Here is a 72,089-nt window from a genome sequence, read left to right as displayed (position 1 = left end):
TGCCAATTAGTTAATTTCCTCGTCACAATTGCATGGAAATTAAGGGGCATGGCATGTGTACTTGTTACGTCGTCAATTAATCAGCTCTCTGCCAAACCTAACCAAAGCCGTCGCAAAACATGTAGGGAGTCGAAGAAGAAAACGTGCCATGAGATGAGACGGCCGTACGACGTCGATCGATCGTGCCTAGTGCCTACGTACCTGCCGCCGCCGAATCATAGTCAAAACCATGGAAAATCATGCGTCCCGTGCCGTTCTCACTTATCACAAGAGACAGAAAGAGAGATCGAGAAAGATAGTCTGCCTTTTTAAACTATCTTTCTTAGCTTTTCTTTACATTTTACGTAATTTTTTCGAACTACCAAATAGTATTTTTTAGATAAGTTCTTATATGAGTTCATTCTCTCACCATTTGAAAATAGATTTTTAAAATTAATTATGTCATTTACACAATCTGGGTTTCTCTATATTTACTAGTACGTATATCATGTATATATTTTGTATATGTGTCTAGACAAAATTAAAAGTCTTACAATATGGAAGAGAGAAAATAATTACCACAAAAATTATATATTTTTAATCTTTAGCTAAAAAGAATATTGACATAATAGTTGTCTCATATTGTCACATGGCAATGCGAGATCTTGTTTATTTGTTCTTAGTCTCTTGGATCAATCGAGCACATGGCAATCAGCAATTAATCTTCTGTTCATGCACGACATCTGTAGTCCAAATTAAGTGTGACGATAGGGCAGGAGGACGGGTCGTCGAATCTAGTGAGCCTTCCAAACACAATGCTTGGCTACTTGTGGAAAAAAAACGGCCTCCAAAACGTGCTGATCACCCAATCGATCGATCGCACGACTGTTTGATACGCTGATGACATTTTCTGCGTGCATGGCTATATATCCCTCGACCAACTTTGCACTATAAATGTTTCTATCGACCGAGGAACATGCCTTTTCATGGATATCTCGTAAAAGTACTCGTGCATGCGATGTATGTGCAAACGTACGCTACTGCGAAATAGGATATCACAAGCTAACTAGCTAAGCACCACGTAGGCACACACATATTGTTTGAACAGATCGAGGCTAGCTGCCTCCGTCGCAAAATATAATAGTTTTTAGAGCGAAATTAAGAAAGTAAGTGAAAATAATTGGATGAAAATTTATGATTGGTTAATTAAGAAGAAAATGTGGGTGAACAAATTTAAAGGACACCGAGATAATATATGTCGAGAAATAACTTCATTTTGAAACGAAGGATTGACGAATGAAAAAATTTTATGAGAGAGGGGTTAGCTAGAGAATATGCTGTCGATACGTATAGTTAGGTTTGCTTTGGTTAATTGGGCATGTCCTTCGCACGCGTGTGATGATGTGTTACACTGGTACTAGGCTGTTTTCACGCGTGCAGTACGTACACAGTGACCTCCATTCATACAGCATGCATCATGATTCTTCCACACACGTCCGCAATGAACAGATTTTTTTTTCAGACTTTGTGTAGCTGCTGGCGCAGCATGCAATAGTGTGCTCAACTGCATCCAGATAACACATTTTTTGTTGCAAAATAATATTCATTTTGTTCCTAAATAAATTCATCTATCAAGTTTAAGTAAAAAAAATGAATTTATTGTGGAGAGGAGGAAGTAGAAAAATATGTACATCCCAATCTCTACTTACAGATACACTACCAACTCGGAAAACACAGCTGAACATGAAGATGTAACGGGACAAAATCCAAAATCCAAAAATCTATAGAAATCCAGTACAAACCCTACAAAATTGTAAAAGAAAAAACATTCTCTCCATTCGCTTGTTGAGCTCAAAAATCTATCTTTCAAATTTCACGCCTATTGTTTTGCACACGCACCCCTACAATATTAATTTCTGTATTTTTTTATTCTCTGATTTGAAAATCCTGCCAACTAAACAAGCACTACAATTAGATCGATTAGTTCTTCTATTTTTTCTTTATGTCACATGTTCATACTGTCAAGAAAATTTGAACAAAGTCCACACTCATGGCTGGTCGTGGGTATATCCGACCAAAAGGAGAAGGCTAGCGCTCAAACCGGTGGCCTCTCTCTCTCTCTCTCTCTCCTCCATGTGCCAGGTCAGTAGGTGGGGCCCACGTGACCAGCGTCCCCCCCACCGATTCGCGCACCGTACGACCGGCGCTACGGAAGCGGCCGGACTGGCACGGTCTCACGGAGTGACGCGAAAAAGAAGCGGTCCCGACCCGACCCGGTCGGTCCGGTCTGGGCCCGGCCGGAGAAAAACCGGTCGCTGCAGTGAAGCCCCCCGGGCCGGGCCCACCCCACCGGCTTGTTGCCGCGCCTGTACGGTACCCTCCGCGTACACGTACGGTACGCGCACTTGTACCTCCACCCTAGCGATGTTCCCCTTCCGCCGCTTTCGCTACGCTTACACGCTCATCGTCCCTCGCGTTTGTATCCGTCGGTATAATTTTCTCTCTTCATCCATGGCGTTAGGGTTTTGAAATCTCAATGGGTTTGATATGACCCCATGAATTAAGCTTATTTTGTATAATCTAAAAATGCATATATATATCACCTATGTTTTGTTAAAGTATATATATCATCTATGTTTCAAATCATTACGATCTCTCCACGATCTATATGGTGCTGATATGGCATGGCACTTTAACGCCGATCACATCAAAGACATAGCCCGTGATAATTCAAGATTTATATGACAATGTTTAATAAGTTCTGAGATACAGCTGTATAATCAAAGAATATATGACCATGCGAACAGGTATATATACCAATTGTACATTTTACTCTACTATACTCCGGATTTAACTGCTTGATAAATGGGTATTATTAGTGCAATCGAGAGAAATAAAGTCAACAAAAATGACAGCACCGTCGGTAAAACTGGGATGCGTACCCAAACTACCAAATCAGCTGCACAAAATATATTAGGCCTTGTGTAGTTCCCAATTTTTTTTCTAAAAACATCATATCGAATCTTTGAACACCTAAATAAAGCATTAAACATAGATGAAAAAAAACTAATTGCACAGTTACGAAAGAAATCTTGAGACGAATCTTTTGACCCTAATTAGTCCATAATTAGCCATAAGTGCTACAGTAACCAGCATGTGTTAATGACGGATTAATTATGCTCAAAAGATTATCTCGCGGTTTCTAGGCTAGCCGTGAAATTCGTTTTTTCATTCGTGTCTAAAAACCTCTTCCGACATCCGGTCAAACATTTGACGCCCAAAAATTTTTTCAATCTAAACGTCAACGCGATCCATGCCGGACAAAAAAAATTCGCTAATGCCCTGGAGAAAAAAAATAAATCGAGAAAAGATTAGGCAACTGATACTAACTCCCGTCTCTTCCGTTATATAAGGAGCCATGGCCACCACCCCAGTACAAACACCTTGCGTCCTCTCCAACTGTACTCTACCTCCGCCTCCCTCTGGCCATTGCCAAGGCTCTCCAGGGTCTACGGCGTTGCAGGCGGAAGCGAAGCAAAGGCAGCGCGATAGCGACCATGAAGCGTCTCCTCAGGCGCCTCTCCCGCGTGGCCGCGGCCGACGCCTGCGCCGCCGCCGCCGCCGGGTACCAGCCCCTCCGGCCGGAGGGGGCGGTGGCGGCGCCGAAGATGTCCGCGTCGTCGGCGTCCTGCGCCGGCGCGAGGCGGCTGGGCTGCGGCGCGCGGGTGCCGGAGGGGCACGTGCCGGTGTGCGTCGGCGAGGAGGGCGGGCCCGTGGAGCGCTACGCGGTGCGGACGGACCTTCTCGGCCAGCCGGCGTTCGCGGCGCTGCTCCGCCGTGCCGCCCAGGAGTACGGCTACGGCCACCCGGGAGCCCTCCGCATCCCCTGCACCGTCGCCGACTTCCGCCACCTCCTCCTCCACATCGCCTCCGCCGCCGACCACCACTCCGACGACGACGACGACGGCGTCCTCGCCTACTAGAATCCCCCATCCCCTCCTCTCCCCGTTTTCTCCTTGCTCGCGGTAAAATCTTTTTACCCATCGAGGGCATACTTGTAATTTGCCCCAGGGTAAAACGGTAAATCCGCAGCGCCAATTGCTTCCGCTGCTGGCATTTTACTGACCTACCCCTGCGTGGGTGCGTGTAAATAGGGAGGCCTAACTCCACCTCCGAATGGGTTGGTGGAGGGTAGGACGGGGATTTCGCCGCATTTTCTCCTGCAGCTCAAATTTTTTTAGCACCTGCTGTTTGGTGGGAATTAGGGGATATTTTTTTGTGTTCTTCTTCTTCTCCATTTGGGGTTCCATCTAGATCTAGCTCTAGCTGTTGTAATGCTAGCTAGTGGTAATGCATTATTTGCTCTTGTTTTTTGTTTTTTTTTGGGCTAGGGATTTGAGGTGTTGAGATGATGATACATGTAAGCCAAAAGGCTAATCTCATGTGAAATGGCTCAACTTGCGAATGCAAAATCGATCTTTTGTTAAGCTCCAAGATCTGGGGGAATCAGCAATGCCGTGCGTTCTTTTTTTTTTGCCTGTGTGTGTTCGGTTAATTTTCATCCGCTACATTTCGAACACCAGACGTTCTTGACAGTAGCAGCCATTCTGTGTTTTCTGAATTCCAACTCTCTGTTGCCGGCTCGCCGTCGGCAACACTTCCGGCGAGCGTTGACGGGGGAATACCAGCTGAGGGGGAAGCGAGCAGGTGAAGAAGCAACGATGGCGATGCGTGCGGACTTCGCGGTGGGAATCACGGCCACTGGCAGTAGTGGCGGCGCAGTGGTTGCCGTCGTCCCCGTCAGAGGGCAGCAGCTTGTCTTCTTCAGATCAGAGCAGTGTGGTTGACTGTTCCGTAGTCCGTACCACTATCAACTTGTACTAAGCTTTGGATCGTGGTGCAGAATGGAGTGAAGAGGGGGAGAATTTCAGCCGGAAAATCTGACCGTGTTTGATCAGATTCCGGAGCTTCTCGTTTGTCTCAACGCGTGCAGTACTACGAGATGGCTGATCACTTGATCAAATTACCAGCATTTGCTCTCTGAACTGTCTTCTGAGCTGCTTGATGATGCTACAACTGATTGAGGTCTCAACGTCTTAATGTGAATGTTCGAGCTGCCGGAATTCAGGGAAGACAAGCTGACAAATGTGTGAGACTTGACTGGATGATGGTGCACCAACCACCGTAGCACAAGAAAAATTCACATTTAATCTAGCTTACATTTGTTGCTTGTTCTTCACTGTGAGTCTCTGATTTTTCACAAATTGGTGCAGCATTGGCAGTAGAAAAGAAGCAATAAATGTTTCTATACCTTCCAACAGAAGACGCACAGTGAGCATTATTATGATCAGCTAATCTTTCATCAAATATCCCTGTCAAATCTTTTTCATTTCTTGCAGATTAGCCACACACAAAAGGGAGAGACAAAATTGGCCAAAGAAAATCTAGCATATGAGGATGCGGAATCGCCACCAAAGAACGAAATCTGTGGGCCGGAAGAGCATGGATCGTCAATTGACAGGAGCTATAGCAGCTCAGCTCCCATGTGCAGAAATCTTTGGCCAGTACAGCTGACAACTGCGCACACACTGTGGCTGAGCTCACGAGGATGATGATACCTTGGAAGATTTAGCACCAGCTTACTTGTGCTTAAAAGCAACTAATCCCTTGCATTATTGTCATAACCCCCTCCTTGGAATCATTGTGTCAGGAATCAATTTATATCTGCGTCAAATCACATGTTTTGGAGGAGAACTGAGGTAAGCAATGGCGGCGTAAATCATCATCATACATGAATTAGGCTTCACTCGCATGTGCTGCACTTGCTGCCAAGCTAATCTGCAAATTTGACTGATTTATTTTATTTTGCAGCGCTGCTCATGCTAAATTCTTCCAGGTTTGAACAGATGTGAAAGGATAGCAGCAGTATCACTATCACACCGGGGAAACTGAAGTGGAGGCGGGAGTTTTGATCTGCAACTGTGCTCATAATTTCTTTGTGGTACAATAACACATGCAGTTTTTAATAAGACAGCAGCTCGGTTTTCTCTTCAAAATTCAGCGGGATGTGCAGGTCAACAGGCTCTCCGCAACATGAATGCGTTGTCACACGCTGCATGAATGATCGATGCTAGTACCTCTCCAAATCTCCAAACAAAAATTTGCACAGGTCTAGAAATGCAGCATATCCATACAGATAAAGTGCACAGATTTGGGGGGAGATTTTGCTGGGACAAAGCTGGATCGATGAACACTGTAAAAAGACATGCAGAGACCGGCAGGTTTTAAGCGGCATCGGAGCATGGAAGCAGGAGGCGGTGAACAGTTGATGAGGACGACCTCTGCATCTGCATCATGCGTCGCCGCTGCTGCAGTGCAGTGCAATGCAATGCCGCAAAAGGCCATGGCCATGTGATGTGCAGGAGGTGAAAAAGGCCACACTGATGAAGAAGCACGCCTGTCCGATTGCCCAATCGAGGCCCGACCGGCGAGCAAGACGCAGGGACACGCTCTCGGACAATTGTTTCAGTCAGCCACCACGTTGCATCCAATGCGCCACCACATGGCACTGTACATGGGCGATCCATCCATCCATGGATGGATGGACATGGCTGCTGCACTGCAGCCTGAGACTGCAAGGGTCAAGTTGGGGTCGAAGACGACGACGCTGCCTGCGTTTTCTGGTCTTGTGGACTGTGTGTGGAGGTGAAGCAGCAGCAGCAACAGAGCAGGAGGCCATGCCACTGCTGCTGTTTACTGCAGCAGTGGTGTGTGGGTGAGAGAGTGTGACACTGTTGGGGATAGCGATCCCGGGAATGCGAAGAGATTTTGCGGGTGGAGTGGTGACAAAAACGGCAGCGACTTGACCGTGGAATTTGGTGATCGGTCGATTGATCATGTGACGAGGGTGGCATCATGTCATGGGCCAAAGATTCTGCAAGTAGACATGGAAATTTTGCTTCTTGTTCAGAAGGAAGAGAGAGAGAGAGAGAAAGAGAGGAGTGAATCGGAGTAGAAAGAGAGGAGTCACGGCCCAGATTGATGTTGGGCCGGATCACAGAGTTAATCCTATTGGAAATTCATTCTTAAATGGAGCTATCTATAGAACATTTGAAAGTATTTTTGGATGAAAAATTTCCAAGTATAATTATAATGTAAATAACTGTAGTTACATGTAACTTATATTATCAAATTATTCAAAAACACATCTAGCTGATTTGGCAGCGCTAAACGTGTGATTTTTTAACCCTTGTGTATCACGAGTATCTTTGTGCATTGGACGACTAGAAAATTGAAGGTTTTGCCAGAGTCAAGACATATTTACAGGAAAATAATTTAATGATAAAACTTTTATATGTGTTCTAAGTAAAGACTAAAAAATAAACTATAGAAAATCATAAAATCAACTACAAATTTAAAATTTAAAATTTAGTTTATAAGCATAAGTAAGCAGAGCTAAGGACCGAGGCTGCAAGGATTTTTTTTTTAGCAAAACCGGTCTTAAATACATGGGGGAATTACATACTTGGGTGTACTGTTCTTTTCTACGTACATGTTGTAAACAGCCAAATGAGGTATGGTTTATTCTACCACACTTCAACTCTTCAAAAAAAAAAAAAAACTCTTCAAGTACGATTATATTAAGAAAAAAGTTGCATCAGCATTCTTATATAACATCTTTCTAAGTTTGCTAGCTCAATATAGTATTTAATTCATCCACATAAGTAATTTTTCTCTGTGCATAATCTGTCAATCATCCAGTTAGAACACACAGTGAAAGCTAATCGAGTCTATGAACTACATTATGTACTACGCTCTCTTCAGCGATGGATGGATGCATGGATGGAGTACTATACTACTATACCCTGTACGCCATGCCGACCTCGATGAGGGAGGTGTGGGGGATGCCGAGCACCACCGCCGGCCGCCGCGAGTTCCGCCGGAGGAAGCCGTACACCACGTTGATGGCGAACTTCTTGACCGCCGACGACGACTCGTGCGCGAACACGCACGTGTGCCCGATCATGTACGACACGCCGGCCTCCTTCTCCTGCATCAGCTCCTTCACCTCCGCCTTCCCCCACTCCGGCGGGCCAGGATCCTCCTCCTCCTCCTCGCCGTCGTCGAACCGTACCTTCCTCCTGCAGAAGGCGCCGCCGCTGCCGCTGCCGGCGTCGATCTCGCACGAGCTCGGCGTGGCGGCGGCGTGCTGCAGGCTGCCGGCGGAGGACGACGACGCCGGGATGACCGACATCTCGTTCTCGCCGGAGGTGGAGCGGCCGGAGCCGCCCTGGTGGCGGAGGAACTCGACGACCTTCATCAGCAGCTGGTTCTCGAAGTTGAAGTGGTCCCACCTGCCCTCCTTGTACCCGTAGCGCACGATGCACCGGAACAGCCGGTTCGCCGGCGGGCCGATCCTCCCGACCAAGAACCGCTCCTCCCGCGAGACCTTGGGCACGGTGAGCGTCTGCAGCGAGACGAAGATGAGCACCCGGTGGAACGCCGGGAAGTTGGTGACGAAGTGCGCGAACATGGGGGGCACGCCGTTGGTGGTGCTGGAGTAGACGAAGCCGACGCCGGGGACGCGGACGAGGCCGATGCCGGAGCTGAGGCCGAGGAAGTGGTCCAGGCAGACCTTGTTCTGCACCTCGTACTGCTGCTTCTTGGCCGTGCCGTAGTGCCACGTGGACATCACCAGCAGCGTGACGAGGGACAGGAGGAGCGGCAGCCACCCGCCATGGGGGACCTTGGCGAGGCACGCCGACAGGTAGAGGAGCTCCATGGAGCCGAAGCCGACGGTGAAGAACGCCGCCCACACCACTGACCGGTTCCACACCGTCGTGATCACCAGGAACATGAGGCATGTCGTTGCAGACATCACCAATATCACGGCGAGTCCTGAAATTTAACCAAGTTATCTCGCTTTTGACCATAAATTACTTTTAAATAAATTTTCGGACATACGGTCAAAGCTTAAACTTAAATACTCCATCCATATGTTAATAAATTTGACGCCGTTGACTTTTTACACAATCTTGAGCATTTATCTTATTTAAAAAATTTACATAATTATTATTTATTTACTGTAATTGGATTTATTACTATAAGTATATAAATATTTTAATTAAAAAATACACTTTTGCATATTTGCACAAACTTTTTAAATATAACGAATGATCAAAATTTGTCAAAAAGCTAATGATATCATCTACATTAATAGCAATGTCAATTATTCGAGAACAAAATAGAGCAGCAGCAGAATACATGGTGAGCTTACCGTAGGCATTCCCAATCATCTCGGTGTCCCGGAATCCAATAGTGACGGCCAGGCAGAGGCACATGAGCACCCAGTTCACCTCCGGGATGTAGATCTGCCCATGGACATGGCTCGACGTGTGCACCACCTTTATGCGCGGGAAACAACCCAGAGCTCTACACTGGCTTATGATGGAAAATGTAGCCGAGATGATCGCCTGGCTCCCAACGGCTGTGGCCAACGTTGCAATGAACAGCACTGGCCAGAACACACGGTCTGCGTATATATGTACCAAATTAAGGGGAATTAACACATAAGTACATACATGTTAAAGTACTGCTGTCTCCGTTTCACGATCTAAAACTTTTTAATATGGTCTAGATTTATATATATATATATATTCTAGCTACGGTGAGTTGCAACTCACGGGCTCCTCCGTGAGTCGGGGTCCAAAAACATATCAAATCACCTCTAAATTTCGATTTATATGGCTCACTAGATTCTTCATATCAAAATCTGGTTCCACGCAAATTTTTTTTATTTTTGGAGTTTTTAAGTATTTTTTAAAGATTTTTAAAAGTGATACATAACCCATTGATTATTTTATTATTATAGTACAGTCACTTTTAAAAATCTCAAAAAAATACTTAAAAAACTCCAAAAATAAAAACTTTTTGCGTGCCACCAGATTTTGATATGAAGAATCTAGTGAGCCATATAAATCGAAATTTAGAGGTGATTTGATATATTTTTAGACCCCGACTCACGGAGGAGCCCGTGAGTTACAACTTACCGTAGCTAGGCTATATATATATATATATATATATATATATATATATATATATATATATATATATATATATATATATATATATAGTTAAGTCTAGACTTAATCAAAATATTTTATAATATGAAATGGAAGGAGTAGTTGAAAATTATATAGAAATGTGTCTATCTTTAGTTAGGTTAGCAAGGAAAAGTTAATATGTATGTGTTTCAAAAGGTAAATGTGCGTTCACTAGTTTCTATTGAAGAATATTCAATGCCAATGTTCTAGGGCCGTTGACTAACAGGTAACCCCCATCCCTTTTACATTATTAATTACCTAGATAGGATACAAAAGAGAAAACTACGTACAACACCCCTTACATATAGTTATATATGGCTTTAGGATATTATAGATAATTTTCTAGCTTTTAGTTTCGCGAGATACCTCATGACTATCTGCGTAGCTACCTTTGGGACGAAGAAGGGACAACTAGGATCTCTTCAACAAATGTCAACTCTTTTGAATATTGAGGACTATTCGATTTATCAAAGGATTGCCCCTTTCTCCAAAGGAAAATCATATTGTATGTATTTCTTCTTTGTTTCCTTGTCACATGGTTTTCTAGAGGTGGGTGCTCTAATTTTCATTTCCCCTTCCGGCTCGCCACCTCCGGATGCATGTCGCTTGAGCCTTGAGGTAGCCAGGCTGCATGGGCCAAATGATCTGTTGCTCACACCTTTTTCTCTTTACTAGCATATTACCCATGTGTTGTAACAAGATCTTATTAAAAACATCACTAGTAGATTATTAAACTAAAATTAATAAACTGGTTTGATATATATGTCTAAGTTATGTTTTCTTTTAAAAAATAGGAGGGAAAATAGGAGGGAGTTGGTGGTGGGGCAGGTGGCAGATTTACCACCACCACCACTCCCTTTTATAGTAGTAGATTTTTAAATTCACTTCTAAATTCTAATGAATTGTTTGTCTATTTTATAACCATCAAACACATAATATCATATGTTTGTTAAATTTTTATTAATAGGGATAGGTTTTCATATATTCTGAATATACGATTTGTATTCCCGATGAAAGTTTATCAGCAAATTTCAAATCTCGAGTAAAAATAAATTTCTATTCAGACGTTAAAACTTCTCATCAATCGCATGAAAGTCTCATATAGATTTGAAATTTGTCTCTCTATTTTTTTTCTCTAAGAAGTGAAAGTTTCTTGATTGATACTAGTTGTAATTTTCAGTGGTCTAATCATAGCCGGTTTCTATTCTTTTAGCTCTCCTGTCGATCGAGTAGGTCATTGAAACCTTGGCTGACCTATGATTACGGGCTGGTGAGGCTACTCTTCAAGAGTTATCGAACAATCTTCTATAGATGAGTTTATCGCTTTTCGATCATCAGCGACGGCGGTTAGGGCCACTCTCCAAAATAGAGCATATTCGTAGTTTAGTTACTTAGATATTTAGATCTTAGGTTTGAGGTACATTTTCTTTTAAAACAAATACACATTTTTATACTGTTTTGATGCTATTACTTTTTGATAATACAAGCCAACAAAAGACACAGATCCACGAGGGAAAGCGAGATTAATACAGGAATGGTATAAAAAAAATACACATGTATGTTTGGATTGTTAATAATTTTTGCTCATACTAGTATAAATTGTACCAATTTGGTAGTGTCAAAACTTAGCAATATTTTGGCACCAACAATATTATGGTAGGGCAAAAATTGGCATCAATACAAACAACCCCTTCATCAGATGAAACTATGGCCAGAAATCGGAATCAAGCTGAAAATTTCGATCCAATTCTAGCCCACTATGTTCACTTGGGCCTTTTGTTTCGGGACTGATCTGATCTCACACTGAATTTGCTCTGTGAAATTAAAGAATCTGTTTTAGGCTGAGCTTGGTAAATTTTGGGCCGAAATACTCTCCCCATGCACGGCCCATAGCACATTTGTGGAATAAATGGGCCGGGTCAGATTTTTCCAGATCTTAACATACATGGGCCATGCAAAAATCTTGACTGATAAATGCAATGTTACAACATACAAAAATCAATACTTGCTTTTTTGAGAATATGAAGAAAAAGAGACACTGAAAAATCTGAAGCAATCTGGCAAAAAAAAGTTAGAGCAATTTTATAGTTCTTGACAAGGTACCAAGAGGTATAAAATTTTGGTACTTCTTGGTACCTAGGTACTAGGAGGTACCAAATTTCACACTAAAATTTTGGTATCTCACAATACCTTCTCAAGAACTGTAAAATTGCTTAAAAAGTTAACAGCTCACCTGGAAGAGCTTTGTAAAAGCTACTTTGGAGATCCTCCCTATGTTTGGACAGATAGGCAGCCTCACCCATGTAAGCCAGAACCAAGCAAGGATATACAACAATTGTGAATCCAAGCTGTCATGGCAAAACCAAATAACGAGTGTAAATATTATCATCCTAATTCTTCCAGCTACCAAAACAGAATCTATCACCACTGAAAAGCACATTACCCTCAGTGAAAGCTTTGAGAAATGACCTAGGTCAGCAAACATTGCTTCAGCACCTGAAAATCTATAGCTATAACTAAGCATGTTACAGCAAAAACAAGTGATTAGCCCAAAAATTAAAGGATAAAAAAATGTGAACCTGTCAGGCAAAGAACAATCCCTCCTAGTGAGCTCCAGCCATCCTTGCCAGCCTTCCTGAAGAAGTTGTATATGTAATACGGGGACAGAGCACGGATGACACTAGGGTTCCACTTTATGATGTTATATATGCCAATCCCACCAATGCAAGTGAGCCAGGAAAGCAAGATTGGAGCAAATAGGAATCCGACACGGCGTGTTCCATAGTGTTGCAATGCAAAAAGCCCAATTAAAACGACACAAGCAAGGAGCACAGTGTAATCTGCAGGAGAAGTACGATAGGAGCTGATCAGTTGTATTTTCTGCTGAAAATGGGGATTCAGAAGATTAAAAAAATGAAACTAGGAGTAAGTTAAATGTGTGCTGCTAAGAGGAGTAACCAGTAAACCTTTATATCAGCTGCTTACTTTCATGTAGTTCTGGAAACTTAATTCTGAGCCCAGAAACTGCTGCCAACACTGCAGAAAGGAACAGGCCACCTTGTCAGTCAAAAGCAAAGCTACGAGCAATTTAAATATTCCCCAAGCAATTTAAAATATGCTCGCAGAATTTTGTTGGTTTACAAAACGTTTCATTATCTAAAAATACAAAAAAGGAAATGATCAAAGCACAAATCTGTGCCTTGACTTCTACTACAAAGCTTCGGTTTCAGTCTTTCAGAGCTCAGTACCTGACATTGTTGGGGTCAAGACGCCATCTCCAATAACCATGCTAGTACCCATCAGAACAAACAGCAACAGCATAACGCGTAGCGAATAATGCTTCTCAAAGAAATTCTTGATGAGCATGCTGTTCCTCGATTCCTTACAAGGTTCCTCCTTGTTGTATGCTGATAGAGAACCATGGTTAGCATGCATGTTGTTCAGAAGGCCCATCTTGGAGTTCCTACACAACAATGAGTACAAAGCAAATGTTCCACCTACATGTCACACAACACAAGACAAAATGGCCTGTTAAGTACTGCACATTGAAATGATTGATCTGACCAAATAAAAACATGGGTACAAATTGGACTCTGAAATCACCTTCTCCATTGTCATCTGCTCCTAGAACAAGGATGATGTACTTGAAGAGAGGTATAAGAGTAAGGCTCCAGAAGACCAGAGATAGAACCCCAAGGATCTCCTCATCCTCCTCATGAAGACGCAACTTTCCAGAGAAGGTGTTCTTGTACACGTACACAGGTGAGATGCAGAGATCACCATACACAACTCCAAAGCTCTGGTATGCCAGTAGAAGTGTTCCTTTCTGCCATCCCTAACAACACACAGACAGTGCCATGCTTTCATGTTTGTGACCATTTGGTGAGGTAATCCGTAGCATCAACTCTTAATTTACCGGGTAAGTACTTGATTCAAACAAAGACCAAAATGAATATCTAGAAAGAGAAAACTTCAAATATAGGCAACAAGATAGCATTCAAAGCTCATTGAAAAGTCCGAAATTCTACAGTAGCGAGTTGAAAGGAAATGTCCAATCTGACCAGGTGACCATCAAAAGCGACCTGATGACTATAGTAAGTAAACCAACAAGTAGTATTACGTAAGAAATGGACTGCATCAACAGGTTGAACCCAGAGCAAGAATAAAGTACTTTACAAAGATTTCTTGGCGCCATCTCGTGTATGGAATCTTGGGATTACTTGATCATGGATTCCTCTTATCAGATTCAGAAAAGCATAACATATCATTCTACAACTACCAACCAATGCACAATACTGAGGATAGGCTATCCAAGTCCTAACAATGAACAACCAACCAACTTTACCACCTAAATTCAGAACCGAAAAGAAGTGAGATATGCTACAAACTTAGCTTCAGAGTCTCTTCTCCCTTCCTACTGGGGCAGAAAAAGAAGATCCTCGCAAAATTACAGAATTCGATTAAAAAAACAGTCTCTCCAGAAAGAAATGCAGCAAAGCAACACAATTCAAGAACCCAAGATGCCACCCAAAGAACTCATCCAGAAAATGCACCAAAAGCAACCAAATCAAACGGAACTGAAATCAGAGCAAGCTAAGAACCAAGCTTACCCAAGAACTCCACCGCCTGGGCGGCGCACCATCACCACCACCCTCCACATCCATCGCTCCACCGCTCCGGCCGTGCGCCCGCCGCCGTCGCCGGAAACGGTGTAAAAACCAAAAAAACAAAGAAAAAACCGAAACTTTCTCCTGCTCTTGCCCTCTCTCCCGCGGCAGCTCGTTTCACCTGGGCTTCTGAGGCCTCGAATGCTGAACTCTGCAGCCGTCAGACTCTCCCTCTCCGAGCGCAACCACCACTGTTGGGTTGGAGGAGGAGGAAGGGAAGGAGAAGGAGAGAAGCAGTTAAGGAGACGGGAAAACGTGGGAGGTGGCTTCACAAAAAGAAGCGGAGTGAGAGAGAAAGAGAGAGAGAGAGAGAGAGAGGGCGCCAAATCACCAAACGGGCAGGAGCTTTCGTTTCATGGGTTAGTTTTGGCGTCGTCTTCTTCCTCCGGCTGCCACATGACGCACACACATCCGCAGCCTTGCGCGTACGTGCGCTGCTGACTCCACACTCCGAGGGGGAAGGAGAAGGAGAAAAAAAAGAGCGGTTTGTGTTGTGTCCATTGTGTGGCCAACCGACCATGGCTGCTGGTCTTGATCTTTGTGAGGAATTTTTATTCTGAAGAAAAAGGAATTCATTGTTTCCTCCTCGATCTAGAATGTGGAGGGTGTTTTTTTTCTACGAAATTGAGTCGATTCTTGTCAAAATTTTACAATGTTGCGTTCTAGATCAGTCCTTTAGACCGAATTATGTTGACTGCTCCCTCTATTCCATAATAAATCAACTATTCGGTTCCCGTGTCTAGCGTTTGAAGATCCGTCTTATTTAATTTTTTTAAAAAATTGAAAAAAAATTAGTCACACATTAATTACTATTCATGATTTATCATCTAATAAAAACAAAAATGTTAATCGTAATTTTTCTTTGAATAAGATGAAAAGTCAAACATTATAGGTAAAAGGTGAAAAATTGGTTTGTTTTGGGACGGAGGGAGTGGTCGTTAACCCGCACGTTGCATTATTAAGTTGTTGATATTTAAAAAGTAAAAGATAATTTCCTAGGATGTAGTAATTCCAAAATTCGTATAATCAATTGGGGTCTTAGTTACAATTCCAATAAAAGCAGGTTGAGAGTATCAATTCGCATAACATATGGAATAAATAAGTTTATCGTGATCTATGATGTTAAATAGAAATGTACTGTCATGGTAAAACAATTCGTATAACTGCTCAATGATCAGATCCAGTTAACATGAGCGACCAACCTGTTAGGGAATTTATTTTGAACCTTTCTAATTTTTAATTTTAAAACTAAACTCCACCGAACATTATTACCAAATTTGGACCTTTTGGCATTACTGCATTATCATGTCGTGAGGAGTTTAGCTGCACCAATTAGATTGACATGACAGAACCCTTGCTACGCTAATATAACCGGTGTGGCCGTAAAACGCTGCCACACCTACTTCTCATGGCGTGTTAATAATGTTTAGGCATACCTAGCAAGATGACGTAGTCAATGGGTTTAGATTTTAAAATAAAAGTTAAAATGATTTTAGGAATAAAAATGATAAAAAAATTAAAAATACAAAAGTAAATTTCACATAATTACAAATACTTTAACAACCTTGTCCTAAAACTATAAATTTAAGCCAAAGTATTATAAAGCTACATGTTTAGAAATGACTTTATACAACTATATATTTAACTCGTCATATCTCATAACTATAAATTTAGTGTCATATTTTTCACAAGACAATATATTTCAGACATGTCATTCCTATACCTTGGGTGGTTTTGTAATAAAATCGACATCTATTTGTAGCTTGTGAGAAAGATGGTAGCAAATATATAGTTTTGTGATAGAATAATTTAAATTTGTATTTTGGGATAAAATCATCTCTAAATCTATAGTTTTGTGCTAGCTGGGGTCAAATACATGGTTTTATGACAATCTTATTAAATTATGTATAGTTTTATAAAATTTACTCACAAAAAGAATTCCATGTTCGGCGAATCCGTCAATGCATAGATGGCCGAAGCTTCATCAAGATAATAAATGCAAAGTGGAGTTGTATTGTGTTTTCACGCGAGAAATGGCATTATTTTGATTTACACGCATTTCAGCTTTGCAAATTACTTGGTTAAGAGGTGATGAAGCTAATAAAGTACTAAAAGTGCTATCTAGCTAGGAGTAGTATCTACCAGAGTAGGGAACGACTCGGGGTACCCTTTCACGGGCCGTTTGATATTTGGAAGATTGAGACAAACCATATTCTGTATGGCTATAATCACATGCATATATGGAAAAACCCCGTCGATTTCACCTGAAATCCATCAAGCTTTATATGAAAGCAAATTAAACACCCTATCTTTTTGAATGCAGCGTGTGCTCTGAACTAATTAAGTACTTTTCTTCTGAAACAGTCCTTTTTTTCTTCTTCTATGTGAACAAAAAAGTGGCAAGATTTTTGATAGATGTCAAAGATTATTGATCAAGGAAAACCTGTTGCAAATGTGGCCATCATCAGTGCACGATAGATCGATATCTTCTTGCGATCCAAACATATATATTGATGGGGATATGCGATATTATATATATGTGTGTGATGCATATATTTACTTTCTAAATTATTTGTTTGGGGGTAAATTTGCTCGATGGTGTATGTATTATATATGTATTGTGGACACTTGGTGGAATTTGGCGATCACACATGCTGACTTGCATAATCTATTCGTTCATAAACTTAAAAAGAGTAAGTATTTTTGTTACTTATATGAACAAAAGGATGTCTCGGTTAATATATAGAAATACTTATAATTTGGATGGATAAGTATTATTTAAAAAAAGTGTTGATTTTTCTTCATATGTAAGCATATGCATATTCTTCTCGTATGGAACATAGAACAATTAATACGTCACAATGGCTCGCGTATACAGATCATAGAGGCGTGTGTATTATACCCAGAAACAGAGAATATAATAATACATATTTAAAATTGGTATATAAGTGAAAAAAATATATCTCATGAATTTCAAAACGTTACGATTTCACTTGCATCAGCATACCTTTATAGTACCTACTTCTATCTAGAAGATTTTATTCAATATTATAAAGGAAGCAGAATTTTATAATACTGAAATCAAAATCAGACATTATTCAATCATGAATTATACAACTTTTGATTTTTGAACGTATCTAGAGTTGCTTTTGGTGGTATGTCACTGACTTTGGTGTTCTAGAGCAAGGCTGGAACCATCTTAAAATTTTAAAGCTAATAGATACTTCAATATATTATAGAAGAAATTTCTAAGAGTATTCTGGAGTGTTTGGGACCTACATAAAATTTGGTCTAAACTGAAGCAAGTTTAATTGTGCTATGAGTGATCACCGTTGTCTGATTTTTCGTTTTTACGATTAACTTTTTTAGAGTTTTCATAAAATTCTATTGTTATAGTGGACTTCTTTCTAACGTAATTACTCGTATTTATCTCACCCGATCCTCACGAGTTCTCTATAGTCTGACAAAAGAGAAGCTTTCATAGCTAAATTTAAGAGTAGGCTAATTGATCATCACTGGTGAGTTGACAGGTAAGGAGACTATTATATATACGAGTAATTTTACGGTTTTTCAGTAGGTATTGGGAGGTATAAAAATTTTAGTATAAAATTTAGTACCTATCTAGATATCAAAATTTTACGCTAAAATTTTGACACCTTTCGATACCTTAACTATAAATTTGCTCTGTATATACGGCACAAGTGCATATAAGTCACACCGGTAAAAATCACTATGCATCTCCGGTCATGTAACGGCTCTCCAGATGAGCAAGAATAGCTAATCACTGATTAGCTCATCGTTTCATCACCATGACCTAAAATTGATCAATTAATTAACTGAAATTGTGATGGCAAAGTTCAGGTCTACCTTTTTTTGACCTTTTGTTTCCATCTATCATTTATTGTTGATATATCTTCTGTGGAATTTTCAGTTGATGGAGCACTCTTCACTTCTTGGTTTATCTCTGAATTTCTGATGCATCTATATTTGTTAGAGATCGTTATCTGATTGAACTTGAAGCTTTTTTTTTCCCTCTTTCTTCTAGCTGTCTCCCTCTCTGTTCTTTCTCAATATATTTTATACTGCTCCCTCCATCAACGGCCCCCGTCATTTACAGTGTTAAGAGCTAACTTCTGCGTTTTGCAAGTACCACATAATTGTACTTGGTGGTCATTTATTTCGTTTGTTGGTGTACCAGTGTACCCTCTGATTTATGGTCAGTGCTGATCATTGTTACTTCACATTGCAACTAATACGATCCCATAATACTGCGTACAATGCCTCGAGTTAGTTGTGTAAACAGTACCTGTCCATCACCTAAGTATGTACAATAACAGTACAGGTAGTAGCACTGCAGGATCAAACGTGTGCTTCTCTTTCAGGACAACTCTATCTATGAATATCTGATCATTGTGTGTTGCTGTGCGTATCCACTTGTCTATTAGATATAAAATCTAAACAAATCTGAAAGTGTTTATTACTGGAAATTACACTTTCAATCTTCGTTTCAAACTCCATGCTCTTCACCTTTAATATTATGATGTATGAAGCAGCTTCATCTTGTTAATTAACTCCTGACATCTGAATTAAGGCTCAGTTTGCCACATGAGCTCTGAACTAGTATACTAGTACTAGTCTGAAAACTGCAATGCCATTTGGGTTAAACGAGCCCAAAGCTGGTTTCACATGTTGGATGATGTTCATGATATCTGCAGTTTATGTTCAGGTAAGCTGTAGCCGATGCAGAAAAAGCTCATAGAAGGCGCCAACTTTGGCCAGTCATGTTGGCCCATGCGTCGAGATGGAGTTGTTGCACATTGATTTCATGGCTGTGTTCTGCAGCTGTAGAAGCTTGTCAATGATGGTGTGGAAGAAATGCTGAAACATTGATTAGAACTGGGAAAAAAAAATACACGCTAACATTGTCAACTTTTTTTAATCTTTTGTGCGATCTCTTTCCCTGCGTCAGTTGATCTTGATCTCTAATCTTCAGGGAAAAAATAAAAATAAAACTTGTTTTGCACTTCAAGTGAACAATGGTGTTTGATCATCTGATGGGCATAGTGTCTGTGCTTTTTCAACATCAGTACATACTTTGACCCACTTGCTACATATATTGAAAAGGGACCTGAACTTTCATCAGAAGCTCAAGGCATTGGCATGTCCATTTCAAGGCTGAAATTTCATGGTTACATGTCATTCTTCTTGGCCCCTGAAATATACAACATTGATGCTGAATATATACATAATTATAATAACATACATGCAATGCATATGCATGTCCTTCTCTTGCCTGCAACTGCTCAGCATTGAAGGATTGTTGGTATAGTGGTACTATAGCCGTTGCTCCAACCGATTTAAGCCATAATCAAAGCTTGACAAGATCATCGTCCACACCTTTCCCCACTTCACCTTCAGGCTTCAGATATATATAGCCATATATATACCTGTCACTCTCAGCAGTTGGCCCTAAGGCTGTACCTAGAGCTTAGCAAGATATGTCTCCCCCATCCCAAAAGACTTCATTTTTGTCTATCATACAAATATCTATACAAAGTTATAAATATTAAAATGTCCTTTATTTCTTTTTCAAAATCCTAATGTATTTGTCCTATACATTTTCAAATCTTAATACACTTATTCCCAACTTTGCCAAACACTAATACAATAATTTCTTTAAAATAAAGTCTATGTGAGACAAACATGATGAACTACTAATAAAGTTATTTTTGGGTGGAGGTAGTACTCCTTTTGTTCTAAAATACTCCATCCATCCCAAAATATATGCATATACAGACATGTGCAAGGGTATTAAGAAAGTGGAAAAGAAAGTTGTAATTGGTTGGGAAGAGAACGTGGGTGAAAAGAATTAAATGGAGAATGATCATTATTGGTTGAGATGGGTGGAGAAATAGCTACATTCTAAAATAAATGTTGGGTGATATAAATAACTTCATTTTGGGATGGAGGGTATAAGAGTAAATTGTAATTTGGACCATATTTTACTATCCAACTTATCTTTTCACTTTGGATTAGCTAAACTTATCATCGTTATGGTTGAATCACCATGGACAAATTTTCTCGCCATGTCTAACATCCCTTTCGGTAAATATATGGAGTGCATATAGATGAAAGTTCACTAGTGTATTAGAGTTGATGTATTTGAGGTTGTTAATATGTACTGAAAAAAATCATTTGGGCTGGTTCAAACCGTAACAATGATAAATTTATCGGCTTAAATTCAAAAGAATAGGTTTTAAGGGTGGTCAATAGTGAAACTTAGGTAATAAATATAATTTACTAAAAATAAAACTACCTTAATTTGGATTCCGACATAGTCTTTGAGATATTACCTTGACCAATAATATTTTTTAAAAATAAGTTATTTCAAATAAATAGAGTCACATAATGATAGTTTGTTCAGTGATAAATCTAATAATATCATTTTTACACAATCGTTTTTTGGATTTTATGTTATTAATAGTTAAAGTTTAAAATGTTTGACTTAGCACTGTTGTAAAAATTATATTTTGAAACCGTGGAGTATCAAGAAAATAAAATGAAATCTTTGATATCGACAAGCAGCTCCATGGTCTGAGGTGAATGAAGTGGACATTTCTTACCTTCCTGGATCAGTTTGATTTTCTTGTGCGGCAACACAGCTCGATATATATCCGCAGGGGAAAAAAATATCAGTAAGATCCTTGACATAATCCCGTACTTGTGGTTGATGGTGGAGTACTGAAATTTTGTGCATTTCCTGCTGTTTTTATGGTGAACTTAAGGCCGCGTTCGCCAGGACAGTAAGTTAATTTATCCATCTTGTTTTTCGTGCGCATGTTTCTCGAACTGTTAAATGGTGTATTTTTTGCAAAAAATTTTCTATAGGAAAGTTGTTTTAAAAAAATCATATTAATCTACTTTATATTTTTTTAATAATTAATAATTAATTAATCATATATTAATCTATTATTATATTTTTCGCGCTAGGATAAGTTACCTTATCCAACTTCTCCGGTACGCGGCCTTACTTCAGTTGACTTTGACATGGGGATCATGAAAAGGAAATGCAAGCGACAATACCGTGCAGAAGTTGGTCTCAACGAAGGCAAGTCTTATGTAATTTTGATGGCAAACACAAGGTTCTTTTTCTTGAATATGCATATAACAGACTACCCTACTCTTTTGTGGAATACTAAAATGTTGAGTTATATTCAAATACATTTGTGATCGTATAAAAGTCGCTTCGACCGAGCAAAACGAAGACCAAAGTGGCCCATTGGGCTATGCTCTGAGGGATGCCCCAGGTTCGGGGACGGAGCCCCGCGGATTGGATTCTAGGGTTTCAGCATATATATACTTGATGTAAGCCATCATATGGCATTGTAACATCATCCCGCTATAGTGAAGATATTTGCTGGTTGGTATCTGTGTTTGTCTCTCTCCTGTTTTAGGAGAGTTTTTCACATTAAATTTCATGTCTTCTATTATTAATCTATCGTATTTCGCGTTTATTATGTCGATCTTTTCCTAACATAAAATACTTCTTCATTTATCTCTTGATGATAAAAACAAGCACAGTTGCATATGATGTGAACTGGCAGTTTCATAAAACGCTGAACATTCACATCATTAAACGTAATTTTCTTTTCAGAAAGGTTGTCTGTACTCTGCACCTCTGTCCCGCCAAAAGAAGAACCCGGAAAGAAGAAAGGAACCTGCAAGCTGTATGCAAGAGTACAAACATGAAAAGGAAAAATTCCTACCGTTTCTGTTTGAAGACAAAATCAAGATGTTAAGCAAATCTGTCGCATCGAACGCGACTTCTACATGAAACGAAAAGAAATCTGGAGAAACAAAAATGCAAACATGTCTAGACTAGCGTGTGCATGCTCTGTTCCAATGCCGTCGCCATCGTCCAGAAATCTTGACCTGCCATCCATCCCTGCACGATGACAACGACGACCCGTATGGGCATAGGTTTTGTGTAAACGATAATCGTGACGGTTTCACAATATCGATAAACATGGTTTTTTTGACCGCGATATCACGTAATATATCACTATGATTTTTTTAGATTTTTCTTCTATTTTGTTTCAAAGCTTTGGAATTCTCGCAAACCAAACTTGGTTTATCGTTATGTTACGGTATGGCTGATTTTTCCAGTGATAATTACAATATTACAAAGCCCGGTGATGATGCATATGGGACTCATATCACACTTGGTTCCTGTTGCTCCGAAGAGACCCAAACCTACCATTCCAAGCTTTCACAGAACAGACCTTATGTTAGCTTGAGACGATTGGCAATCAAAACAACATCATCTTCAAACGATACCGACTGATTTATTTCTGGTGATTTGTTAACAAAGATAACTGACAGATTTAATTTTGAAAATTCGTTCTCTAGATATAAAATTTGAACTTTGATTGTTGGAGCAAACAAAACTAACAAATCTAATTTAATTTAACTTTCAAAAAATTGATTCTAACATTTTGATGATTTGTAGGGCATAATCTCAAAAGAGAAAACACCCTCCAAAAATAGTATGCTGCTATTTATGACGTGCACACGGTATTCTTTAGTAAAAGGCGAATGAATAGTTCGCTTTGTGCTCACCACGCAGCTGCTTGGGTTTAAACCATGTAACATGTACCCTATAAGTAGCGGAGTGACTTACTGATCTCATCCAGAACGAGCGGTATGGTACTAAACATTAAGTTGTCACACAGCAGCAACCTCTCGAAAGCGCTCCACTCGTGAGAAAACAGCTGGTCGGCCACCGCTCCATTCCGGGCCCAAATATAATGGGCCGCGCATGAACACAATCCTGATCCGGCCTAATAAAAACGGGCCGCATGTCAGCCATTGCCTAGTCCCTGATGGACCACACTAAATGAGCCCAGCACGTTCCATGGTGAAATGCAAAATCTATGTTTTTTTTTCCTGGAGGAAAGCAGCAATTTTGTTATTATCAATATAGGGTCTTATTTGTCTTCTAGCAAAAAGGCTTTGCCAAAATTTGGCACAAAACATTGAAAAACACTAGTATATTATCAAAGTTTGGCAAGGGAAATTTTGGCTTCAAACCAAAATGGCTCATTGTTTTCCCCTCTATTGTTTTTGTTTGACATGGAACACATTTTGTTGTGGGTTGTCATGCATTTTTGCTTCTTCCAAGAGGTAATAGGATGCAGAATGTTAGTCTAGCACAGAACTACAGACAACCTGAGCCGGACTTCTTCTGAAGGTGTTTCTTGTTGAAAGTATAAGCACATAATGATTTAATCTATCGCGTAAATAAATCATGACATTGTAAAGTGAAAGCATGGTAATACATAGATCAACCAACATGTACAGATCTAATCTAAACATGTATGTGAAATAGATACACACGAATAGATTAAATAGATGCAGAACTAGATTAAACATAATTGACCTGTACCGAAGGTTGTTTTAAAGAGGATTGGAAGCAGCACGAACGACTCGCGGCGTAGGATGTTGACGACGGCGAGCCGCGACCGATCGACGGGGAAGACGAGCCGTCGTTGACGAACAGCAAGTAGTCGCGCAGAGCGCTTCCCAAAAACCTTATTCGCACTCTCCCGGTGCAGGACTTCAAGAGGACGATGGTTCCGGAGACCTGCTTTCCCGATCGCTGATGCACGCCGGCGAAGGGGACAGAGTAGACAACAGTGGTGGCGCAGCACAGAGGAGAGGTAAACCCTAGATTGTTTTTCACGTCCGTTGCAACGAGGTAGCGGTCCAGTATTTATAGGACGTGTGATCAGCACGCCCTGATCAGCACGCCTACCATGTCGTAACCGAACCGGATAGGCTGCGCGTAACCTATCCGGACTCTATGCTATCTCACGCAAGAAAGAATCCGATACGATAAGTTTCCAAAAACTGATCACCGGAATTTCCATTTCACGCAGCAAAACTCTATGTTATCTCGCGCAAAAAAGAATCCGATACGATAAGTTTCCAAAAACCGATCACCAGAATTTCCATTTCACGCAGCAAAACAAAACTGCAAAAGAAAACCGCATCTGCGCAAGCACGAGGAGCCAATTTTGGCGGACCATTCACGTGGCAATGAAAAATAATAGCAATAGTCGTCTCGTAGGTGCAGGTGCTGGTGAAAGAATAGCTTATGGGGCTGGAGTCAAAGGAGCTTTCATAGACATAGAAATCATAATAGAAAGAGCAGGCCTGCGAGCAGCGAGTGCCCTTTGTAAGTTGCGAGCCTGTCAAACCATAGGCGCCTTACCGCCCCCCCTTTCTTTTTTTAATTAGAAAGAAGACGTGCATGTCGTGCGCGCCCGGCCTGTGCCAGACGAGGCGAGCGAGCGCGTGTGTCGCTCTATGTCCTTCTTGCTCAAGAGCTTAGAGAGCACTCTTCTATTTAAGGAGGTCTCACTCTCATAGAACTAGCAAGGTGGTACTAAATGTTCTCATGCATGTTTCTATGAGGTGGGCTTTTGTGATTTTCCTAGGAATTATTTTACACATAGGTCTTAGCCCAATTAATAATTCCAACATTTCTAGCGTCATGGATAACTCTATAAGGTACACTGGATTCGTCTTGAGCTGAAGAATGAAGGTAAACTATTAGCCCCTCTTTAGTTTTTTCCATTAAAAAAAAGTTCAGATGATGCGCGTTTATGAATTATGACACAAGTTTATTTTGTTGTGATTGTCAAAAGAATGAAATAACTCAGACGGGAAATGACTATAGTTGTTAGTTTGTTACTGGTAAGTGATGATTTACTGAAACCTTATTCGGTTGGCCTATGAATTGTTTAGATCTTTACTGACGAGGCTGCAAATTTGCGCTGAGTTGTGGTGGTTTCAGGTTAGCCCATAGGGGCAAACAAAGTTGGCATTGCGATGTCATGTCAGTAATCTTCAGTTAACTCCTCCTCGTTGTGCACTGCGATCTGATCAATCGGTTATCGGTGATCGGTCATCTGACTCTCTCAGCACCGTCCCTGTTCATCCTTGTCGGCAATTAGCACCACAAACCCCATCCACACTAATCTTAACAGCATCCTGGAGGAGGCAACTTCGTCCATTTCTGTTCGACAATTATGGCTGGTAATGAGTTATTCTCCTACTGCGCGTGAATAAGGTTGTGTTTGGTTTTTTTGTCCTAGACTAAAAATTAGTCCCTGAACTAAAATCTTTAGTCTCTATTATTTGGTTAGAGGAATCAATGTCCCGTTCAGTTTTCAAAACTTTTTAGGAGATGTCACGTCGATACGTACGGTCACCTATTTGAAATATTAAACGTAGTCTAATTACAAAACAAATTTCAGATTCTGTCTAGAAACCGTGAGACAATCTTTCGAGTCTAATTAATCCGTCATTAGCACATATTGGTTACTGTAGCACTTATGGCTAATAATGTACTAATTAGACTCAAAAGATTCGTCTCACGATTTTTCCCATAACTGTGTAATTAGTTTTAATATTCATGTATATTTAATATTTCATCTAGTGCCAAAAGATTCGATGTGATGTTTTTGAGAAAAAAAATTAGAAACTAAACATGGCCTAAAAGAGACTAAAGTGCGAGGAGATAGGGTTCGGGGCAGGTGTAAAAGAAAATTTTAGTCTCAATAAGTATCTCTATAAAAGACTAATAGACTATACAATTTTAGTCTCTTTTAGTCCCTCCTGTTTGGATTTTTAGGGACTCTTCTATTTGGGTTTTTAGGAAATAAAGAGACTAAAGTGGAGGGGCCTTAGTCATATGACATGTAGCAGGATTGGCACTAAGCTTGTCGTTGCCTCGTCAGTTTTACAGATCCACTAAGACCGCGTTCATTTGAGTAAAAGGGGCGTTAGTTATTCAGGGGTGTTATTATACAGCACGAATGCATGATTAATTGTAAAAAAATATAAAATATACTAATATGATTTGTAAAGCAACTTTTGCATAGAAATATTTTGCAAAACAAAAATACACGGAAGCGTAAGCGTCCAATGTTAGGAAATTTTGAATTTTTGCAACTGACTGATTTAATTCTGGTGATTTGCTAGGCACACTTAACTGTGATTTAATTTTAAAATTCGTTCTAGAGAGAAAATTTGAACCTTGATTTCTAGGACAAACAAAACAAACAAATTTAATTTAACTTTTGAAATTTCATTCTAACATTTTGAATTTCAAAATAAGAGTATGCTGCTATTTATGACGCGCACACGTTATTCTTTAGTAAAAGGCGAAAGAATAATTCGCTTTGTGCTCACCACGCAGCTGCTTCAGTTTAAACCATGTAACCTGTACCCTATAAGTAGCGGAGTGACTTACTGATCTCATTCAGAACGAGCGGTATGGTACTAAACATTAAGTTGTCACACAGCAGCAACCTCTCGCAAGCGCTCCACTCGTGAGAAAACAGCTGGTCGGCCACTGCTGAATTTTTGGAGTTTTTATTTTTATTTATTAAATTATTTACCATTTTAATTTTGCGAATCAAAAAATCAAAAAATCACAGAAATAGCCTCCTCCCGCCCTCATAGAGGGCGGAATACTGACGTGGCGCACGGCGCGGCGCCAGGGAGAAACCGCCGTTAGGGCCGGGGGGCGGATTTTTACACCAAGCCCCCTTCCACCCTTACGGAGGACGGGAAAGGGGTAAGTACAAATTTGCCGACGCGCCTGCGGGGGAGGGGGAAGGGGCCTGGCCATTTTGCAGGCGGCCCCTTCCGCCCTCTGTTTGGGCGGTTTATTTGGCGGCCTATATAAGGCTGCCAGCCCCTTCCCCCTCCTCATTTCTCCTCTCCCCACTTCACTCACTCAGAGTTGAGGGGAGGGCTCTGGAGCGGTGAAACCCTGCTGAAATTTCTTGGTAGACTACAGTAAGTTTTTGAAATATTTGTTATGTTTAATAAATGTTGTTTATTTAGCGATTGTATTATATTGTTGGAAAAAATTTATTTAGAGTGTATAATTAAAATATTTTTGTAGTACATAATTACTATTGTCAATGTATGATTTAGTAGTGGATCACTGATTTAGCGATGATATAATTTAGTCCGTATGTAATGTATTGATACGTTATGGTAAACAAATTTAATTAGTACATAATTAATGTAGTAATTGGGTAATTTAGTTAGTAAAAGTGTATTTGTAGTGTACAATATAGAAAATTTTTTATTGCATAATTGATTTAGCGATGGTACAACTTACTAAAATGATATCTATAAGTAAGACATAATTACGTTCAATAGAAAATAAAAGTAGTTTATGTTGTAGTTAAGGACACTGCTAAGCATATTTAAGTTAATGTAAAGGTAAAGTTTTTTGTTGTTGTTAGCATCTTCTTACTATTGTCTCTTACATAATTAAAAATACAATGATTGCTTGTTGGTACCAGAGTATTGACATTAGAAGTTAAACATGATTTATCGCTTATAGGTAAAATATAATTAAACCTACAATCAAATATTGCGTGGACTCATTATTGTTAAAAATTAATGATATAGTTTAAGAGAATAGTGTGTACTGGCAAGTTAATGTAAGTTAAATTTAAATCTACAAAAAAGAGATGTAGTTAAAAATATAGTTATAGGTAGGATGTAATGTAGTACAATATCATTCGTACGAACAATATGTATTCATAAGAACACTAAAATGAGTGTCGTAAAAGATGTGCTGAAAAAACAGTGCTTTCCGTTGTAGGTATGGCCAATAAAGTGCAGTTTCAACTGTACTGTGGAGAAGAAAATGTCATGTATGGTCCATATGGAGTAGATCTTACTCAATTCAAATGCACCGTTAATGGCATTGATAGACCTCTTGAAAGGACATTTGGTGCTATTCACAGTTGGTTAATAAGGAGATTTCGATACGACCCAGAAACACAAGATATAACCTTATCAGTGGTAATAAGCCGGGTAGAAGAAGATAATATTTGGAATTGATGCCGGTGACCTCGACAGAGACATGGAGATCGTATGTGCAAAATGCAATGCAACGAGGATGGTCACCCGTCATCCACGTTGCAGTGTGTAATAAGGTGGGAACTCAGACAATGAGTACCCAAGAGCAGGAGGGACCAAGTCGTAGAGAAGATGGACCTGAATCCGGTAGTGAAGGTGAAGGGGAGGAAGGAGAAGACAGGAGTCCGACTGGAGCAGCGGATGAAGGGGAGGTGCATCCTGAAATAGTTGAGGCTATGGAAAGGGAAGACTCTGAGAATGAGAGGGTTGATAATGAGGACTCGACAGATGAAGAGTGTGCTGATGTGTACCCATCAGAATGGTCGAATGAGGATTTTTCTGGTCTCCAAATCAGAGAAGGGCACCATGTGCCTTGGGAGTACAAGGATAATAAGGTCATACAAGGGGCAAGGTATCGGGACAAAGAGGATTTGATAGAGGCAGTTAAGCAGTAGGCAATATCATTACGGAGAGAGTACTGGGTGGTGAAGTCAAGCAAGTCAGTGCATGAAGTGAAGTGTGGACAGTCAGATAATGGTTGTCCATGGAGGGTACATGCTTACAAGGGTAAATGGAAGGATTACTAGGATGTCTCCATTGTGACCATACACAATTGTCATGTTCCAGGTGTTGAGAAGTATCACAGAAACATGACATCTGCATTCATTGCCCTGAAATGTACGGGGTTGTTGTGAACAACCTAGGGTATGAACCAATGTCAATTATTCGACACATCGAAGAGAAGTACAAGTATACAATCTCATATTCGAAGGCTTGGAGGGCAAAGCAGAAGATTATTGAGCATCAGTTTGGTACATTCGAAGCTTCATATGATAATCTTCCAAAACTCCTAGCTGTCATTTTACAGAGAAATCCAGGAAGCTTCTATGATATCAAATCCTTCCCTTCGACTGTAAATCCGCTTCAGGCTGTGCTTCAATGTATGTTCTTCTCACTAAGTGCATGTATGTTTGTATTCGTTCATTGTCGGCTCATACTTTGAATCGATGGTACATTTCTTACTGGGAAGTACAGAGGTCAAATCTTGACCGCAATCGATGTGGACGGTAACAATCAGGTGGTACCAGTGGCATTTGCATTTGTTAAGAGTGAGAACACCGATAGTTGATACTGGTTTCTGAAGCGCGTCAAGGATGGGGTTGTTCGGATGCGGCCTAGTGTTTGCTTGCCTTATTCATGATCGGCATGCGGGCCTCCTTCGTGCTATTGAGTTGTTGAGAGATGGAAGCCTGGAGGAGGGTTTGGCGCCACAATGGCCAGATGTGGAAAGTAGGTGGTGCATGCGACACATGTGTGCTAACTTCTACCGTCAATTCAAGAACAAGCAACTTATGGATATGTTTAAGAGGCTTTGTACGCAGAATCAGGAAAAAAGTTCAATGAACTATGGAGAAAGTTAGATGACCTTACAACAAAATACAGTTCAGAACAGTCAACAAGGCCAGTACCTACTGGAGATGAAGCGCCGCAAGCCTTAGGTGCACTACCCGGTGATGGACCTACCATCAGAAGAAGACGTGCAAATGGCATTAGGAAGTTCTCACATTGGATAGAGAATGAACCTAAAGAGAAATGATCCTTGTTCCATGACCGAGTTGGGGCTAGGTATGGGATAATGATGACAAATCTAGCGGAGGTGTACAATTGGGTGATGCGGGGTGTGAGAGGTCTACCGATTGTTGCAATCGTTGAGTTCATAATACACGGGAGTTGCAAATATTTTCAGGAGCGGTTCAAAGCCATAGGACCATATATGACAAACCCTAGTGTTTCATTCGGCAAGGTGATTACCGAAGAGTTGGAGAAGAGAGGTATAAAAGCAAGCAACCATTGAGTCATTCCCCAAGGGACACGGGAGCACAAGTTTGAGGTTCATTGTGCCGATCGGTCCAGGCGTGGCATATACCATACAAGGGTTACACAGGAGTGCATTCTTAAGGAAGACGGACATGTGCATGTACTTGTCAGAAGCTGAGACTTCTTCACAGGCCTTGTTCTCATGTTATTGTCGCTTGTACAGAGTGCGGCATACGTGAGAGCATGTATGTGTCTCCCTATTTCAAGAAGGAGGCCATACATCACACATGGAGTTCGGAGATATATGACTTCGGTATTGCTTGTTCATTCACAAGTACTAATGCGCAGGTGTTCTTCATACCAGACCCTACCAAGGTTAGGAACAAGGCAGGGCGTCGAAAAACAAGACGGATTCACAATGACATGGATGGGTCCGAGCTTGGGAGAAGGAAGAAGAGTTGTAGCAGGTGCGACGGCGAAGGCCATACATACAAGAATTGCCCTGGTGAATCGATGAGTACGGTTGCCACCAACACGGAAGGCCCTCCGCAACAAGCTGGAGCTAATGGTAGCCGTCCTGTTGGTGAAGGCATGACAACACAACGACCACGTCGGAGACCGTCTCGTCGTGATACTATCGGTTATGTTGTGTGATCGCCTTGTTTTCGTTATGTATTCCTGAACTTCGCGTTTATTGTAATATTTAGAGTGGACCAACTATTTAAATGTACCACTGTTGTAATGGTGGTGTAGTTGTTGGTATCATGGTATTTCCTACCGGATTGATGTATTAACTGTGTACGTGCGTATGCGCGGTGTATTTGTACCTGATCTGCTGTGTGTTATGCTGCTATTTATGATGTTTGTTGTATGACATGTAATAAGTTCTCTTTACTACTTATAGTACTTACGCATTGACCCTGACTATTCGTTGTTTGCATGTATTAAGTAGTCAATTTTTTACATTGCATGGGGTTGACGTTTCGTTTAAATTTTGCAGGTATGGACGTCGACGTCGACACACCGGAGTTGCTCGATCCGATACTTGATCGGACACACAGATCTTTCCTGTCTGCTGAGCGGAACTCGACTCTTGCCACGCTCCGCCCACGCACTTATCGGGAGGCACCCCCTCGACCTCCGCCATGTACCGAGGTACTTTGTCCTTTTCCATTGCGAAACAAGTATGTTCGAACAATTAATGAAATTTATTGTAACTCATTATAAAAGATTTTAGCTAATTACATATATTATTTGCAGCTTACGCGAGGAAGGCCTGCTTCCACTATGCCGGCTTGTTGAGCCATCAGCCGGCAACGTGGACCCGACGAAGTGGTTGATGATCGATCGCTCCCTACTAGCCGCTCTGGTCGACAGATGGAGGTCAGAGACGCACACTTTCCACCTACCGTGCGAAGAGGTAGCCCCTACACTGCAGGACGTCTCCTACCTCCTAGGACTCCCTCTCGCAGGTGCTGCGGTTGGCCCAGTGGATGGAATGGAGGGGTGGCGTGCGGACATCCTTCAGCGTCGGCATGGGCTCAGACTTGACGCGATGGATCTGTGCGCTGCATCGGGGCCGACGAAGCACTGGCTAATGCAATACACGGTACGTAACCACATGCAAGTTGACAAAGAACTTAAGATTGTATGTCTTATAACCTCAACTATTGTTTTGCAGTCGGACAAGCTAGCCCCCCAACGGTGAAGAGTACTCCGTGCGGCGCAACTTGGAGGCCTACCTGCTTTGGCTGTTTGGGTGGTCATGTTCACTGGCACGTTAGGCCACCTAGTGGAGAAGGGCATGATCACTGGGACATCGACGCAGACCGCCGGGTCCTCGAGTGCCGCAGGAGGTACTTCTACTCAAGCAGGCCACACGTCCATGGAGCCTCCGTGGACTCCGTGAATGTCCACGCACGGGGCAGGGACCTCCTCACACGCACCGGGTGGAGGGACCTCTGTGGACCCGTTCTCGCAGGGTGACCTGTGGACGTGGACGACAGGCCCACACACGTCGTCCACGTCGGCAGGAGGGTGGTTCTCCTATGGCGGAGGGGCGTGGACTTTAGAGGCAGGTTGGACGGCCCCCCTACCAGCTGGACCACATCCACACAAGCTACCGATGCCAACTTCGATGTATTATGCTATCCAATACAACTTCGACCATACTATAGTTTTATAACTTTGTTTTTGTTTGTACGCTTACATAGGCTGGGAGGACACGGCGGGAGGTAGCTCGTCCGGATGGACTAGGGCCGGTTAGACGGCGCCACCTACTGGCGGGACCACGATGACACCGGGTACGAATAACACCTCAATTTTAATGTACTAACCTGTATAACTCCAAGCACACAACATGTTTACAACTTCATTTTTGTTGTGCGCACTTCACAGCTTGCCAGGACACGCCGGGAGGTACCTCGTCGGGACACGGATCACCAGATTTTGATGATTTGGAGGATGATCCGGACGTCATCGACACCTCCCAGCTTAGTGGAGCTCCGCTTCCCACACAGCTTACTACCTCGTCCACAACAGTCCCCCCCCCACATGTACTACCCGCGGCGTGCCACCCGATCTGCTTACGTACTCCCGAGGCCATGTGAGGGCGCAGTAGGGGAAGGGTAAGAAAAGCACGCGCCGAGGTCCTAGGGCTTAAGGTGGGGGTTACCTACCAGCTATATGCAGACTTCAGTTGTATTACCGTTTCTTTCATTACCTAGACTAGTTTGTACCTATGTTTTGTATGAATTAACGTACAACTGCGTTCTATCTGATTCGTTAGTCGTTTATTATGCCGTCCATGTATTCCACCAATGGCGTTGGACACCTCAAACACACCGTATTACAAATACATTTCATCGAACAAACGATTATTTTAAGTAACATGACATTTCTAGCAGTACTTGACCATACAATGTTAGAAATAGATTAACTTCAATACCGAACAGAAAAGACACATAAACTGGGAAAAATGAACTAAACGACAGATCTACTTTCGGTGCCTCAGCTATGGAAACACTAGCAAATATTACCGTTAAATCGAAAGTACATACTGAATTTAATATATGCTATGGTTGTTACCTTGCTTGTAAGGTGTATTAACCATCAGAATAACAATCTATCCTTAATGCTCTCTATCCATAAGCAGACTATGCTTAACAGGTAAATTTGGATCGCCAATAGCCTTTTCAGTTTCTTCCAGTACATTTGCATTTCAAGATTTCACAATAGAAATCTATTGAAGTACTGAAAGAAACCGAAAAAGCTGGTTGGCGACCCAAATTTACCTGTTGCGCATAATCTACTAGCTTTCTTCAACGAATGGAGCCACTCCGATGGTAGAGAAGGAATTAATGAGTAGGATGGTTTGTTTGGTTGGTGTGCGAAGGTCGTTGCTCTTATAGCGAGAGAGAGTCAAAAAGTTAAATGTCGTGAAGCTCTGTGTCTGCACGTTCTGACACGATGCACAGCGAGCCACGGAAAGTCGAGGGGCGTCGAAAGTTCAATGTCGTGAAGCTCAGCGTCTGCACGTTCTGACACGATGCACAGTGAGGCACCAAAAGTCGAGGGACGCCGAAAGTTGAATGTCGTGAAGCTCAAGGTCTGCACATTCTGACACGATGCACAGTGAGGCACCGAAAGTCGAGGGGCGCCGAAAGTTGAATGTCGTGAAGCTCAGCGTCTGCACGTTCTGACACGATGCACAGTGAGGCACCGAAAGTCGAGGGGCGCCGAAAGTTGAATGTCGCCTAGCTAAGCCTCTGCCCCTGCGCGTGGGTGTGACAACCCTTTCCGAGTTGTCGTGTCATGTCCAACCAGTTACAGCAACCGTAGCAGAACTTACTCGGCCGAACGAAAGCCCCTACTCGAGGTGTCGCAATCAACTTTGAATGCATCACGACAACAAACTTTCGACGCAAAGCTCGTTATAACAACGACGACATTCACACACCACCCGAACAAACAAGCTTATCGTCAATTCCTTGTTTACCATGGGAGAGACTGCGTTCGTTGAGCATCTCCAGTGGCAAAAGGATCCTTTCACCGGCCGTATGCCACCATGGTGTGATCATCCATTCTGCTATTGTGATGACCGGTGCATCCTAATGGCCTTGTTGCACAGTGAAAGTCTAGGGAGGAGGTTCTTCATATGTGCAAACTTGACTCAGGTATGGTTGACCACAACACCTATCCCAACGTTTGTCATAAGTACCTACCTTCTAAATCGTTTTCCAAAATTTGGATTTTGCAGTACCAAAACCCAGTATGTAGATTCATTCAATGGGTTGATAGAGAGAATCTCACCCGTAATGACTCACGCCCCTATCCACGAAGTGAACATATATCCGACTACCGCAAAAGAAAGGCTGAACACAAACGACGTATATCGGCTGAGAATCGCGGTTGGTGGGTCGATCCCAACGGACTACCAACGTGGAGGGAACATCCCGAATGTAACTGCAGTGAACGTTTCTAGGTCGTAAGATCTATTTCACAGCGAACTCTCGGCCAACGATTCTTCGTTTGCCTTTGCATTGTTGACAACGATCTCGTTGTAAGTACTATTTCTTCTACATATATATATATATATATATATATATATATATATATATATATATATATATATATATATATATATATATATATATATATATATATATATATATGCCGGACATTCTAGTTTATAGATTAACATTATTCTTATTTGCACGCAGGAAGAACAAAGACAATGTAACTTCTTACGGTGAATAGATACAGAGAGAATTTCTGTCGCAGGTTCATCAATTACGCAGCCAAAAACCCCCTCACAACTCCTTCAACCAGGGATGGAGGACGTACGGCGTGTAGAAGCCGCTACCCTTGATTGGAGGAATAATCCATTCGGCGTACCAGATTGGGTCGAACGTCCAATATGCAGTTGTGGAAATTGCTGCCAGATGACTACATCATTCAAACCACAGAGTTATGGGAGGAGATATTTCCTTTGTCCAAACATAACCGATAACCACACCGTAAGTAAACATCATCCCAATATGACATTATGCCTTCCACGTTTCTATCTTTGTTAACCTCCTTAGGAGCATCTTCGGTATTTTTAGGGGAACTAAAGAGCGTGTTCTTTCACTATGTGGATCGACGAAGTCATGCCTGAGTACTACGGCCATAAAATAACTGAAGCAAAAATATGTCATGAGTACAAGCGAGAGAAGAAGTACCACGAATGATCACCGCTACAACGACGCTTAAGGGGACAACTCCAAAGATGACCGCAATGTATTTTCAACGATTGTATCTGGATTTGAGCTTTGTTGTAATACATCGTTTCCCGAATTGAGCGATGAAATCGCACTACATTTTCGCTTCTTGCACCATTATGTTCTTTCTCTAGTATTGTCGTTCTCATGTGCTACAATTTTACTTTGCTATTATATTGTATTAACATTCGAAATATTTTTTCTTTACTTCAACATATCTTTTAATGACATTATTATATACGAGGCCAATTTAATACGAAGCTTAATTTTTAGTACTAAATGTAACATTAAACAATACTTCCTAAATCGAACCTCCATAATTTTTAACTTTGCTTTTAACTTTTATTAACATTCGAAACATATTTTCTATATTTTCTTTTAAGTTGTATATACAAAGTCAATTTAATAAAATATTACCTTAATTTAGTACTAAATATAACATTATACAATATAACATAAAACTAACCTAAATCTAACCCTTTACCTAACAGTAATTACCCAAACTAACTTAAACCGCCCTTACGAAGGACGGCAGGGGACCGCCTGCAAAATGACCAGGCCCTCTCCCCACGCGGGCGCGTCGGCCGGTCGTGCAAATTTTGCACTTACCCCCTTCCCGCCCTCCGTAAGGGCGGAAAGGGGCTTAGTGCAAAATTGCGTGCCGCGCCGCTAACGGCCGTCCCGCCCGAGCGTCGCGCCATGCGCCATGTCAGCATTCCGCCCTCTAGGAGAGCGGCAGGAGGCTAGTCTTGTGATTTTTTGAATCAAAAAATTAAAATGGTAAATAATTTAATAAATAAAATTAAAAATTCCAAAAATTCGGCCACTGCTCCATTCCGAGCCCAAACATCATGGGCCGTACATGAACACAATCCCGATCCGGCCCAATACTAACGGGCCGCATGTCAGCCATTGCCTAGTCCCAAAATGAGCCCAGCACGTTTCTCGGTGAAATGCAAATCCAATGTTTTTTTTTTCTCCGCAGAGGAAAAGCAGAAGTGTGTGCTACGTATCCATTAAAGATAGAGAAAAAGTAACCTTACGGGTTACTCCGTTTTCTAACCTAAGATGTTTGACTTTTTTAGTTATAATATTTAACAATTTATCTTATTTATTATTTTGCTTGTCACTTACTTTATTATCAAAAAACTTTAAACACAACTTATCATTTTTTTTATATTTATACTAAATTTTTAAATAAGATGAATGGTCAAACGTTATAACCGAAAAAGTTAAATATCTTAGCTAACGGATGTATATAAAACACAGTCCTAATCAAACTTGACTACCGCTTTGCTTCTTTTCATAAAATAAAGCAGGGGCTCTGCTAAGGATTAACTGGAAAAAGGTAAGCTTAAAAGCTACTTCCCTGTTATAAAATATAAATATTTGTGAGTTACTTGCTCCGGTGACGTTAAAAATATTTGTCATTTAGAATACAATTTTGTTAAATTTCACCTAATCTAAAATATAAATATTTATGAGTTGCTACACTTCAAAAATATTTGTTATTTAGAACAATATTTTCTTCTTAAGGACCATATCATTTCTAGTTAGGTAAAAAAAATCTATGCCATCATCCCTGCCAGTATGCACCCTAATCTTTTGGTTTTTGCTTAGGCTTATAAACCAAAATTTAAATGTTTAACTTTAAATTTGGAGATTTTGAGGTTTTTTTATTATAGTTTATTTTGCTTAGGAAAGGGAGAGGTGAACGCAGCCTAAGCAGGTCCTAATGTAAAATGGATCAACATTCACACAGTACCCCTCTTACACTTTTTGAGCTCTAAAAATTCCAAGAGGAAAACTTCATAGAGTCTAATTAAACATGAAGAATTTATTTAAAAAAATTGAAGGTCGTGCTTTATTAGGGAAATTTTATTTCTCTCATTCAATCACTTGTTAATTACTTTGCACTTAATATAACTTTAGAAATAAATTATTTCATAATTTATTAATTCCCTGAAAATATTAGGGTGTGACTGTCCATTCTTGGGAATTTGGCTCGATGGGCAACACGCACAACCAAGTGATACCTCGACAAGAAACATATCCTATAATTTACTGTCATTTGACTTTAAATAACTGATATGTGGCCTCTATATGTCCATGGGCGTATATATCATTGACCCGAGTACAATGAGTCAGAAGAGATTCGTCCACCCCAAATAGCCTATAAATGGTTTGATACTTGCTTGAATCATGATAAAATCGACAACCTGTGAAGTGAAAGCCTGATGAGGCATGGTAGCCCAGAGATGAAAATGTTCGGGGGTCTTTTAGCTAGCTCCACGAGTGGTGAGCTAGCCGGTCTGGATTCGAAGCATCATGTCTTATTTTTATTTGATATTTGGTCCTTTCCTAATATTTACGGATTTTTATAATATATCCTCACAACCTAAAGTTTTGCATGCGTGGTCACCGTCCGAAAGTGGCAATGCATACACGCTACACAAGCAGTACATATGAACATGTGGATGTCCCATAGATAGGGTTGGTAATGGGACGGATCATGACCGAGTTCGTGGAGAACGGCCCTGACCCCGGTGGGTCCCCGTCCCCAATTGAGGTCCCTGTGGTAGCCGCTGACCGGCGAGGGTGGCTAGTGGGGTAGGTGTGAGGCGACGACGACGACTGTTGAGCGTAGATGCAATGGCTAGCAAGGCCGCGAGGGTGGGATCGAGGTGGACGGCAGCCGGTCGAGGCGAAGGCCGGCACAAACGCAAGAGGAGAGGAGAGTGGCGGGTGGCGGCGTGAGAAGGGAGGAGCAGCCAGGCAGAAGGGGAGAGGAGGTGGGGTTTGGATATTTGGGCTTTATATATGAAATTTCTATTGGGCTAATTGGGCCTTAAAACTAAAAAATTATGATGGCTATTAGGCTATTTGGCATTTCAGGTCCCTGCAGAAATGAAGTCTGCCTGTCCCTGTCCACCCGACGGAGATTTTTCTAATGGATGCAACTAATAAAAAAACATAAACTTAGAAAAGGGTTTTTTTGGGTACACCAAAACTATTTTGAACCATCCATCCTATGTTGATCCAAGGGCCCTACTTATGGGCCAGCATGAGATCAATAGAATGGATGCAACTAATTAATAGAAAACAACAACTTAAAAGGTTTTTTAATGGTACACAAAAACTATTTCGAATCATCCGTCCTATGTTGATCCAAGGGCCCTACTTATGGGCCAGCATGAGATCAATAGAATGGATGCAACTAATTAATAGAAAACAACAACTTATAGAAAACAACAACTTAAAAGGTTTTTTAATGGTACACAAAAACTATTTCGAACCATCCATCCTATGTTGATCCAAGGGTCACTATTTCTCTTACCTCATAGGTTAAGATGTCATTTATTAACATTTAAGGTTCATAAATATCAATTATTATATTACAGTAAGGAAAAAAATCAGTATATTCTTATAAAAATCATTAACTTTATGGTGGTGAAAAAAAATTTAAATTTGAATGTTACCACAACTAAATTAAAATTAAGAGTGTATTCGTTCTTTACTATCATTTTGAAGTAGAAGTTTTAAATAATTTAAAAATTGTGTTATATTTAATATTTTCCTCACACATGGTAGTTTGAAACATAAAACTGCAAATATATTTTTTTTCACATTTAATGAACATCATATTGAATTTACGTTGAACAGCACAGAAGTTTCACCAAATTTTGTTAAACTTTAGTTTCAAATTTTGGTGCGTATGGGTTTTACTTTTGGTATGTATGACACAACCATGTCATATTTGGAAGGGTAATTACGTGCAGCATTAATTTGGCGTTTTGCTATCTTTTTTTAATGGAAAGAGCTAAAATTATTTTTGCTATGAGAAATTATACCAGTAATAACCATGGTCAAGATCTTTCACAACACACTTACCTCTAGAGAGAGGTAAGACGGAGTACTGTAAAATGGTTCTTAGAAAAACAACAAGCATCAATTAACAGGAATTTATTTATTCAACTGATGAACTTATTAGTATTTACCAAAAATCGTTAGTGCAACCACCTGGGCCACCATAGTCGTAGAACATGTTGTTCTCAAAATTGCTAGCTTGATAATATCTCGTACTGGTTACATAAACTTCAAGACCAATAGGCCAAACAGGAGGGGCATAGGGCCGGCCACAGTATCAACGTATTGAACATTTTGAATGGATGCAGACATTTTTCCTGGAAAACGCCCATTACCCATCGGAGGACTTTTCCACCCTATGTAGGAGTGAGTGAAGCCTTCCCACCCTATACGATTAAAGATACTTTTTGGCCAAAATCTAACTTGGCTGAGATTGTTGACGTCATATCCAAAGTAGAGCCACCAATCTCCATCATTTTCATCCTACATACAGATATAGTTGTAAAAAGATCATGATGCAAACATGTCCATAAGAGTTCATGCTCCAGGAAGTAAAGGTTGTAAGCTTAGGCATTTTCATACTACGTGCTCCTTTGAGACACGAAATTCTCAAAACACACGACGAAAAAAACGTATAAATCGAATGCCATGATCTCTGAAAAATCATTTGGTTTCAAAATACATGAATAATATTATAATTAGTTCCTTTGGATTGTTCACAGGAAATAGAACATATGAATTTTAAAGGAAGTTTGTTTGTGAAACAGAGAAAGTATAGAGAAACAAAATAAGAGAATGCATTGGACCTCTCAAAGGTAAACAAAATCAGAACTGGGCTCAAGCTTATTTTACTTTGGAATTGGGCATAGTAAACCATATCCATAGGATTTTAAAAGTTCCATTCATTCATTCATTCACTCTTTCCAAGGAGAAATTTAACTTTTTGTCACTCCTACGAGCGGTCAAAACAGATTTGTCACTCGCTGTCTATGACATGTGGGCCCTCATGAGTCTATGACAGGTGGGTCCAGTGATAAATCTGTTATGAAAATCTGTAAGAGTGGCAAAAAGTTAAAAGTACCCATTCCAAGAGACACAATACGAATATAATGCAAAGAATTTGAATCACCTAATCTCCTATGAAGAATACTCCAATCCAACCATAAATACAAGTTTTCGATACCTAGGGGTATGAAATTTTCGGCAATAGGTTTAAAAGACAAAGTGGGAAAGTAGATTATGACAACCCTCCCCCATAAAACCAACTCTAGAATCAAGTTTTAGCTTTCAAATTTTGGTTAGGGCTAATAAGTTAATAAGTTACATTACCTTAAATATCTTGAATGTTATTTTAGTTTGGTTGTTGGCTTGTTCTAATGCATCTCCTGGAGTCACCGGTGCACCGTTTACCGGCACAAAACCATCACAATCCAAGTTAAAGCATCCGGTTTTATCGTAATAATCAGCCTGTGATGCATCCATATCAAAAACCTCATAATTAGAGACACTCATGGTAATTAATGTAATTAAGCAATGTATTTTCAATTGCATGAACAATTCGAATGAATTATGTGGGAACATACCGTCCAAGATACAAAGAAGTGGGTTTTGCTATCACCATAGGTGGTCGGATCAACCTACATACAATACATGCAGGGCAAATAGCATTTGTGATGTTATAATATAATGGTTGATGCTGATTAATTACTGACAAGGTTAATTAGCTATATATTGACTTACCGCCCATCCAACTTGTATATCGTTGAGACCAGTTCAATTGCTTTCGCTTGGGTAGTTTGATACTCTAACCATAACAGCACTCACTTCTGGTTTCTTCAAATTTGGGAAACTGTAAACATCAAAAGTGGCCATGACGCCGCTGTATCCATTTTTAGGGGTTCCTGATGATTCATATAATGCGTGCTAGGGAAAAATATGTATACATGTGTTATTTTAGTGATATTTATATTTGAACATACATAAATTTTAATATAAAAGATTAAATAAATACGGATGCCATGGATCATGCATTTTTATTATTCAGCGTGTGTTAGTTACTCCTCAAAGCTGTAAACACCCTCATCAACTATAGATTCATGCATTTGAACTAAAACAGTACATATAAAAAAGACGAAACTCAACCTACAACTTTTAAGTAAAATGTCTCCTCATTTACCAACTCTCAAGATCCAAACGTTTCAACTAAAAATGTAAAATACTTTCAACTTTATCTCTACTAATTAAAAGTGTAAGTAGTCCATCCTCCCCTTCCACCATACACAGCACACACTCCCATGGTAGAATGAGAAAATACACCAGGTTATGGAAAACCTTTTGCTCAATTTACACTCCCAACCCATCCTCGGTCGTTTGTACCCACGCAGTCCATCACTTGTCTCATGAATCATTGCAATACCGCCATGTTAATTACTAGTTTATAATTAGAAAAGTGTTCTAAGTGTGTCGCTAGAAACTACGTACCAGGAAAGAGAAGGTGTGTCTACTTCACCACGATTAAGGGAATTAAGAAACAAGGTTGAAAAGGCTCCAGATTGAGAGAAAGTGAACTTACATATGAGACTTCTTTTCGTCCATTCGTTGGAACTTTGGCTATCACTGGGCCAGCATCTGTGCTAGGGTAGCTCTTCTTTAGAGACGACATAGTTTCTAACCGCGAAGTACTATCTGGATATATATGTAATAGGATGATTGAGCTACATGATTTAAAAAGACCAGAAATGTAAACAGTACAAGGTACAAATCTTGCAGCATTCTGTAAGAATGGTAGCGTACTTCCATTGCAACGCCGGCCCGTTCAACCAACATATTGATCATGGGAACTTATATAGGTAGTAGCAGCAGAGTTTGCTTTAATTGCTTCATTCAATTTGGTGCGTGCCTAGCTGGAATACATAATGGCAGATTTTTCTTTTAATGAAGCACTAAATTAGTTACCAGGATATGCTATAATTTATTGTACTGGACTATATATTGATTAATGCAGCAGTGAGAAAGCATATAGCATTTATTGGCCCATATATTTTTTGTTAGATAACCTGTAATGTGTGTGATAAATAATTGACAAAAGTGATTATTGCTTAAACTCGTTTCCAAACAAAGTTTTATTTGTCTTTCATGTACAAGTGAAGCGATGAGAAAATTATGGCGAGTGACGAGGGAGACGATTATGCTTTAGTTTGTGCACATGAAGACGATGGAGAAAGTGGAACGTGGGAAGTTGTATGTAAATTTTGTCTATGGTGATAAAATATATATAATGAAGTGGATCGGCTAGTTGGGGGGTTGATTTTTAACAGTTTTGGGCTTATATATCTACTTGGGCTAGTTGGGCCAATATGGGGAACAATCATGAATTTTTTAGTTGTCTTACTGTGAGGTATAAGATGTATATACATGGGGAAAACATAATAAAAGTAGTACATGATAGTTCTTTATGCTGTTTGAGATGAACTAGTAGCTCTGAGCATTCCTAGCAACTCATCCATCCCATTCTTCGTTCTAAAAATAGAGAATGAAAAGTAAAAGTTGAACTCCAGCAGAACATCTATTTTATCATCTATTTTTGGATGTCATCCATATTAAGAGAGAAACTCTATATTTAGATATTCTCTCTCCAATCCTCTAAATAGATATAGAGGATGTCATATATAGATGATCTGCTGGAGTACAAAGAGATATAAAGGATGAAAGTGTTTTAGATGATCATCCAAATGAAGATATGGATGACCAAATTTAGATGAGCTATTGGGGATGCTCTTAGAAAGGCAATGTCTTTGTAGGTACTTTTGAAACAACAATTGATCAATAAAGTTGAGCATATTCATCCATAGTTTCTTTTTCAGTTATGGTAGATTTTTCTACTAATCTTATATTCTGATTATTGCTAAGGAAGAAGGAAGTAGGCTATCACGTGGGCCTCACTTTTTTATATACTTTTGAAGGTAATGTACGTAAACGTTACATAGGATAAAACTACTTCCAAAATAGCTTGGGAGAGACAAAATAAACTGGTATGGATAGTTGAATGACGTTTTATATTTGATTTTACCGTTAAAGAAGGAACACCATAAGCTAGGTTGTAATTGAATGACCATGCCAGCCATAAGAGCAAGTTTAATACTAGAGCCAACTACTGACTATCATTCTATTTTTTTTCTTATGTTTATACTTATAAGCCAAAATTTGAATTTTCAACCTTAAATTTAGAGTTGATTTTAGGGTTTTTTTCACCAGAGTCTATTTTTCAATCTTGACTTTTAGATCGACAAGAATACATATATAAAATTTTTATTTATAAATTATTTTTCATTTACAAATATGTCATTTGTCCATTTTTCATATAAAAAAAACAAACGATCGCCGCCACTACGTCATATACGCAAGAGTAAAAGGAGGCAGAGTTAGCTAGGCAGGCTGGACAGCGGCTCGGCAGAGAGGGCAGCTATCAAGACGTTTAAACCACTTGGCGGCGCAGACGCGGTGGAAGCTGTGGCCGCAGGGCAAGGTGCCGAGCGCCTCTCCGAGCTCGTACGCCTCCAGGCAGATCCGGCAGCCGGCCGGATCCTCCTCGCCGCCCCCCGGCGCCGCCTCCGCCTCCTCCTCCGCCGGCGAGCTGAACTGAGACGCGGTGACGCTGCCGAGGCATCTCTCCCGGCGCTTCAGGCCTGCGCGCCGCGCGCTCCATGCGCGCCAGGCTAAACGGGCGACCACCCACAGAGCCACGGCTAGCACGATCACCATCACCACGCTGGCGATCAGGTTGGCTATCTTGCTAAGTTGATAGTTATACGGCCCCATCTGCGAACTCACAAACAAATCAAAGCTGTATATATATACTAGGAGAAAAAAAAACAGTCCATATGTAAAACAATCGATCAAAACTTATATATAATATATGAAATGAATATATTATGATATTTATCAATGTCATTTTTTATATTTCCTCCATATTTTTTTAATATGATACCGTTGACTTTTGAATCTATGTCTGACCATTCGTCTTATTTAAAATTTATATCCAAATATACAAAATTATAAGGCATACTTAAAGTTCTTGTAATAAAAATCATATTATAACAAAATAATCAATAATTATATGATTTTTTTTGAATAAGACGAATGGTTAAACGTGTAATTAAAAGTCAATGGTGTCATATAAAAAATATGAAGGGAGTAATTAATATGAGGGATTTTACAATGTTTGTAAGGTATGACATGGAATTGGTGCGACGTGAGTCGTTGATCTACGAGGGACAGATCAATTAGTATCTCAATTAATATATACCAAAATACCACATAGGCACATATCTCAAGAAACAAATTGGAGATTAAGGATTAAGGAACACTTGAAAGGATCTCTCATTTTAGATTATGGATTCAATAAAATCCGGCCTCTACACCCCACAGGATGCACGTACACACCCCCAAAAAAGGATTTCTCATGCAATATGGTAGAATCAACCTCTATACTTTGATTTCTTTGATGAAAGAACATAATAGAGCAAAACTCCCCTATGCAAATGATAAATAGGACCCAGTAGATCGTCGCGACACCGGAAATTCAGAGAGATAAACGAGAGGAGGATCTGATCAGAGTGAAGTCATGGAGTGTGCATACCGATCGCCGCTGCAGCAGGTCGAAGCTAGCTAGCTCGGGAGCTGGAAGATCACTGCAAACTGCGCACACGAACTGCAGGAGCTCTAGCTAGCTAGCTAGCTACCATGCGAGGTGTCCTTGGACTGTTTTTGATCGAGGGGATAACAATGCAAGTGTCAATCTTAATTAATACATGAAGCCGGCCAGGACCTGCTTAATGGATGATCTCTATATTTGTAAGAACCGACGAGGCATCGACGATCTTAGAGCATCCCAACAACTCATCCATCCCATTCTATATCTTAGAAATAGAAAATGAAAAGTAAAAGTTGAGCTCTAGCAGAACATCTATCTCATCTTCTATTTTTGGATGTCATCCATATTAGGAGAGAGAAACTCTATATTTAGATGTTCTCTCCAATCCTCCAAATAGATATAGAGGATGCCATATATAGATGATCTGCTGGAGTACAAAGGGATATAAAGGATGAAAGTGTTTTAGATGATCATCCAAATGAAGATATGAATGACCAAATTTAGATAAGCTGTTAAGGATACTCTTAGCGTGCCAATCCTGATACATGGCGTATGAGTTGATCCATGCCCAGTATTAGGAGAAAAACTCATTACCAGCTATCATCATTGTCAAACACAAACGGAATTAGCTGCCTCCTCCTGGTTGGTTTAAGGTTAATGCGGATGGGGCGTGCACTTCAAATTCTGCACTGCAGGGACGGTGCGGAGAGATACATAGAGGCTGCACTTCATTCAATGCAGCTGAGTTGCAGGTGCACCTTTTCTTTTGTTTTAAGTTTGGCAACCCTATCTTTCCGCTTCTGCTTATAAGCCAAAATTTAAACTTTTAATCTTAAATTCCGAGTTGATTTTAGATTTTTTTTACCAAAATTTATTTTCCAACATTACTAACTTTTAGATCGCTAAAAATATATATATATAAGTTTTATATATAAATTACTTTTCGTTGCAAACATGTTGTTTGGTTTTTCCATAATAAAACAAACAATCACTCCCAGGCCTACGACGTGATGGAGCGAAATTGGGAAGGGATTGTCAGTAAATGGTTTAGCTATATAATTACAAGAAGAACAATAGCTTGAAACATAATTAGAAAAATCTAAGAAATATTATTGACAAATGTCTAGTTCTAAGAAATACCATTAATAAGCGTGAGTTCTACAAAATAACATCATACAAACAAATTTCAACATCGCTATTGTTCTGTCACCGGTCATCCATCAAGTGCTAGAAGATAAACATCATATTTAACGATACAAGATGTACGGAACCCTAACAACGATAATATTTCTTAGACAAAATTGTTTAAACGATGGCATTTCCTAGACTCTTCAAGCCATACACAATACAAACAAATCTAAAAGACCAATTTACTAATGTCCCTACAATACACAACCTCGCTAGAATACTCAATGAGATTACTTGACAAGGTCTAGATTACATCCATAAACATCGTTGTAACCATTTTTTTCATATATCAATTCCCATACAGGGTTAGTTATTACTACAAGAAGGGTTCAAACTTGTATAAAAATCTTCTCATGTCTTACCAGTAGTATATATACTACAAAGTATATGCTAAACACAATAGGAACTTGGTATACACTATACTATTGTTAGATATTAATTGATGACAATTAGTTCTTCCCACATCATTGTATTTATATACTTTCCACACACACATATATATAGCCATAAGACGTACAATTATTATCCAAGGGAAAACCTATATAAAACCTTCTTTGTGGCATATCGACATAAGTACATTGGAGGAAAGGCTATGTCAACACGATGTATGTATACATAATCACTCATTTAGATTCTTGATGTATGTAAACTATAGGGTGGCAAGCGACGCGTAGAAATTAATGGTAAAGCAGTAAAAAAAGGTTATCTGGGTTCAGAATCTTTAAATGAGATAATACCGTCTTCCTGCTTGGATTTTGTATTTTGGTGGAGAATAGATCAACAATGAACTCGCAAATCTAATATCGTCCTCTTTAGGGACCCCTTGCCCTCTTATATACAGATAGACAGAATTACAGATAGAGACCTAATCTAAAAAGATTAAGCATATCCGGCCCAATACAGTTAGATACAACAACCTAGGAATACACTCTAGATCTTGCCAAACTCTTAACCAATCCAATACAAGATTACATTCGTCCTTCCTTGATTGGCACTCCTTTCCCTCTATAGATACGTAAAGATTAGGCAAAATTTGCTACAGGACATCGAAAAAGTGTAATTAGCTAGTAGATACCGTAAGATCACGAATTTACTGTAGGGCACCACAAAAATATGGTAATTAGCTGGTAAACACTCCATCCATTATTTTATTAATTTTAGAGTAAAAATGACAAGATTGCCCTCGGTGGCCAACCCGTTATGCCGACTGGGTCCGGTCGAACCAGACCCAGTCGATCTCAGCGTCGCACCACACCCGGACCCTAGCCTATAGGACGACTGAGAAAATGGCGGTAGCAGTGACCTAGTTGCGGCGAGAGTGACAGCGAACCGACCACCGAGGGCAATCTCGCCATTTTTAAAATTTTTGACTCCGAAATTAATAAAATAATGGCTGGACTGTCTACCAGCTAATTACCATATTTTTGTGGTGCCCTACAGCAAAATCGTGATATTATGGTGTCCACCGGCTAATTATACGTTTTTTCGATGCCCTGTAGCAAATTTTGTCTAAAGATTATGGATATCTCATATGCAGGTATCCCACATTATTGTGAACATACTAATCGATGACAATAGTGTAAGATTTAAAAACTACACTGTTAATATATGAATTTACAATGTAAGCTATGAAATTTATAGTAAAAATACATGTTGAATTTTTTTAATATTTTTTATTAAAAGAGCAGCACCATAAATATGGGTAGTCCCTGTAATTTGCAAATGCCACCCCCCTCCCTAAGTTAAGCTTATGTGTCTTCTGATCTAGCAATCTTTTGGCAGCGCTACTATAAACCAAAATTGTACTCTAAAAACCCTGATGTAAAATAGATGCAACTAACAGAAACCAACAATTTTCAATAGAAACCATAAAATCATCAACTAACCAGAAATTCTTTATTTAATTGATGAAGTTATTAACATTTTCACGAGATGTTAATATTTATTTAACCAGTCATGCTTGCAACCACCTGGCCCCCCATAGTAGAACATGTTATTCTCAACTATACTAACTTGGTAGCATCTCGTATTGGTTACATAAACTTCAAGACCAATAGGCCAAACAGGAGGGTCATAGGACTGGCCATCGGTACCAACATACAACACATTCTGAATGGTTGCGGACATTTTTCCTGGCCAACGCCCGTTGCCCATTGGAGGACTTGAGTGTCCTTTGTAGGCATTAGTAAAGCCTTCCCATTGTACATGAGTAGCATGATCCTCCATACGATTAAAAATATTCTTTGGCCAAAATCCAGCTCGTTTTAGATTGTTGATGTCGTATCCAAAGTAGAGCCACCAATCTCCATCATTTTTGTCCTATACACGTGTATATTTGTAAAAATATCACGATGCAAAAATATATTGCCGTAAACTTGCCATGAAAAGTACTGTCACATCACTAACTTATCCTAATTTACAATCTTTATCTACTATAAAATTGATGGTTAAAAATTCTAAAGTTTGACCAAATCTTGTTCAAAACATTAAATATTTATGACTAGAGTAGTTTATACATGGGTAATTGTGAAAGGAGTTTCTTAAAAACTTAATATTGCAAATAATCATTAAACAATGTTTCTATGTGATAGTGTTGCTTAATTGTCGCCCGATGGAAGAGCGACGTACGTCACCATAACCTTTGATGCCTTGCGTCCTAGATGTCAATATGTTATTCTCAGAAAAAAAAAAGATGTCAATATGTTTGGCATGTGGATTTCTATGATTCTTTTAGTTTGTTGGGTGTTGCCGATATATATGATGGAAATAAAGGAATTTCCATTAAAGTATGTACACTGTTCACCTTAAGGATACAGAACAAGAAACATGGCACACCAGAGTGACTAAGCTTCTAAATAGCGATATGATTGATTAAATGAAATCCGGTGCAATACACAGAAACTCGACTAGTTTACCTTAAATATCTTGAATGTTATTTTAGTTTGGTTATTAGCTGGGTCTAACACATCTCCTGGAGTCACTGGGGCATCGTTCACTGGCACAAAACCTTCACATTCCAAATTAAAGCATCCAGTTTTATTGTAAAAATCAGTCTGTCACGAACCCATATCAAAACCTCGTGATTAATTAAAGGCATATATACATGTTAGTTAAAGCAATGAATTTGAAGTGAGCAAACAATGAAACACATACCGTCCAAGATACAAAGAAGTGGGTTTTGCTATCACCATATGTGAATGGATCAATCTATATATGTATGAAAAATAGCATTTGTGATGTTAGATATAGCTGGTGCTCATTGTATTAATTAAGTATTCCCTCCGTCTTTAAATGTTTGACGCCGTTGACTTTTTTATACATGTTTGACTACTCATCTTATTCAAAAAATTTACATTATTATTAATTATTTTTATATCATCTTATTTATTGTTAAATATACTTATATGCATATATATATAGCTTTACATATTTTATAAAAATATTAAATAAAACAAACGGTTAAATATATGTTAAAGAGTCAACGGCGTTAAACATTTAGGAATGAAGACAGTATTCATCAATGTTAACACTCGATGTTATATATAGTTGATGTTGAATGTTGACTTACCGCCCATCCAGCTTGTATATCATTGAGACCAATTCTCCTTTCGTCAACGTAATTTGATACTCTAACCATAGCAGCACTTACTTCAGGTGTCTTCAAGTATGCAAAATTATATACGTCCAGAGTAGCCATGGCACCGCTATATCCATTTTTAGGGGTTCCTATTGATTCATATAGTGCATGCTGGGGAAACATTTGTACAGATATGTTATTTTAGTGGAATTCACTATTTGAACATATATAAATTCTAACAGTTCTTATTAAACAATTCTACTAAAAATGTAAAAAGAAAAAACTTTTCTACTAAACAGTTCATATAAATTTTCGGGAGTCCCCTCGTTACCAACTGAAGATTCAAACCATTCTACTGGAAATGTAAAAAAACTCTCGACTTATGTAACAGTTCGTATTTCTAATTTAAAAACATTTACTTAAGTATCATAAGAAAATGTGCTTTTTGTTAAATAAACAAAAAACACCTTGTTTAGGTAAAAAAAAAAGGAAGGGATGGGAAAGGGTGTTGATGTGCTCATTGGTAGTGGTGGATCCAAAATTTGAAGGTGGGAAAAAACTCTTTTTCCTCTTACCCTATTTTCTATGGGGATTCAGCATACAGGGGGACTAGAGCCCCACGCTAGATCTGCCCCTGCTCCATTAGAACGGTGTAATTGGTCCATGACATGTATGCACTTCACTACAATTAAGGAATCAATGAAACAAATGAGGTTGAAGAGGCTCCAGATTGAGACAATGAACTTACATATGAGATTTCTTCCAAACCATTCGTTGATTTGGAAATCTTATCTGAATATGCGTAATAGGATGATGATAGAGCCAACTGATTTAAGAATGCCAAAAATATAAACAGCATAATGCACATATCTTGCAGCATTTTGTGAGAATAGTTGTGAGCTCCCATTTCACCACCGGCCAGTTCAAGCGACATATTGATCCTGGGAAGTTATATAGCAAGTACTAGTAGTAGAACGTGCTTTAATTGCTTCGGAGAATTTATTGCATGCCATAATTGGAACAGCAGAGTTTTTTTTCAATAAAGTAATGCATTAATTGCCAGGATGTATTATAATTGTCCACCCTTGGAATAATTTATTGTACTGGATTCGCATAAATATTGATTAATGTAGTAGTACCATAGCAAGGAAACCACCTATAGCATTTGGTGGAGAATATGAAATGTTTTTCCTCAGTACATCTTCTAGAGAATTAGTAAACCTTAAAAAATGGAGTTTTTAGTGTACACACTTACGAGTTTTTACTGTACCCACTTACTCACAAGGTGCTGCAAAAGCTCATTTTCTTTATCAATGGATATTTTAAAACCTTTTCTTCGTTCAGCATTCCAATTAGATGTGCTTAATTAGTCTAGTAAATATTTAATTACGTTCCGAGCTCTTTCTAAATTGTAATAGATATTAACCCTTATTACCATGATTATATTAATCCATACTATATATACTATCTTATTTCCTTATTACCATGATTATATTAATCCATACTATATATACTATCTTATTTCATAAAGTAAGACTGCTTGCGTTACCTAGATTAGACATAGTTTAAAAGTTGTACTATCTGTAGTTCCATAATTCTTATCGTTTTAGCCAGATATATGACCAAACTTTTTATACTTTAAGTATTAAATAACTTAAAATATCTAGTTTAAAATACTAAGACAGCATATATATAAATGCATGTTCATTTTAGATATGTATATATATAATACAAATTAATAAAATCAGAATAGGAAGGGAAATCATCAATGCACCAAAAATATAATTTCCAAACTGTTCACGTACTTTTTGAAAATGTAAAACAAAAATATTGACATAGAGCGTATGAACGAGTAGTATGTTATAAACAATAAACTGTTAGTAAAAGACATCAAAAAGTCTAAGGCAACTCTTCAGTGCGTATCTGAGCAAACTAAAGGTGTTCTAGGCTTGCAAATGTTTGCTAAAGCATTTGCAGTGGGCTTCCTCTAATAAGAAAGCACCCTCCAGTAAAAATAGAACAACCAACTGCCATTTGTGGCAACAGTTCGACAACAAGCAGATGGTAACAGTCCCAAAAAGACATGAGCATGTTTAGGAAAAAAAGAAGTCTACAAGCTACAACAATCTGTCGCTGGTGGGAAGCTCTCGTAGTGTGTACACACCGATTCTAGCGTTGGATTAAGGGATACAGAGTAAATGCATACTAAGAAACAGGCAAGGCAAAACTGACGCTGATAAAGGGTCCTATCTGTCATCTCTGTGCCTTCTTTCCCGATGCTTGCTCGTCTCACGGTGCACCCTGTCTTCTCTTCTATGCCTACCAGCATCTGGGCTTCTTTTCCTGTCATCACTTTCGTCTCTCTTGTGGCGATCGCTGCTCCGGTCACTCCTCCCATGGCCATCGTCTTCTCTGTAGCGCCGTTCACCATCATACTTATCCATGCCATATCGGCTGCCTCTTGATTGACGTCTGTTATCATCATCGCCATCCCTATATTTGTTCCTGCTCTCGTGCTTGCTGTAGTCACGATCATCGTACCTACTAGAGTTACGTTCACCAGGTTTACCGTGATGGCAGTAGTCCTCATGCTTCCGACTCCCTCGGTCCCTATCACCTTCCTTACCATTCTCATCACTGCGAGTTCTCTCTTGATTAATCCTATCACGGTCATCCCGAGGTGGCAGACCTGATCTCCAGTCATCTGTTCTTTGGATTTTTTGTCGGTCAGCACTTCCAGGATCTTGCTGATCTGTATAATTTTCATCATCTCCATCAAAGATGAGATCATAGCTGCAAGATAAGAACAAATTGTCAGAGAATGAAATGATCAAAAAATATGAGTGACAGGAGGATGGAAAATGACCTTCGACGGTTATTCCCACCACGTTGAGTGTTTTCATCTTTCAGGACATAATTCGGGCCTTTGTTTTTCTGCTCAGTTCCCTGGTCACAGTCTTTGGCCATGTGATCAGGTGCACCGCACTTGAAACACCCATCTGCAAACAGATAATTGTATAATATAGTTTTCATTTGGATAAGAAATTAAAGAAGACATGCTACTAGCAATTTAAAATGGACATCAGAAGCAATCAAATATTCAGGAAAAATTCTACTATAAAAAGGAAATGTCTCACAAGTCACAACTAATTATACTTGATAGAGTTTTGAGTATCGTAGCCGAGAATGTTGAACTCCACAATGAAATGGGAATACTGTGTACACCTTCCTAGCTCCTAGAGTCCTAGTACCTAGAGATCAATGGGCTTTCAAGTGGCCAACCTAGAGATAAGATGATGTGTTGCTTGTGAAAATTATTTCATAAATCATAACTTTTTCAACAGAAAAGTAGGGATTCCATGGTCTAATATTCTCTGGCAGAGATGTCGTGAGAACTCAATTCAACTCAGTAGTTGTACAAGTTACTCCAGTAGAGAAATGCTCTTCGAGCAGCAATAACCATTCAGGTCCACTGTTCAGCTCGTATTGTAAGGAATAAAGCATGGTCCTTCAGTTTGATTCTAGGCGCACTCATGGAGCCATGGTTAAGTTCAGTACAGTGCTATCTTAAATTGAGCAAATATTACATACAAAAAGAAAATAACAATCTGAGTTTCAGAATGCCAAGCAAATGATGAAGCTATTCAGTTTACTATTTGCCAATCTGAACTGCATACAGCAAATTGTTAAGCCAAAAACTGGAAAAACTATGGCTCATAACAATTAGATTTTGTTTGGGGCTCTTCAGAGTTCAGACTTCAGCGATTTACTTAGACACAGTATTGAGACCACACTTGTCCTATTTACAGATGAACTCCAAAGAGCAAATGCATGTTCAAGCCAGAGATTTAAGGTAAGATACTAGAAAGATGCTAAAATTGATGTCTACTTCCTTATTTGTGTCGATTGGGAACATTGTTGCAATCCTTTTACTTGACACTATTTAATAGTGCTGAATAATGACCAGTACTCTTCTCTAGGCATGTTGATCATGGTACAAAATGCTAAATTCCTTATAAGATTCAAGAATTTTCTATTTTTAATACAGGATGCTACGATTATGGTTCAAAAGGAACATATGCATCTTGGAGTGCCACCATAGTAAGTCTAGAGAAAAGAATTTTGATGAGAGGTAGATTTGTTTTGGTTGTTTAATTATAGGAAAGGATAGCAGTAGAGAACCTCCCCTACTGCTTTTCCTTGCAATAAAAGAAAGTTGCCATGCAGTTAGCTTAAATAAAAGAGAAGCTGCATTGCTGAAAATTGCAATGATATGCTGACACCATAGAAAGAAGAATACATGACTTGTAAGCTTACCTTTATTTGCATTTCTTTTGCTCTGTCTGAACTGACCCCACAGTTTTGAAACGCTTTGACTAAAGTCAACATGTATTCTTCGATCGTCAATCAAACAATTATCCATCTACAAGCACATCATTGAGTAAGCAATGTTCTCATGAGAACACTGGTAAAATAATTACATAGGAAATACTAAATTGTCAAAATGCACAAACATTCAGGTAGCATTCACTAAAGCAAAAATGACCAATAAAAATATGCTAGCAAAGAAATGCTAAGTAGCGAAAGGAAAAATAAAGTAAAATTGTGAGAGCATGTTCTATCTGCCACAGGGAACAGGACTTTAGGCAACTAACCTTGAAGAATGCACGTTCACAAGCCTCCTTTGTCTCGAATTCTACAAAAAGATCAAGATAATTTTAAGCATTTTATAACGACATTCAGATCTTGCCAATTAATATAGGTGGAACAAGGAATTCTCTCTAGGCCATCTACTGGCTACTGCAGTCTGCACCAAAAATGTCATACTGACATTGTAACCCTGAAAGAGCAATTGAGCTATCGAGAAACTTCTATGGTTTAATACCTCAGAATGTACAATGGAGCCACTCAGCATGTAAACAGCATTAGTGTTCTTTGCCACTACATACATTTGGTCCATATGCTAGTCTATTAACAAATTAAAAGGTGTGCTTACATTCTTCAGCTAAAGTGTATCCACGACCACTGGCATTTGGAACTTGACTTTCACAAAAAAACCAGCACCTTGTTGCATATTAGATCACTCAATTGTCCCTTACTAGGATAACGGGTCCAAGAGGATAAGCATGGTGTCCAACACGAGTGAAGAATTGGAGGATGAATACATGGGAAAGCTATTAATCAAGGTCATGCAAGTGTTCAATGAACAAACTGGACTAGCAAAACTCTAGCTAACAATCCAATGCTTGATAACAGTTTGCCAATGTACACCAGTGGTGAATAAAACTTACCAATAAAAGCATAGCATAAACTATCACCGGTCTTGTAATCACGGATTATTTCAGCTCTGCAAGGAATAAGTAAAAATTTAACACAAGATGAAACAGGAAGATAGGAAAAATATCGAGCTTAGGAAAAAGGCACTTACGATGTCACAGTTCCAAAACGAGAAAAAATTGTGTATAAATCTTCATCCTACAAAAGGATGAACATTAGCCCTTTAGTTGGCAAATAATATTTTTAAGCTAATGGCTATAATTTCGGTATTTATGATTTCCAAAAAAATATGAGATATAATCATTAAAAAAAATGTCTGACATAAGGCTTCTGAATCTCTACATAATGCCAGCAGAGCATGATGGATAACAAAAAGGGTCAGCGGAAGTAGAGAACAAAGCACAATCAATCACAAGTCGATACTAACTTGTGTTACTGGGTTGAGTTTACAAACAAATAAAACATTGTCTGGTGGTTTGATTTCAGCATCTGGAATATCTCCTACCTGAATTAAGACAAAGGTTTTTTATCAGTCATAACACAATGAATATTAATGTGTGAACTGTTTGTTTTTGATTTAGCAGTTGACACTAGGGGCTTACGCTCTCAAGAATCACAGCATTTGTATGTGCTTCTTTGGAGCGGATCATCTCCTCAAGTTCTTCAGGAGCCACTGTATCATCCAGAGGAACCCAGCTATCCTCTAAACGTTCTTCTGCAATCTGTACATTGGCAGTGAAAAAGAAAATATCATGACTCAATATGTTATTATGTTAACAGGACAGTGATAGCATTTACGACAAAACTACCTTGTGCTACTATACATTTGGAACATGCCCATTTAGCTAGTTTAGTACAATTCGTACATACAGAACAAGGAAAATAAATTACATCGACACCCAATAGCTGCCAACTGAAATTCATAACATAATTTTAAACAGGTATGTGCACAAAAAAATAGTTATAAAAAATTTCAAGAATGTGGAAAGCAAAATGAATTAAACAAAAGTGAGACAGCCTGTTGTTGTCATTAGTCACTTTTGATTTATTGCCTTCCCAACATGAGCACAATGGCAGAAATCACATTACCTCATCCTGTGGTTTCCCTACAGGAGAATTCTCAGGAATGAGTTCACTGAGCTGAGGAGGATCATCAAAAGGGTCATCCAAAACATATGTATGTTTAATCCTGTCCATTAAGCATTTTGCAGAAGGTCAGCAGCTATGTAAACAGTATGTAAACATTGGAAAGCATGTTCCAACTATGCAGTTTAGTACTTTTCAAATGTATTTTACCTGATGTCCTTAAATGGTCTCCCTTTATCATCAACATATGTTTCATTTATCTTTGTCAGTGTGTCAAAGCCTTCGGCAACTATACCAAACACCTATAATTGATAAGGACATACATATGAATCGCTGTAGATAAGTGGGTTTATTCAAGGAAAACATCTCTAGGTTAATCTAATAAGGTACAACTCACAGTGTGTTTATCATCAAGGTAGTCCACGTCATCCCGCAAGGTGATGTAAAACTAATAAAGTCACATAAACATAAATAAAAGGTTAGAAACAACAGTAAGGAGTTAAGTACCTCAATATGGATTGTCAAGTACTGGTAATCAAAATAGCTGGGTTCGGTAGGAAGGCTAGGAATTAGGTATCACACCTGCGAGGCATTGCAGTTTTCACCAGCACTTGCCATAGCAATAGTTCCTTTTTTTGAATGCCTGAGCTCAGGACGGATCTCATCATCAAAAAATCGAGCTTGGTCACCATAAAGGAACCTGCAGAAAATACGAATCCGTTTTCAGGCATGTAGTTGACAATCGGTGGTAGTATTAGACATCTGACCAATTGTTTACTTGTATACAGAATCGCCTCCAGCTCCTGTTCCAGTTGGGTCCCCAGTTTGTGCCAGGAAATCCTTCTCCACCTTGTGGAACAGGCAACCATTGTAATACTTCATCCTGGTAAGTCGAATAATAGGAACAGAGAGAATGATTACTCCAATCACTATAATCAACTCAACCATAACCATAAACCACTATGTCATAGCCATAACATTACTATTGTGCATTTTTATATAGATTTCGCGAGATAAGTAGGCGGCATATTTATACTTTTTATCAGATAACAACCCTAAGAATAAAAGAGAAATCCTCCCCCAATCTTCCCATCCTACAGGATGCTAGTAACAGCACTGCACTAACAAGGTAAACACATTCCCAACGAAAGCAACACTGGAACAGGAGAATTCACAATAATTCACGACCCACCGGCAGCGGCTTCAACTATGATCAATTCCTAAGCCAGCGCACTGCACACACTCTCCGCAGCTCCAGAATACAACATCGAATCCACACCCAGTAGCACCCTCTGCGATGCCAAAAATTTACCGCCCAAAGGTTTTGTTTGTGAAGGCTAACCCACCAGCCACAGGACCCGGGTCACCCTAGTAGCCAGATGATCCCGCGAATTCACACACAGAGCAGAGCCCTAGATGCGGGGGAGGGGGGGGGGGTAAAAAACTCACTTGCAGAGCTTGAGGAAGTTCTTGGTGGTGAGGGGGCACAGGTCGGCGTGGAGGTCCACCTCGATGTCCCCCACACTGGTCACTATGAGGACCGACATCTCCGCAGCGCCCCCCTCTCGCCCGCCGGCGGCAAGCGCGCGCACGCCCGGCTGCGGCCTGCGGGGGCGTGGGGATTTGAGGCGGGGACGACACAAACCACGGAACGGGAGAGCCGCGGCGCTGGGTGCTTCTGGGAGCTCGGGTGCGGGGAGGCCCGCGCCGTCACGGGGGCGAAGGGTCGCGGACGCTGACCGGCCGCCGCCGCCGCGAGTTGGCTCAGCCCAACCCCAACCGCCGACGAGGTGTTTCTCTCTTTCTTTTTTTTTTTGGTTGTTTTTTTTTGTACTGAAATTGTGACGGCTCGAATAGCTTGTGGGCTTTTTGGGCCGTTTGATCGTGCGTATGCTTTTGGACCGACCCTGCACAGTACTCGCAGCAGCGTTTGTTTGGGTGTTCCGTTGTTTTTTTTTTCTGATTTGGCTAAATGGCGGAAAAGATGAATGACTTTAATTATTCATGGGTATAAATGAATCACTAATTACTGAAAGTTGAAAAATATATTTAAAATAGTATTCTACTCCACTCGCTTCAGGTTATAAATCGTTTTGACTTTAGTCAAATTCAAACTACTCTAAGTTTGATCGTATTTATAGCAAAATATAGTAACATATACAACACTAAATTAGTTTTATTAAATATATAATTGAATATATTTTCATAATATGTGTGTCTTGCTTACTAATTTTTCATATAAATTACATATTTATATATATATGGAGTAGAAAATTGATATATATATGAAAATTAAATCCTACTACCAGGTGTAGCTACTCTCTATATGTTCATGACGAAAAACATTTTCATAATTGTTTCTGCTCCCATCCAACAGAAAGTATAGATACTATTAAATATCATGTGAATGATACAACTATATGACTTTCTGTTAGAAGAGACAAGAAATATGTATAGAGATGTTCTGCACCCTAGACGTGAAGGAAATAGCTACACCTGTGGTAGTAGGATAAATGCTTCATATATATATATATATTGTAATAATCAAAACCCAACGTAGATGCATGTCTCACCCCGAAGAAAGAGTATTTATTAGCTGACTCTCTTCATCATCATGCAACCAAATATGATTATACGGAAAAAAAAGAGGAGAAAAAAAACCATGGATGATGGCTCAAAATTGACTGTGAGTATTTATTAAAGAAATTTTTATTGTATAGGATGGATAAAAAGAAAATTAGATAATAAAAAAATCATGTTGTAGTGATTAAGAAATCATACTTAATTTCGTCTTTGTACATGTAAGACGAGTTCTGATTTATGATGTAAATCAGAGAAAAATCAAGCCCTCCTCTACCTTTAAACATGCTCACCAACACGTGTAGAAAGAAAACTATACAAAATAAATGCGTGCATGCGTTGCTTAAAGCCTAAAATATATGGCTGATGACACAAAGAGAAATCTCCAAAATATCACTGCACTCTGATCAGGAACCTGCAAATTAGCCTGGCGCTCCATACAGGCCAACCAGACTTCCGTATGGGCTATATGGTTGCATGTATCAAACCTGGCCCGTATCCACAAATGCAAATGGGCGTTGTTTGGTTGCCTGCATCTTCTGCTCAGCCAGGCCCTGCGCATGCAAAAAATGACTCCCAGCCAGGCCGAGTGGAAACTCCAAATTTAAGTTTAAAATTTAAATTTTGACTTATAAGTATAAATAGAAGCGAAAAGGTGGGGCTAAAAAACCCCAACTCATATTTAAAACTTACAGCTCAGATTTTAAACTATTTGAGTAAACTTTCTAACAATAATTCAAAAAGTCCGAGTACGTGCGAACGACACATGTTATAAACATAATGGTATGGTTGAAAAAATCGTTGTCTCTATGTAGCACGGAGAACACAGGCAGGCCAGGATTGGCGCCGGTGCATGGGGCAGCACGGAGGAGCGACGTCAGGGAACAGCATGGAGGAGCAGTGCCGGCATGGAGAGGCAGCCGCGGAGGAGAGACAACGCCGGCGAGCAGCGGAAAATAGCGTGGAGGAAAGGCCGCCGACGAGCAGCGCATGGCGCCGGTGAGCGAGGAGACGGCACGCGTAAGTGGACTCCCGGCCGTCCAGTTCTCTAGAGTTTCCTGAATTCAAAACTTTCAACTCAAATCTCTCGAGCCAACGCATCTATCGCCTCAAACCATATGCCAAGGTGACCCCAAAGACCGTTTCGCCAACCATCTCTAGAAGACATCTTATCAGAATTTCCAATGAGATTAATCGACTATACATGTGTAATTAGGTCCATGTATACATCCTTGAAAATATAGTGTTGTTCTACATATCAATCTAGCTAAAAGGACAAAAGGTTGTTACTCCAAAAAAAAAAAAGGTCCCAATTAATCTATAGAAAGGTCTATACGCGTTCTGTACCTGCATATTCTAGATGAGAGGCTAAACACAACAAAACACTGTATACACTTTATTTTTGTCATATTATGATCGGCAATAAAACCGCACTTGTTTTCAGCTTAGGGAGGAAAGATGAACGGTTTTGATCGAGTTAAGAGATGAAAATTAGGCCAGGCTAAAAGTCAACTTTTCTCTCATAAAAGGTGATAATGGTTGTACTTCATGTATAATTTTGCACCAAAATGTCGCTTTAACACATATGATTAAGTTTTGGAAGTGCTGGATGCATAATAAATAGGGTAATAAATAATGATGGAGAACAACGACACAATTAAGAATATGTTCTATAGGGGAAAAAGTGTGTGAATAACAAAAAGAAATACACAGCTAGCTAGTAAGAAATCCATGATTGTTTACACCCTCTGACAGCCAGAGTAAAATGGCTAGCAAATATAGCACATGCATGCACGCCATTAATTCTTAATCAGTCGTAGATCACAGTATTCGATCAGAACTATACAGGACTGCCCAGATGATGAAAGGTGAGAAATTCAGCAGAGAAGTCTACCCAAAAGAAGCAAAAACTGTCAAATTTTCTCACCCGTCTTCGTCTGAAGTCCTCATCTCTCATCGAACGAATAATAGCAGAAAGAAAACTATAAAAATAGACGCGTGCATGCATGCGCTACTGAAAAAAAAAACTAAAATGCTGTGTCTGATCTGATGATATAAACTAATCCTAAAGAAATCTTCTCCAAAATACTACTACACTCTAAGATCATCATCAGGTAACCTGCAATACTAGCTAGCCTGACGCTAGCTCTCTCTGCCTTATTTTTGTACATATATAACCACTACATATGCACAAAATATACTGTATCAGCTAAATGATCGATCGTAATCATCATCAGGAGAGCCAAGAAGATGAAATGGTCAGGTCCAGGTTCAGATCAGTAGTTCGCATATCGCTCTCCTTCCTTGCAACAGCAGCAGCTGAGGCGAAGTGGTCATCGGCCGAAGAGACGAAAGCTTCGTCCCTCGACGGCGCGGCGGCCTCCTCGCTGATGGTGCTCGAGCCGTCGGCGTCGCTGCCGGCGGCGTCCTCGCACAGGGCGATGGACAGCGTCAGGTCGCAGCCTGTCTGCTTCAGAGGCTTACTGTCAGTGGTCTGACGGCTTGCCCTAGCTGCCAGCTGCAAAGATACATTCAACAGCACATTTGTCAATCTCTCTTGATATTTTTAGTGTATGCATGGATTGCAGCTTTTGTAAGTATGCATTTCAGAGATAGCCTAGATAGCTCATGGTTTGGACCATGCAGATGTTTGGTACAAACAGTCAATACACGGCAGTATGGTTTGCTAGTTTGGCAGCCTTCCACCTAATGCATGTTTCCAAAACAATATATATATGCTTCTAGGGAACACTACATTTATGTAAGATGGATTCTTTAAGTATAATACGTCTGAATTTGTCCATGTATAGTTTTTTTATCTCCATCGTGTCCATATACATTAGCAGGATATACATGCATGAAGACGTACTAGCTAAAAATTCAGACAAATTTCCAGCCATGCAATGAAGTGATATATATTTGAGAGGCGGTGTGATTTCTGTTACTAGCTTATTTTCATTGGGGAAAGCTGTACCTGTTCTGTTGTAATTACATTGGAGTTCCATGGAAGAAGACGCCCTCTACTTTGCTCCCAATTTCTGAATATTTCTTCTATAGACGGTCTGCAAGTAGGTGTAAAATCAATATGCTGTTGAATGAAATATTCATATGCACACACATACTAATTGATAGTACTTGGAACATTGAAAATCGATTAATTAGCTGGTGCCTCTCACACTCACATTGATGAGCGGCTGCAGCGGAGTATGGTGTAAGTATTCTTGTCGGAAGATGCAGCGTTTCTATCCTCTGACGCATAAATGCAGTTATCTTCACGATTCGCAAGCTCACGTTTGTTCATGTTGCTAACAGTAGCTGATGTCATTTTCTGGAGGCTGACCGGATGATTGCTGTTGCTAGAGCCTGATCTGTACATCTGACCATTAAGGGGGAAAAAAAAGATCAGCCATGGATCAAAATCTCTAGCTAATATTTAGCATACAATTCTGAAGAAGCATATAGATATGGCAAGATCGATGCATATATATACATGCGTGTTATTAATCACTTGTTGCATGGCATATATATGGAACAGGAAAAGTCCTAGCCTTCGTTCTTAGGTAAACAAAAACATATATATATACCTGAAGATGGCTCTTGATATGAGATATGCTAACTCCCTTCACGCCCATCAACTGAAGAATTCGCTTCGGTGTTGCTTCTGTCAGACAAAAAACGAGAAGAGATAAATTATCAGAAACTCTGAAGAATGATCTACGTACAAATAAATACCATCAACTATGATGTATTGTTATTCCATGGTCCAATATGGATCGACCATAAGTTAAACTTTTATTGCATCCGTTTCAAAATATTAGCATTTCTAGACAGAAATATATATATTTATCTATGCTCATTCTTAGAAATGCTTATATTTTGGGATGGATGAGTATAATGGACTTTGCTGCTATATCGCACATTTACAATAATGTTAAATGAAAGTACTTGAAATATTGGAACCATTTGCAAAATGAGATAGTAACTCAGTACTTTAGGCTGAGTACATCTGAAAGTGGCTGTTATAGTACTCAAGGCACATGCACGATCAGGGTAGAAAGAGAGTAAAATAAGATCAAATTAGGAAATTAAAAATAAAAAATTGTCAAGAAGAATAGACATGACATTCAATTTTAGGGAAAGAGATCGATATGTAGCAAGTCGGCCAGGATGAAAGTGTCCCCGATATTGATAAGTTGCTAATGAAATAATGATATTTCATCTAACTAATTGACTCTTATTAAATTGTATGCTTCAGCCTTAAATATTATCCATGGAAAATCCAAAAGAGAATGGGAAAAATAATAATTAATTTCGTAGTATTTATCACGCGTTCTTATTTTTCTTTCTGCTATACCTACTCCTGCCTAACCGACACGATCGAACTAATCATCAAGGAGATCAAACTCTCTAAACAAAAAAGAAACAAAAAGTAATCCAAGAAAAGCACTTCGTTTGATCAATTCCCTTGATAAAACAGTCAGCTCGATGATCTATACCTAGCAAAATCCCAATAATTAATTTGATCAAAACAAACTCCATGGGCTCATATATATCCATGGCCATGCAAGCCAGCAAGAGACGAATTAATCAATCAGCAGCTTGGATGATCTGCTCATCGAATTGGAGACCATGCATGCATATATGCGTATGGTGATCATGTTGCAGAAACAACAAATAAACTCACCGTCTTGGCCGCCGAGGCACTCGACGGCCTCGACGAAGCGCCGGTGCAGCTCCTCCGTCCACCGCATCCGCGGCACGTCGGACCGGTTGTACTGCCGGACTCCTCTCCTCTCAAACCCTCCCATGGCTAGCTAGCTGCACAATCGAAGCTAGCTCTAGCTCGATCTCTAGCTCGCCTGATTCTGATCACCTGATCGATCGCCTACCCTTCTCAAAATTATCTGATCTAGCTTCTGATAAATTACACGGTTACTACCTCTCAAGCTAGCTAGCTGATGGTGCTACAAGGAGAGTCCCTATATATATCTGCAGGGAGGGAGAAAGACAAAGAGATGACGATGATATCTGAAGAAGAAGAACTCCAAGAAGTATATATATATTTAATCTGTTGCCTACCGTGCAGAAACGTACCATATCGAATGTGTGGAGAGAGATCAGAGAGCGAGAAGGCTGAATTTTCTGACCTAGTCCAGTCAAACATGCTCATTTTGCTGCATATGTATGCTTTACTGAACACAAGATAAGAAAAACAGAAAAGAAAAAGAAGGTAGAGATCGAGAGCCACTTAATTAGAGCAAGTTCAATATTACAGCCAACTACTGGCTCTAATTTATCTATATTCAATCTAATAATCAATTCATATAATAGTTATCTACAAAATATATACTGCCATGTCCTACCTGTCATACACACTGCGTCTTGGAGTCCGTGCTGCTTCTGGCTACAAATCTGTAGCCCACTGCTCTTCTCTCTTCTCTCTTATCTCATTAAAATATATTTACAACTGGCTTATAACCTGCTATTGTACTGCTCTTGCCCCGGATTGTGAAAAGTTTGGGCCGCTGTCCCTGTTCACTGAGACAGCGAAGTAAGAGTTCGAGTAGTGCTTGCATTTCAATTCCCATTCGGACCGGATCGACTTGTACTCTTCATTGATTGATTTGTCTGGGTCTACATACAGTAACTGCAAGTGTGTGAATAGTTCTCCTCTTTGACAAACTGAAATTTAAAATGATCGATATTGATCTTTCCTTCAATTATTTCCATTGTTCAACGGAAACATTAATTAGCCATCTTGTCTATCTGGCCAGCGTATGTTTGACAAAATTATATTATTCAAGATATACTAGTAGTATTATATATTTGTAGTTGTGTCTATGTACGTTTTCAACTTGATATATATGTACGGGATAATCGTATACGTATGGATTGAATTCAGACAGGGTAGACTTAATGCAAAAGTTAAACATTTCAGGTCAATTCAACTCTCTCTTTGCCCTGGATTTTCGCAATAAAATGGGAAAGGAATATATTAAATATTTAAGGTCATGACCTTTGCTACATCTCTTAATTATACGTACTTACATGTCCGACAGGTATATATAGCTACCGGCAGCATGGAATCAAAAGCATATGTGAAAGCATGAACTTATAGGTCAATTTGGGCATATTTTATATATATTCCTTAGAAATTCGATTCCTACTAACTTGATAGCTAGTCATCGAGTTCAAATTGATAGCTTCATATAGTATATATGCGTTCCTTGTATTGGAAATTGGATAAAGGGGGACATGGAAAAGTTTCAATATAGCTAGACAAAGAATTTTCTTGGCTGCTATTAATAGGCATGGTTGATCGATATATAATAACATAACCAGAGAATTTAAGTTCCTAGTATACCTTAGCTTGATATATATGACTTTGGCAACAAAATCACATTGCATGCATGCATCATTTAATTTGAAATATTCAAAAGAGATGCTAAAATTTCTCCTCTTGGATACATATATATATATATATATATATATATATATATATATATATATATATATATATATATATATATATATATATATATATATATATATATCGCCGGCTGATCAGGGTACGTACAGAAGAAGAGAATTATGTGGTTGGCATTGGTACCTTGCGTGATAAAATGCTCTCCAAGTCAAGGTAGTAGTTTGCAATTACCTATCAAGATTACAAACAGTGACATCACGGCCGGGAAAACGAAAGGACAAAGCAAGGCCAAGCATTCGGTACGTCTGGGAAATGAATTGTAGACTTTGGACCGGCCACATTCTTGCCCAGGGATATGCAAAAGGGAAATGAAAAGGTGAGAAAAAAAAAGAAGATGCATCATATCTCTATCAGCATCCTATCCCAACCAATCAAATCCAATTTCATGGATGCATCCTCACTAGTACATGTACACTTTAAACTAGGTCATGGATTGGGACATGGACACGGTCTTTTGAATTCTCGCCCTTTGCCATTAATTTCATATGGCTAGAAGCTTGGACAATTTCACTCCAGAAGAAACACACGCGTATTGGGATAATTAATTAATTAAGTTTCATGGATTTCGTCCAGAAATAAAGTTAAGTTTCATCTAGAAATTAATTTTCATCGCCCGTACCATGCGTATTAACGAACGGAAGTTTTCTACACATCAAAATCTTGAAATTGTCATTTCAACATTTTTTTTCTGAAATGTGGAATATATCTAATATTAATTCCATCTCTTTTAATTACCCACAACCTGGAAATTGCGTAGAACTTGCCAAAAAATTGAGTAAGAAGAATAATAAAAAATGTAGGCATATGTAGTATACGTATGCAATATGAGAAATTTTATGGTAATTAGGAAAATACATAGATGTATCAAAGTTTTAGTGTAAAATTTTGATATCTAGCTTAGTACATACATGCAGGTACCAAGTTTTTACACTAGAAAATATAAACCTCCAAATAACTTTTTAAGCATCAAAAACTCATACAATATATATGGCAAATTTCAAGATCAAACCCACTCATACATAGATATGTCAGCAAGATGACAAGGAGTGAAGTTTTGTGTATTAATTATATATACTAGCTGAATGCTTCGGTTTGCTACGGACAAATTAAAGAAATTATATATAATATTTCGTGAAATACATATATAAAAATAGATTTTTCTTGCAATGTGGCCATGCATTTAGATTTAACTATTCCTTAATTTTAAGAAGGTCAAGGGCTTATTTTGCAAAAAAAAAATACAATGGTAATAGGTTGGTTGCAGATTTGCTGCTGCCATCTCTATCTTTTTTTCAAGGAGTGTAGATATGGCTGTATTAACTTTTATTTATTTATTTTGTAAAGAAAGCAGGGCCGCCTGGCCTATGATCTAAAACCATCAATTTAATATCTACAGTTTGTTATCTCAATGAAAATATTTCAGAATTAAATATTTTCATAAACATAATCAAATTACATAAAGAGAGAAGATACGTGTCAAGGTTGTTTGGTGTATTTAGGTCTATAAAAATATAGGTATTTCTATGTTGTTTTTCATATACCGGAGTTAAGAAGAAAATACTACAATATCCCAAAATAAATGAGGAATGAGAAGAGGTAAGAGATTAGGAGGGGATACAATAAGAATTCATTGGTGGTAAAAGCAGTAACACTAATAATGTCAAAAAAAATGCATACATTATGGTACAAGATTTAAATCATACAAACGATTATATTACACAGAAACTCGTGAATATAGTGATAATTATTGAAGCCAAAATAACTTATGCCATCAATTTGAATACAACTTGTGCTAAAAATATCCTTTGTCAAATGTGCACCGTGCAGGGAATGATAAGAACATTGCAAAACGTACTCACCGGATCAATTTAATAAGGTGGTCCAAGCATGCATGCAGACGACGATGAAAAACAAATTAATTCTTGCACTGAAGTTTGAAACCAGCTGATGTGATCTTTTGGCCAGCAGCTCTGGGATATTTTATTAATCTGTAAACATTATTTCTATGCATATTTTTTTGTTCATTATCTAAAAGTATTTTCTTTTTCTGAAAACTATGTTCGTAATTTGGTAGTTTTATACACCCCATCTTTTTGCTTATGCTTATACTTATAAACCAAATTTTGAATTTTCAATCTTAAATTTAGAGTTTACTTTGTGGTTTTTTCAACCGAATTTTATTTTCTAACTTTGACTTTTAGATCGCTAAGAATACTTATATAACTTTTTTACCCCGCAAACAATTTCCATAGACCAACAACTCCAACACTAAATTGTCCCAGAATTGAAGCAGAGTGCAAAAGTTATATTTCCATCGTCTTAATTAATTAAGATATCTACATTTAATTGTAAAGATATTCATGTTTGTTAAAAGATTCTAAAATTTTGACTTGACATAGCAAAACAAAAATGTTTCCGTTACGACGAAAAATAGCATACTGATTTGACTAATTAAACTCTCGATCATTTTCCGTGGCATGCTTTGCAGAGAATTGTACTTAAACTGCAAAAAGATGATGAGCTAGTATTTTATTACTTGACCTCATCTCCATAATATATATGCACCTATCTATATATAGAAATATATATACTTAGATATGCATACCAAGAATCTAATACACATACCTACACCAACCAGGAAATTAAAGAAAAGGATTAAGCTTAGGGGTTGTTTAGATGGGGCTAAACTTTTTAGCCCCATGTCACATCGGATGCTTGGACACTAATTTAAAGTATTAAACATAGACCAGTAAAAAAACTTATTTCATAAATGAGTGGTAATCCGTGAAACGAATTTTTTAAGCCTAATTAATCCATAATCAGAGCATATTTATTGTAGCATCACATATGCTAATCATGGATTAATTAGGCTCATTAGATTCATCTCGCGAATTAATCCAAGATTATATATGAGTTTTATTAATAGTCTACGTTTACTATTTATAATAAGTGTCTAAATATTTGATAGAACAAAAAACTAAAGTTTAATCCTTTGTACCAAACACCCCCTTAGCTTTATATCATATGTTTTGCTCTTTATACATGGATCGACGTTGATGGACAAAGCTTGCCGTGAGAGTCTTCGCCACTGAATTGTTGCCAAAATGGTCGACAAGTATTGCATGTACACTTGTCGCCTTAGCAATGACAGTTTGAATTCCATGCACATGAACGTACGTAGCATCCGTACGCAAGCGAGATATAGACGGTGTTTAGAATGGGAAAATTTTTAGGAGAAATGTCAGATTAAATGTTTGATTGGATATCGGAAGGGGTTTTTGATACGAATGAAAAAATAAATTTCACGGCTAGCCTAGAAACCACGAGATGAATCTTTTGAGACTAATTAATCCGTCATTAGCACATGTTGTTACTGTAGCACTTATGGTTAATTATGGGTTAATTAGCCTCAAAAGATTCTTCTCAGGATTTCTTCCATAACTGTGCAATTAGTTTTTTGGTTCACCTATATTTAATGCTTTATTTAGGTGTCCAAAAATTTGATGTGATGTTTTTGAAAAAAAATTTGGAACTAAACATGGCCATATATTCAGACTTTAATTAGGTTAGACTGTTCCAAGTAAACAATTAGCAGGACCACTCAAAAGCAAGCAAGACTGACGTTGGTTGTTAGAAGACAAATTCGCATATGCTATCGTATTTGTTTCATATTATAAAACTTTTTGTATTTATCTAAATTTATTCATGTATCAATATGTATATATTTTGTATATGTGTCTAGATAGATTTATTATCGTACATATAAATCTAGACAAGACCAGAAAATCTTATAATACGGAACGGTGAGAATACCTCCATATAGATGTACACACGTATGAATATATTTATAATTAACGAAGAGAATTAGTTATACTACTGTACTTCCCTTTCTCTAAGTACAATTGGCGCGGTCAAACGTGGTGCGGTCTTAAAAGTAATGTTTGATTTTTAATTTGTCACTATATATATAGTGTTTGTAGCAGCAAAATCACACCATTGGGAGTTACACTCAAATATTGAATAGTTCCATACTTGTTTTGAAAAGGAAATGACCTAGTTTTAAGTGGGAATGAAAGTGCATCTAGGCCTCCCTCATGTGGGCTTTGGTTATGATGTGATAAAATATTTAAGGGACTAACCCTAGTGTTAAAGGTAAGCACAAAAAATTAGTCCACTCATGATGAATGTGACGAAAGATGAACCCTATGTAAAGAAAATTGAGAAAGGCGATAAGATGGAAGAATAAACTGTATTTTTTTATTACTTGAGTTCTTAGTCTGACGTACAATTAAGAGGGGTTTAGAACAAAGGTCGCAAGAGAAGCCAAATGCGTCCATTAGATTCTAAGTGTCCTTGAGTAAAACTCTTTACACCACATGCACTTGGGTTATCTTTGGTGTTAGAATCATCTCTAGAGTGCACTGTGAGAATCTTCAGTATACAGTTTGTGTGAGACTAAGAACTTACACCAGAGTATCCAATCCTAGTGGTTAGAGTTTCTGGCGGGAACTATCGGTCTAATATAGAAAGCGCACAAGAGTCCCTATTAATTGTCACCGGACACTCTGGTGATGTTTGTCCTATGAAGAGCAATTGCTACCAAAGTCTCCAATGGCTTCCACCAGAGTCTCCATATTATTTGAATATGGCCACGTTCTTTGTCTCCCTCTTACTAACTCAGATTCCTTCGTTTTTCATGCGCACGCTTTCCGGACTGCTAAATATGTATTTTTTGCAATTTTTTCTATAGGAAAGTTGGTTTTAAAAATCATATTAATCTATTTTATATTTTTATAATTAATAAATAATTAATCATATACTAATATATTACTACGTTTTCCTCACCGGATAACTAAGCTTCACGTGAACGTGGCCTATGTGAATAGCTGCTAGGTTGGACCAATGGAGTATTTGAGTCCCCCTCACTTTTTCTGGAGGGTTGGCTATCACTTCAACCCCACCAACCCTCATATGAATCTCCACCACTCCTTCGGTTAATTGAGTGATTTTTAGGTGCATATTCACCCCCTCTGTATGACGTTTTAATCCTTCGGGGAGGCCCTTATAATATAAGCTTTTTAGGTGAGGAATGTCATTTACAGTTCTACAATTGGTGTGAGAACCTGACTAGTTCAGTATGACACAATCATTGATCCAATGCATCCTAAAATGTGAAAACCTGATGGAACATAAGTATATGTGAGAACCTTGAGCCCGAAAGACCATCAAAGGACATTGAACGGTCGAGGGACCTATATATGTGAAGGGGAATACGGTTGAATAGTGAGTAACAAGATATTCCTCCACCCCTAAAAAATCAACTCTATAGATAAATATAGACAAATATTTGTGCATATCTATCCTAAAATGGTTTTTTGGGATGGACTGGCTGAGTGGGTAGTTTATAAATGGGATAGTCTTTTACCTCACCTGCTAGCTTTTGGGAGTGAAAAAGGGTATTTACGACCCTATCAATCCATTTCAACGAATGAAATTTATTTTCTACATGCTAATTAATTGTTGGCTAAATAATATTATAAGAGTTAGACCTAAAGATACATGCATTACACAACTTATATTGTGATTGAGGAGGGCGTATATATCAAAGCATCCGGCTGCTGCACCGAAGTGCACACTTGTCAAAAGCACCACCACGCACCCTAGGATCAACTATATACTTACTACTAATTAAGGAAGAAACATGCATGTGCAGTACTCTTCTTATTTCCCCATATATATATAGCTTGCTGATCAATTAAGCTAACTTGTGAAGTTCTAGCAATTAATCTAGCTAGTAGCTAGCACTAGATCACTAGCTAGCTAGTACATTATTCAAAGGTTTAGCAGCCCAAGGAACGATGAAAATGCCATGAGAATACTATTGCAGAGATCAGGGGGTCGTAAGTCAAGGCATGAGATTTTTATTGATCTTCCATATAAAATCTCACAATATTGACACAAAGCACACATGCAACAAGCTACGTGTACGTACTGTTTGCCGTCGCCCTCATGCTAATTAAAGACGGTGCCGACCTCTTAAAATCCTATGGACTTGGGGCTCATCTATATATGCCTCCTGCCGTGTTCTTCACTACTCAAGACAAATTCTTCGTTCTCTTCTACTCACATGTATATATATAGTCACACATACATGAAACCGTATATATGCATGTACTAGCTATATGTCGACGTGGTAAATCACCCCCCATGCACAAAGAGGGATATATTTCGGCATGCATAGAAAATAAAGTGCATCACTAATTATCTAAAACTTGTGCTCATGTATTGCCATGGATCTAGAGAAAGGTGGACAGATGGGTTTATTACAGGGTTAAGTTTTTTTTTTCGGTTTTTTAAGCCCATTCTTCCCGGTTTTTTATGGACAGTGGAAACACCATAAGACAAATGGTTAAATTAACATAGATAAAAATAACAGGTGTCAATTAAAAAGTTATTTTGACATCTATTATTTTTTATCTATGATTAATCATTTGTCTAATTTAATTTTATTACAAATATGTAAAATAATAAGTTATTCTTAAAGTTTTTATAATAAATCAAATCGGAATAAAATAATTAATAATTATATTTTT

The 72,089-nt window shown here is 39.1% G+C and overlaps 5 protein-coding genes, 1 non-coding gene and 2 pseudogenes across 6 annotated transcripts; 1 reads left to right on the top strand and 7 right to left on the bottom strand.

Annotated features, from left to right (window-relative positions):
* The first annotated feature begins 3,438 nt into the window (after positions 1-3,438).
* Positions 3,439-4,520, top strand: LOC121054763 (auxin-responsive protein SAUR71-like). Its single transcript, XM_040525387.1, has one exon. The coding sequence runs from the start codon at positions 3,537-3,539 to the stop codon at positions 3,960-3,962; it is 426 nt and encodes a 141-aa protein (XP_040381321.1). The 5' UTR covers positions 3,439-3,536; the 3' UTR covers positions 3,963-4,520.
* A 2,933-nt stretch (positions 4,521-7,453) lies between these two features.
* LOC102708626 (probable potassium transporter 13) lies at positions 7,454-14,840 on the bottom strand. The gene is made up of 9 exons (XM_006656302.3): positions 14,693-14,840; positions 13,686-13,917; positions 13,331-13,579; positions 13,068-13,118; positions 12,662-12,922; positions 12,526-12,578; positions 12,316-12,430; positions 9,257-9,511; positions 7,454-8,877 (listed from the first exon to the last, which is right to left on the bottom strand). Exons 1-9 carry the CDS (start codon positions 14,744-14,746, stop codon positions 7,838-7,840), a joined length of 2,310 nt encoding a protein of 769 aa, XP_006656365.2. The 5' UTR covers positions 14,747-14,840; the 3' UTR covers positions 7,454-7,837.
* Positions 14,841-23,261: 8,421 nt separating this feature from the next.
* LOC121054818 lies at positions 23,262-23,377 on the bottom strand. The gene has a single exon (XR_005812103.1). It is a non-coding gene; the product is annotated as a U5 spliceosomal RNA (small nuclear RNA).
* A 3,528-nt stretch (positions 23,378-26,905) lies between these two features.
* LOC121054817 lies at positions 26,906-27,016 on the bottom strand (annotated as a pseudogene).
* A 12,759-nt stretch (positions 27,017-39,775) lies between these two features.
* On the bottom strand, positions 39,776-42,474 carry LOC102706951 (annotated as a pseudogene).
* Positions 42,475-48,424: 5,950 nt separating this feature from the next.
* Positions 48,425-51,000, bottom strand: LOC102706667. The gene is made up of 5 exons (XM_015838192.2): positions 50,815-51,000; positions 50,058-50,237; positions 49,643-49,696; positions 49,405-49,542; positions 48,425-48,808 (listed from the first exon to the last, which is right to left on the bottom strand). The coding sequence occupies exons 1-5, from the start codon at positions 50,998-51,000 to the stop codon at positions 48,425-48,427; spliced, it is 942 nt and encodes a 313-aa protein (XP_015693678.2).
* Positions 51,001-52,153: 1,153 nt separating this feature from the next.
* LOC102706392 (peptidyl-prolyl cis-trans isomerase CYP59) lies at positions 52,154-58,261 on the bottom strand. The gene is made up of 14 exons (XM_006657175.3): positions 57,879-58,261; positions 57,208-57,312; positions 57,012-57,129; positions 56,827-56,877; positions 56,640-56,731; positions 56,433-56,532; positions 55,946-56,065; positions 55,771-55,848; positions 55,495-55,541; positions 55,358-55,413; positions 54,722-54,762; positions 54,384-54,489; positions 52,933-53,065; positions 52,154-52,859 (listed from the first exon to the last, which is right to left on the bottom strand). Exons 1-14 carry the CDS (start codon positions 57,974-57,976, stop codon positions 52,313-52,315), a joined length of 1,692 nt encoding a protein of 563 aa, XP_006657238.1. The 5' UTR covers positions 57,977-58,261; the 3' UTR covers positions 52,154-52,312.
* A 2,405-nt stretch (positions 58,262-60,666) lies between these two features.
* On the bottom strand, positions 60,667-64,175 carry LOC102708345 (myb family transcription factor MPH1-like). The gene is made up of 6 exons (XM_006656301.3): positions 64,104-64,175; positions 63,694-63,998; positions 62,594-62,670; positions 62,192-62,385; positions 61,984-62,071; positions 60,667-61,527 (listed from the first exon to the last, which is right to left on the bottom strand). Exons 2-6 carry the CDS (start codon positions 63,815-63,817, stop codon positions 61,243-61,245), a joined length of 768 nt encoding a protein of 255 aa, XP_006656364.1. The 5' UTR covers positions 63,818-63,998; positions 64,104-64,175; the 3' UTR covers positions 60,667-61,242.
* Between the last annotated feature and the right edge of the window lie 7,914 nt (positions 64,176-72,089).

This window comes from Oryza brachyantha, chromosome 6 (genome assembly GCF_000231095.2).
Source record: "Oryza brachyantha chromosome 6, ObraRS2, whole genome shotgun sequence".
Classification (NCBI taxonomy): domain Eukaryota; kingdom Viridiplantae; phylum Streptophyta; class Magnoliopsida; order Poales; family Poaceae; genus Oryza; species Oryza brachyantha.
This window is presented reverse-complemented; position numbering and strand designations above follow the sequence as displayed.

Bases quoted from the DNA above. Each gene is read 5' to 3' on its own strand.
- LOC102706667 (XM_015838192.2), bottom strand. From the start codon at position 51,000: ATGTCGCTTGAACTGGCCGGTGGTGAAATGGGAGCTCACAACTATTCT. The intron at 49,697-50,057 runs GTAAGTCAACAT...ATACATATATAG, and splicing joins ATATACAAGCTGGATGGGCG to ATTGATCCATTCACATATGG. The intron at 48,809-49,404 runs GTAAACTAGTCG...ACACGTGTATAG, and splicing joins TAACATTCAAGATATTTAAG to GACAAAAATGATGGAGATTG.
- LOC102706392 (XM_006657175.3), bottom strand. From the start codon at position 57,976: ATGTCGGTCCTCATAGTGACCAGTGTGGGGGACATCGAGGTGGACCTC. The intron at 56,066-56,432 runs GTAATGTGATTT...GCCAATGTACAG, and splicing joins TAGGGAAACCACAGGATGAG to ATTGCAGAAGAACGTTTAGA. The intron at 54,490-54,721 runs GTTAGTTGCCTA...ATGTGCTTGTAG, and splicing joins GTGAACGTGCATTCTTCAAG to ATGGATAATTGTTTGATTGA.
- LOC102708626 (XM_006656302.3), bottom strand. From the start codon at position 14,746: ATGGATGTGGAGGGTGGTGGTGATGGTGCGCCGCCCAGGCGGTGGAGT. The intron at 12,923-13,067 runs GTAAGCAGCTGA...CTTCTCCTGCAG, and splicing joins GTTTCCAGAACTACATGAAA to ATTACACTGTGCTCCTTGCT. The intron at 12,579-12,661 runs GTTCACATTTTT...ATAGATTTTCAG, and splicing joins GATTGTTCTTTGCCTGACAG to GTGCTGAAGCAATGTTTGCT.
- LOC121054763 (XM_040525387.1), top strand. From the start codon at position 3,537: ATGAAGCGTCTCCTCAGGCGCCTCTCCCGCGTGGCCGCGGCCGACGCC.
- LOC102708345 (XM_006656301.3), bottom strand. From the start codon at position 63,817: ATGGGAGGGTTTGAGAGGAGAGGAGTCCGGCAGTACAACCGGTCCGAC. The intron at 62,386-62,593 runs GTATATATATAT...CTTAATGGTCAG, and splicing joins ATATCAAGAGCCATCTTCAG to ATGTACAGATCAGGCTCTAG. The intron at 62,072-62,191 runs GTGAGTGTGAGA...ACCTACTTGCAG, and splicing joins CGCTGCAGCCGCTCATCAAT to ACCGTCTATAGAAGAAATAT.